This window comes from Chelonia mydas, chromosome 10 (genome assembly GCF_015237465.2).
Source record: "Chelonia mydas isolate rCheMyd1 chromosome 10, rCheMyd1.pri.v2, whole genome shotgun sequence".
Taxonomy (NCBI): Eukaryota; Metazoa; Chordata; order Testudines; family Cheloniidae; genus Chelonia; species Chelonia mydas.
Window position 1 is genome coordinate 49,882,306 of NC_051250.2, and position 72,089 is coordinate 49,954,394.

A 72,089-nucleotide genomic window follows, 5' to 3' on the forward strand; every position below is an offset into this window, starting at 1 on the left:
GTCCTTTGCTTATTTTTTTTTTTACTACTTCTGAGCTGTTCAGTTCACTGCAGACAGAGTACTCCATACATGACAGTTGCAGTTTGCATTTCCAGTGATTTAATGTATAATGGTTCCCAAATTTTGAGAGAAATATCCTTGTCTCCTTTTTATAAAGAATTATGCTGGCATTTTAAACACATTTTATGTGATTTGTTTTAAAACAGACTGTTGCATACAAGTAGTGTGATACAATTTTCTTTATTAAAAATAATTTACAACATCAGTAACATTTTATGCACAGTTGTCAGCAAATGAACTTTGTCTCAAGATAATATTTCTATACAATACTTAACATTATTGAACTTAAAACTGTTATACTGTTTTGTTGGCTTTAAACAGCAGACACTGATTTGCAGTTGCTTAAATGTGTTTAATATACATTTTGTTTCATGTCCCTATATGTATGTGTAAAATTTATAAACATCAACACTATCCCAAAGTTTTGGGGGAAAAAATTATAAGTTAAATATGTCTAACACTTGGAGAGTCACTTTATTTTTTTCCTCCTATGCTTTAAAATACAGGAAAGAGAGCTTATTGAACATTGTATTTTATATGGTGAAAGCAGTCCTTTAATTGGACTGTATCCTGCCACTGCTGTGAGATGGATGTCATTTAATCAGGCTATCGCATCTCAAACTACTAGATCCTAGCACTATGTCAAAATTAATTTGTTTCCCCTGCTGCTGTGTTTAGAGGGGGTTATGTAATGTCTGTGATCATATGCACGTGACGGGGGGACAGGGGAAGACAGCCAAGCAAGTTCCTTCATTTCTACAGCAGTTTGCTAACTTGTGACAAGCAAAACAGATAGGTGCCATTTTCCTCAGCATTCACCATGCTTCAAACTTGTGGGCACTGAGGACCTGATCCAAAGTCAACTGAAGTCTAGGAAAAGATTCCCATTGACTTCAATGGGCTTTGGATCGGCCCATGTGAAATAGCAATGACAGGACCTCAACTATGAAAACAGAAGCTTACTTTGAGGCGTTCATAATATTCTTTCAATGATTTTAAAGCATAAGAGCAGCAGAATTAAAGTAATCACTACAGGAGTGACATCGGAATGCCTCAACAGAATTTACTGGTTTTAATGTTGGAAAAATTGTAGGTTGATAAATGTCTTGTTAAATTGCATTTTCTCTCACAATATTGATTTACTTCTGATGTGTCTTATATCACTTCTCTTGAGTATTTTACTGTTGCAGCAACAAGTGTTTTATTGCAAGACTGCAGAAGTTGGGAGGTTGTGTGCTGAACTCAAGCAATGGTAGTCGGACAAGAGAGATGTTTAAACTAAACTCTTTCGTGCCAAATAACAGGATTTCCACTTACAGTAATCGGCTGGGGGGGACATCTTTATCGGTTAGCATAACTGTTTTCTCCCCAATAATGAACACACATTCCCCTTCACTTGAACCCAGAGAGAATATACCACTCAGCTGAAAAACAGAGTGAGATTAAGATAGGCCAGTTTTATACAATAAACAAGATTTGCTCCTCAATCACAACTGTCATTACAAACGTCCAAGATAGAAATGGATCTTTGAATGCTTAATTCACACAGCAGTCATACAGCTGAGTAGCTTTTATCTTAAATGTATTAAATTAATTTACTGAGCAGCGGCAATTGTCAATGGTTTTTATCTTTGCTAAAAGAAAGCACAGCTCAGCTGGTAAAATGTAGGAAAAGATTACACAGGATTTTGGAATTTGTATAGAAAAACTTTCCTTCTTCAAAAAGCATATTACACACAAAGGTGTTTAAATGTCACTAGGGTTGTGACATAAAATGAAGTAGCCAAGGAATTCAAAGTTCAGTTTGACAGCTATGTTATTTCACATCATGAAAATTATTACCACCACCTGAAAGTGCTATAAATTTGCCAGTTTTAACCATGTCTTTTCAGGACTTTGTCAAAACTGTAACATGGTTTAAAACAGGATTTTTTAAAAATTACATTTTCATGTAAAAACTTGAAAGGTATTTTTATGCCCTATATTTTTTTGACTGAAAGACCACTACAGTCTATTGCCTGAGTATAAGTTAGTAGTTTATATTAAAATCCAACCCCCCATCATGCAATAAAGCTGAAATTGTTCTCTCAAGAGTTTTGATATACATGTTATTTGCAGTAGAAATCCTGACGCATAATTATGGAAATAATTTACTGGGCATGTGCAGAGGACTAGCTAATATTGAATGGTAATAAATGTTATTTCTCTCCCAAAGGGAACTATAAACATATAATAGATAATCACAAGCCGATTTTTAAAATGTACTTTGAAAAGAGCTTCAAGAGGGGAAAAAAAAAAAAAAAAAAATCAGAAATTGATTTATACAAGTGATTTAAAAATCATTAGTTGTAAAATGGTGTTTTAAACTAATGAAACCAAATAAGTTCCTGTGGTGAGACAGTATATTTCCAATTGTAAACTCATGGAAAACAGGCTTTTATCATGGAAGTGCTGACACAACCAAAACTACAGCAGCTCAAAAGGCAATGCAGTAACAGCTAGCTTTGGTTAGAAAACTGGGATCTTAAGCAGAGTTCTAGTGTCATGAGAAGAGTATCCAGAGGACACATTAGAAGTTTTAAAAGACAATATGGTTATCTCAGCCTTGTAATGCTTTACAATGTAATTTAAGAGGAACAAAACACAGTAATCGTAGGCCACACTTAAAAGCAAAGAAGAAAATCTAAAAGCCTAGTACATTTTTTAAAAGTAGGTTTTCACGACTCAGCTTGTCAGTACTTTGGTTAGCGACATTGCAAACAGTACACATTAACTCCCAGGGCGACACAAGGGGGACAACCATGCTGCTCCAGTTACAGCAAAGATGGGCAAGCTGCCCACTTGAGGGACACAGGAACTTGCCCAAAGTTTCAGAGCTGCATCTTCCATGAAATAGAATTTATTGCAGCCATCCTCATTTTAAATACAATATTTCATCTTACTCTGAGTGATGTTTGATCTGGATCAGATGGAGCACACCATCTCCACAGTGAAGGTAAAGAAAGCCACGGCCTATGTTTACAGAACTCTTTGGGCTTCGTGTGGACCTTCTTTTGGTCCATCCCCAATTTAAAGCATAATGAATTCAAACCTTCGGATCTGGATTCTTAGCTACTACCATGGAAGAATCCATCTCTCTTGCCTCTAACATTCCATATCATCTGCTACCTTTAAACCAACAAATAGCAGTACACAGATTTACAGGTGCAAAACTAAGTGAAAACAACTGCAGGAGGAGTCGTCTTAAAGAATAATCTTCAGCACAATTCAGTTTTGGATTTCACATCCTTTATCTACAAAATGGTGTGATAAAATATCCCCCCCCATACTTACAGCTTTCTGCCACAAAACACGAATGTCGATTTTAGCAATGTTAATAGCACCATTTGAATATTATTTAAAATCAGGAAGGATCTTGTTGCGGTCACTACAATGATTCACAATCTTCTACATCCATGGACGAAATAACTTTGAGCGGACTGGGACTGTTGCAGTTCCATAGCATGGATTCCTGGGTTCACACAAGGCATTTTCAGAATTACCAGTTATGCAAGGTATCCATATAGTCAGTAGCTACTATAAGAATCTTCGAGCCACATAGTTTAGAATTCCACCATGTTTATATATTGTTGTTTCCACATCATTTTCAAACGAGGCAATCACCCTGAACACTTTGCCAGTGTTAGTCTTCAAAATAAAAAAGAACAATTAGTGTTAATTACTTTTAAAAACTTGTCTCCAATTTTTGAACTCATACTCTACCCACAAACAATAAATGAGACAGACAAAAACTCAATCTGCATATGCCAACCATTCCAGATGTTCACATTGCTAAGGCCACGATTACGTTTTATATTAGTGCACAATTTTAGATAATTTTGGAGAACATATTGTGCTGCATTCTCTGCTGGAAGTAGGAGTGATTTCCCTGTGGATGTGCAAAGTGTGTCATAGTTGGCATTGAATGCGATGTCTAGGTGGAAAGGAATCATGCAGACTGTTGCTTTAATCCCTTAGAAACAAGGAAATGGCAAGTTATGTGAGTGGGATCTGATTAAACTTTAACTGGCTTTTAACAAAGTTTCTGTGTTGGGGGAAAACCGAAGTGATTAGGGGCTGCACATGCAGACAAGTAACGGAACAAGAAGGCAACTAAAATTATATGTACTTTCAAGATATTCTGGCAAATTATGTTCACTAGCAGTTTAAGCACAAGGCAAGACTGTTTGCTTTTTCAAGTAAATCAGCATATTACTTCATAATTCCAATGGTCTGCACCTTGAAATAGAGATGATATATTTTAGAAATACCTTAATATCCAATGTGATTCCTGGAAACAGCTCTTGAGGAAATGATACAGAAAACTGTTCTTTGCCAGTGAGGCCCAAAACGTTTGCATTTTCCCCCGGAAGGAACTGAAGTGGAGCTATGCCAATTCCAATCAAATGACCTTTATGAATCTTTTCGTAGCTTTCAGCTATAACTGCCTTAACACCCTATTAAATGTAAATAAAATAATTGGTTTCCGATTTCAGCCAGCAGTCTGCATAACAATGAAGTTTAATGAAAATAACCATTAAAACTAACACCAAATATTTTTCTGATCAACACAGAGGCAGTGACCTCCAGACTCCTGTATCTTAAGCTGGTGGAAGTCTGGTTTATTGGACATGCCTCGTTATTGGCTCTGCAGTGTTAGCAGGGGTAAAATGCAGTAACAACTTATTTTTGGCACTAAGACGAGCAAATGGCAGTGAATAAACCAAGGAAGCAGGCCAGTGCAATAAGGTGGTGTCATTTTTAGTTATTTTTCAGAACATTACTGAAACTGAAATCTATTAGCAATGCAGGACCGAACACTGTCCACCGAGGGCTTCAGAGTCTGTTGCTGTTTTGTAGTAATTAGGGGGATCTTTTGACGTTTGAAGGCAAAAGGAAACACTTCTCTGAGAGTTTTAAAAAAATGTTTATCTGAAGCTGCTGAGGTGGCATGGAATGCTAGATGCTTTCCCAGAGAGATGGAGAGTATAGATGGGCAGGGAGCAAGTGACAGACAGAGGTATATGATAAATGCAGTTTATCAGAATAGTCTGCAATGTATCCCATGGCTGTCACCACCACATGCACAAACTAAACAGAGAAAACCTTCATCAAAAATGCAGAGCATTGGTAACGAGAGATATTAGTTTGTCTGGATGTTTTCCTTTCTTGAGAAAGAGTTGCAGTTTTACAATACTCAGCTGAAAATTGGCAGTGATCTAGCTCACTAGTGAAATTCAACCCCAATAATGGTGTGCAGCTTTTCCACTCCCAAGACTGCGAAATGTGGATTGAATTGAAAATTGAAAATCAAACATTTAAAAAATATGAACATAATTTTTAAATAAAGCTTCCAAGGGGAAAAAAAAAAAAGGCAGCAAGTTCCTCTTTTTGCTTAAAAAACATTAACAGAGACTAAAATGGGAGAGTGATGATCCTGGGGAAGTGACGGGAGAGAATGAAACTTTTAGAAGTTTAAACTAAATTTAAGAAACTACAAAGGTAAAGGATAATTAGTAGGCTAGCCAACCTCAACATACTTTTTACCCTAGTTACTTATACTGCAGCCAAAGCAAGCACACAAAAATAACTGACTGGCACTTACCTTAGCTACTACAAAGCCTGCCCTTCATTCCCCCTAACCCCTATAGGAGCTGGGGGGTATACAGAGCACCCCCACAGGACTGGGGCCCTAGACCAATAGTGTATGTCATTTATCTAGCTAGGTCTAGAACCTCTTATGTTGGATCCCCATTTTGTGGGCCAAACTTGATAAATTATACATTTCTGAAATTTAATAAACTGGCCCTGTAACCACCTGTTCTCTTCTATGCAGATTCTACCAAGGAAAAACTACAGATTATACATTTTCAAGCAAACAATATTTTGCAAATATTTAAATTTAAACTGAAGGCAGTTCAACATGAATTGATGCTTAAAGACATCTTCTTAAAACAATACATTTGAAACTAACTTCATGAGAATATAACAGTACCAGTAAAAAAGGCCCCTTTGCAGTCCAGTCTCTTGAGTTACCCAGTCCATACTTCTTCCCTGCTAAAATAATCAAAGGAATGCCTTCTTTCTGGTACAACTCTGCTGCTTCAAACACATCTAGCTGCAGGAAAAAAGAAAGTGAAATCATTAGATAAGCTCTAATCCATAGCTCTTAGCTAATAGAGTCATTTGAACAAATACATGCTCACCGTTTGTCCTGATGGGAAATGAACTGTTTTTGGAGCTGGTTTTCCTATGAATTTATTCAAAAGCTTCATATTTGCAAAGGTACCTCTGGTCATCACAGCATCATTACCTCTTCGAGCTCCATAAGAGTTGAATTCACGAGGTGTTAGGCTACAAATATCATAAGACAGTATTTACTATTCAACAGAAAGTCTACTGATATTGTTTTGGAGGGTTTTTACCATTAGGTGGTATAGAGCACTAGCTAATGAACATTACAACCGTAGCTGAACTGAAGTTTTAAGTGGCTTTTTGGTGACAATCTAGAGGACTAATTTTCTAACAAATGTTGGTTAAGCAGTCTGTAGAAGAAATCAACATGAGCAGTATCTACAAGTTCTAGTCTCATGAGTGAGATAGCTGAGTTGGCAGTGAGGGTCAATTCATTTTTACTTCTAGAAAGTACCCTTCATTTAGGCTGAGGGAGATAGTCATGGGTAAACAGTGGGCACCGGAAGCCATTATTTTGAGATATTCGGCTGATAAACTGGGGTTTGTTGGTGCAGTACCGTACAATTAGTCCGTGTAAAGTGCTACCAAATGGAAGGTCTGATACTGTGAGGAGCTCTGCACCTCCTGTGAAAAGCTGGGTACCCTCAGACTTCACTGGGGGTTAAGGGTGTTTAACATCTCACTGTATTGGGTCCAGAATTGTTGATTCATCTCTCAAATAAATCTACATCAAACCTTCAGCCAAATTCACATTCATACAGGGGCAATTCAGTCTTTAAACGAGGCGTGTTACGAACAAGCTGGTCTCTGATGTGTTCTGTGCATCTATTTGCCAGTCTGCTCTCTTTGCCAAGAACAATAATTTTGCAACAGCAATGGAGTAAGCAATTATCCCTATACTGTGTTCAACACCCATCAAATGAAGTGAAAGCAACATTATCATTTCTTATGTAAAATCAATGGACATAGAATAGAACATTAGCACATGATTAGTGCTATCTGCTTTGTAAATTAACAATGTATCTTTGTTTTGAGATGGATTTGGCAGCAGACCATTATCTTTTTACAATGGTCTATCTCATTGATGTGATCTTTTAAAATAGATTTCAGCTGTTCACAAGGCAAAAGAGATTTCAAATACATTTCTGGTGATGACCTACAATCACAGCAATGACAGTTTACATGTTAGCCAGGACATACACAATTAATTTCTCTAATGCATAATGGCATTTACAGAACAAAACAATTTTTGATGATCAGTTGTTTATTTGGTAAATTAAGTTCCCCACTGAGACAAAAACTAAAGCAGATTCATTTGCTTCATAAAATATATGTAAGGCCCTTTGTTTTCAGCTTTTGTTTTTATTTAATTTTTCCTGGGAATTTATCAATGTTTATTACCACCACAACAAAAAATCAGTGCAAAAATATTATTTTTCTGGGTAAATATAGGGGTTTATTTTGTTGGACAGAAAGACAGGGAAAAAGTATTCAGCAGAATAATTCTTTGAATTCCGTTCATCAGTGTGGTTTGCTGCAGAACTAATACAGAACTCAAAACACAACTTCACCTCTGAGTTTGAGAAAATAATACATCTCTTATCCCCAAATAAAACTTTTCATTTGAAGTTAGAACTATTGTAGAGTTAGAACTATTACCTATAAATATTTACATTTAATAATTGGGCCACACCATTTGCAGCGCACGCACTCAACTTCTTTTCTCCCTTTGAATACTTCCTTGTGTTCTGAAATGTATTCTGACAGATTTTTGTTTTCTTCCCATTTTAGTGTGTCAAATCTTTCAACCATTATCTGCTCACAGCTTGAAATGTGTACGTGGTGGGCGTGAGACTCATCAGTACATTCAGATGCACACACGCTTCAGAGCTTGCATGTGTGCCTGTTTGTTTATTATGTGTATCTTCTAGAGTAGACTAATACATATCCTTACTTCAGTCAGCTTTGCACGTATATACAAACTAATGTATTATTGTAATACATATATCTCATGCAATGTATTGTATTTTCCTAATAAAACAAGGGTTTTAAAATATATTTGAAGGATACAAAAGTAGGATGAAAATCAGAAAAAAATGAATAATACTTTTCGTAAAACCTGGGAAATTTTTGGTAAAAATCAGTTAAAAAAAATGAAAATGAAGGGGCTTAAATATACGTTACGATCCATACCCTTTGTTTGTCAGATACTTCGCAGCGGCGCTATTCCTTGCAATGCTTCCAGCAGGTGATATGTGATCTGTAGTTACAGAATCTCCCAAATATAGCAAGACATGGGCATTTTCAATTGGTTGTAGTGAAATTGGCTCTTTAGCCTATTAGGGGGGAAAAAAAGAAAAAAAAAATACATACTTTCCCCCCAGGATTCCTAGCACAAATCTTATTTAAACAGGTTTGTTCACGTCAAAAATGGAGCATCCATCCATGAGCTCCAATCATTCCAATGGTGTGAACACCAGTTAGAGACAGTTAGACATGGTTAATGCTACACAACTTAATCAGATACAACCAAATCTTACTGAAACGCAACTTTCCCCTTACTTTAGTATTCAACACTTCCCAAAATATTATTTTAGATGGAATCACTGTACTTACAAGCTTATCAAAAAAAGAAGGACATCGGATATATGTGGACTTCAAATCCCATGGAAACAAAACTGACTCTGGTGCTTCCAGAAAATTCCATCGCTTATTGCCTTTCTACAAAAGGAGAGTATATTAGCCAAATTAGACTATCAGGGAAACCGATTTACAATTATCTTATACAATCTTAAAGTTTTTTTTCTGAGGTTGTACTATACTGTGGGAGATACCATCGTAACGTACACTGTTTAAGAACCCCAGTATAACAGAATACAGGTGGCCATATCTTCGTCACTTAATCTTAGTCACGGTATCAGAACCCTCCATAACGGCTGCTGTTTCAACCAGAAGATACAGCAAAGCTATACAGAAATGCACTGTCTTCTAAACTATTTAAAATGACAGACCTATCTTACCTCAATTTTTTCTTTCAGTTCTGTAAACATGGATGATATCACATACTCCTCCTCAACTTGCTGAAGTTCTTCTCGAGTGGGCCAAACATCATGCAGGTAGATATTTTTGCCATTAGGATCAATGCCTATGTAAAAGGTTTTATGTAAGCAAAAACAAAAACAAACGAACAAAACCCCCATATATGTTGAGACTTTATTCAAAGATGCTACAGCCGATTCCAAAAAAGTAATCGGCTAAGTGATTTTTTATTTCTTTGCTGCTAGGAATGAAAAGCATGGTCATTCTTTGTCTAGTGCTGTAATAATGTAATGCTCTCTGCATGCTTAAATGCCAGTTAAATGAAACAAACGTGAAAAACTGAGGAAATATGTAATTTCCCCTTTCTCTCATGAGACAAAATATCTGAGTATAAATAAAAGAAGAGATGAAGTGGTCTAAGGCTGATAGTCAGTCCTGTTTCAAAACAGAAAATGCAAAAGTTGCTGCCATTTAACAGGCAGACATTTTAAGCCAAAGCACCCAAAGAAAACCTGGTACTATTCTGAAATATGAGATATAAAGAAATAGTTACCTAAAGGCTCAGTCTGGAAATCTATATTAACAGTGCCTGCTATAGCATAAGCGACTACTAAAGGTGGAGAAGCAAGGTAGTTGGCACGGACACAATCACAGAGACGGCCTTCAAAGTTTTTGTTTCCCGACAAAACTCCACAAGCAACTAAATCACCCTGAAAGGTAGAAACAAATACATTTCTCAGCACTTCTTACAAACTTATAGGTGCATTAATGACAGTTTGCTTAGATTTCTGTTGTCTTAAAAAAAAAAAAAAAAAAAAAAAAAAGCTAAAGGCACCCTAAGTACTTATAGAAGCCCCTAAAAGGAAAGGTCATTTGCTCTCTACCACTACTATTCCCACTCTGTCTCCCCAGTCACAGAACTCCCTCATGTCTCCTCTTAGTCAGCTGGATTAGTTCTCCCCTCCTTTTTTCTCCTACTTCTCCATCACCTTTTCCCAGGCTGATGCCTCTATTACTCCCTCATTGCTAACAGCAGCCTTGAGGATTGAGCAGCTTTTAGAACTGACAAGGCTAAAGGCAGCTTATCATTTAGCTGTCTCAAACTGCTCACTCTCGTGATTTTTTTTTAATATTCCAAAACACATTTGTGCTTCACAGAGTTACTAGATATACAATAAAGAAAGTATCAACCATTGGCTCATTTCTGTATCATTAACCTTATTTTGCCAATGACAAGAAAATAGCAGAAACTCAGGTTAGCATATGTATATATCATACACAATATGACTAACTCTTGCAAGAATACACAAACTTCATCTTACAGCTGAGATTTGTGTAGTAGAAAGTTGTATTCATTATGACTTTATTATTATTTCAGACACCAAATTAGTCACTTTATATACTCCATGTGGCATGCAAAGATGCATCTCCAAATGCACTGCAAAATTCCAGCCAAGGACAAAGTATATTATTTTATACAGATTCTTTTATTTCCTGACCATTTGAGTAGAAAAGAATCTGCTACATTGTATATGCACTGTCAGAATCTTTAAGCTGTACCTGTTTTATCGCATTCCGAATGGCTTCTGGCAAGGGAGCAGTGTTTCCAACACATGTTGAACATCCATATCCAACAACCTCAAACCTGCATTGAAAAACTGGAGTAAGTAGCACATTCAATTATTTAAAATTAGTGTTGGTGAAATATTAGAAGCTGAGGGAATTTGTTTTGCTAACTGGGCATTTTTTATACTGAGTACACTGAAAAGAGATAATAATCCCATTACTTCTCACTTGTCTTGGTGAATTACAAAAAATAAGTCAGGTCTCCAGAATACCTCCTGATGTATTGCCATTACTTAGTGAAACGTAAGCAAGGACAATAAAGTTCATGCATAAAACAAAGCTAATATACAGTGTGATTTGATTATGATTATTATTGCTACTGAGCAGTCAAAAGTATAGTAGGTGTCTCAGACAAGCAAGCCAGGGCATGGTTCTTGTCCTGAAAAATTTACAATCCAAACCACCAGTCCTGTGGAGCTCTGTTAAAGAAAATAGGCTTCTGCTCAGGCACAGGAGATCACCTGCACCTTGTAAATTGTATGTGCAAGGGCCAAAACCTGATCCAACATACACTTATGTGTATGATTAATTTTAAGCATGCAAGTTGTCCCAAAGTCAGTGGGACTATTCACATGCTTAAAGTTAGGCATCTTGCTGAACTGGGGCCATATCTAAGGACTATACATAAATCCACTTACACATGCACCACTTTTCCCTCCGTCAGCATGAATAAAGAAGTTAAACTTACCCAAGTTTACTGAGGTATGGTAACACTCCACTTGAACTGAGGTAATGTGTAACCATCCCACTACCCGGAGATAAACTTGTTCTTATATAAGGTTTAACCATCAGTCCAGCTTCGACAGCTTTTCTGGCCAAAAGACCTAAAGAAAAACAAAACAATAGTTAAATAAGACTTGTGCATATTTATTGGAAGAGCAATTGAATTTATAACTACCAAGATGGTGTCTGGTAGGTAAATTACTGTGACGAGGGGAAAATAAGGGAAATCACCATTTACTGTCTTTTAAGGAAACTGTTTAAAAGGAATATATATTTGTAATATTCCTTAGACAAGTAATATAACAAAGTTGCTTTTTCAATAAGAAGAAGTCATATTTGTTTTCTTATTCAGATCAAACATACCCACTTTCTTCCCCTTACCTGACAGAAAATCTCTTCTCCGTGTTTTAATGGATGGTCTAGTGGTCAGAGCAGGGAAGGGTGGTCTGGTCTGGGTTTTATTTCAAGTTCTGTCACTGACTTTTCAATTCCTGCTGTTAAAGCTCAGCTAGCATCTAATTAAAGGCTAAATTTCACCCTTTCATTCAGGATCAAAACCTCCTGACACTATCAATGGTTATGTTGATATCCATAGCCTTTTGAAAGGAGCTCTAAACAGACTGGTAATGTCGGATCATAAAGTAAACAAACACAAACTTATTAGACCTACCTTCATAGGCATCTAGTTTTTATAGATGTCTGATAAGGCCACAGAAACTTTGAAATTATACAGCACTATGTACAATAAAGGCCACTTCTCATTAACACAGTTCTCAATACATATAACAGGAATTCAGGCCTGAAAGTACAATGAACAGTCTAACTGAGTTAAAAGGTCTGACACTGGGAATTCCCTGCACTGAGCATTTGCTGAATTGGACCAAAATTGACAAAGACCATGTAAACACCAGATTGCAATAGTAAACCAAAGTTAGTTGTCACCAGTCACAACATACCTGCTGCAAGCATGACAGATGGATTGCAGTTATTTGTACAACTGATTACTGCAGCAATGACAACAGATCCATGAGACAATCTGTACTCATTTCCTTCATACTCAACAGGCACAATGTCATTTTGTTTCTCAATAGCAATCTGAAACCCTTTAAAGCCAATCTAGATGACAAAATATATAACAAGTCAAGAACAGAGACAATTCAACAACTATAGATCACACTTAAAACAGATATGTACCTCATCATAGCATGATTATGTGAACCTTCACTTAAGACTCATGTACTCCGTGAAAGTGCTTATCAGTCATATGAGTAGACTGAAATATAATAGGTTTTCAAAGAAGTCTTCAGAGATGTGTGCAAGGACTCATTGCCCTCAAATGAACAGTGATGCGCTCATCCATATACCTTTATAACTGCCATTGTTAATAGTACAAAATGTCTGGCAATAAGTGCCTATGTATCAAAAGCAGGATCAAATCCCTAGAGTATTTTCCCCCTTCTTTTAGGGGAATTCCCTTATTTAAAGGAATAGGCATTCATTCAGGTATATGTAGTTTGCAAAATTAGAAAAGTGTGTATCATGTGGCAAGGCTCAAGACTTTTAATATAAACCATAACTGGTCCATTAAAAACAACTCCTCCAGCATCACGTACAAGATATTCTACTCACTGTCAGGGGGGGGCAAACTATGGCCCACAGGCTGGAGCCACTTTAAGCCAGCCCGCGAGCTCCCGCTGGGGAGCAGGGTCGGGGGCCGCACCATGCGGCTTGGACGCTGAGTCGGGGGCTGGACCACGCAGCTTGGCCCCACTCCAGCCGGAGCGCTGGGTCAGGGTTCGGCCCCGTTCCAGCTCCTACGCACTCTAATACCCCCTCTGGCATGCCAATGGGAGCTGCAGGGGCAGTGCCTGCAGATGAGGCAGTGTGCAGAGCCACCTGGCCATGCCTCCACGTAGGAGCCGGAGAAGGGACATGCCACTGCTTCCAGAAGCCGCCTAAGGTAATCACCGCTTGAAGCCTGCACCCCTGAGCCTCTCCCCACACTCCTGCCCCAGCCCTGATGCCCCTCCTGCTCTCCAAACCCCTCAATCCCTGCCCAGAGCACCCTCCTGCACCCCAAACCTCTCATCCCCAGCTGGAACCTGCACCCCTTCCTGCATCCCTGCCCCAGCCCTGATCCCTATCCTGCCCTCCGATCCCATCGGTACCAGCCCAGAGCACCCTGTTACACCCCAAACTCCTCATCCCAAGCCCTACCCCAGAGCTCACACCCTGAACCCGAGAGCATTCATGGCCTGCCATAGAATTTCTATTCCCCGATGTGGCCCTTGGGCCAAAAAGTTTGCCCACCCCTGCACTAAACCTAATTAATTACATATATTTCTTCAGCACTATTTTATAACTGTCTGAAATATAATAAAGATGAGCTAATCAAACAGGAAGCTGTCAAACCAAGCTTGACTGGGAAAGGATTAAAGAAACAGGGTCTGGATCTGTAACATTTAATCTCCCAGAAGTCTTCATGGCCCACCCAGACACACCATTCCCAGTCAAACAGCTTCCCCGCAAACATCTCTTTTTTTTTTTTTTTTTTTTTACACTACCGAGTCTTTGATTTTTCTCCCACATAAGGCAAGCCTACCACAGCTGACTGCTACACACTATGGGTCTTATCCAAAGCCCATTGAAGCAGAAGACTCAGATTTCAATGGCCTTTGAATCAGACTCTATGCTACTTGCAATTCTACTTCTGACTCGGTGCTGTAACCAGCTCTTCTTGATCACTGAACTTAACAGTACATGTTAGGATTGAAAATTCAGCTCCCATTCAAAAGCATTGGAAATTGGAGGCTCATGGTTGTTAAGGCACGTTCTGTTTTTTTTTTTTTTTTTTTTATGTTTTGGATAATTTAACAATTGATTAAAATCAACGGTTATATTAAGCTGGACTAAACTGAATTTACCTCCCAAAAACACTGAGAATCATCGTTTCAATTTCAAACAATGAAGCTGATTTGGAGGGATTTTTAACTCACTCATAAGAAATGGCACTGTACAATAATTTTTGCCCCACTGTTGTTTTAAAACAGAAATTCTCAAAAAAACCCACCCATTCATGTGCCTAACCAACTTAGCAATTAAAAATGACTTAAATGGACAAACTGTAGAAGTTTGGAACATCTGATTGCTTAACTTTTTCACTTTTCTGCTTAGTAGATTCTTAGGTCCATAATATGAATTGAGGCTTTTTGCAATTTTTATTCAAATTTTCTACTGTTTGAGGCCAAGTAACATTACTGTGATGGTTAGTACACAGAGCTATGCCCAAGGGACACTCATTGAGCTAGTGAGTATTTGTAAAATAAATGCTTCAGATTACGGACTATGACTTTATAAACTATTGTGTTCAGTATGAAAGCCAAAAAATGAGTTACAATACATCTATCTACCAATCCACTAAAAGTAAAGTTGTACAAACCTTCTCATTTAAGCAGGCTTGGAAATCACTCTTCATATTAGTAATAGCCACTCTATCCTGTGGCCTCTTTGGGCCACTGACATATGGCGTTATAGAACTCAGATCTATTTGTATTATCTGGAAAAGAAAAAAAACCCAGTAACACGTGCTAGGAAACATTGCCCAATAGGTAAGAGCACATTTAGCCCTAGTTTTTCAAGGCAACTGGGCCCATCTGGTTTAGTAATCTGAATATTCTGTGGTGTTTTTCCATTAAAAAGTGAGGCTTTCATTTTCAGGATGGAGTATTACTAACAATGCTTTATCATGAACAATCCGTGAGCTTTGACGCCAGCTGCCAAAATTTCTCATGAAGTCAGACTTATATGATACCCTGAAAGAATTGGTTGACAAAAGGGATTCATCAGCCGTTCCTACACTTATTATAGTGCTTAAGGTTGTCAGTGGCACAGCCAGGTGGAGAAAACAGGGGGAGCGGAGATTTAAAAAGGCACCGCCCGCTTGTACTCATCCGGCGGTGCTCCGGGTCTTCGGCGTCGGGTCCTTCACTCACTCCAGGTCTTCGGTGGCACTTCGGCATTGGGTCCTTCACTCACTCCAGGTCTTTGGCAGCACTGAAGGACTCTCTGCCACCGAAGACCCTGGAGCGAATGAAGAACCCGATGCTAAAGTGCCGCTGAAGACCCGGAGCGCTGCCTGATCCGCTGCCGAAGACCCGGAGAGCCACCGGGTGAGTAAAACTTAAAAAGGCACCACTTCTGCTCAGTGGGAGAGCGGCCGCTGTCTCGCTTCCCACCCTAGCTACGCTACCGAAGGTTGTTGGGTTTTTTTGTAAAGTATCTAACTATCCAAAGCTATGAGTTAAGATATTCATGTACAAATGTCAATTAAAAAGTGGCAACAACTACAATGATAAAAAATAAGTTATGAATAATGAATACAAATAGTTGAAAAAGTAAAAGTCATTTTTACAAATACCTGGGTATACTCAGGTTCCTCTGAAGAAATCTGATCATTTCGAAATAACTTCACAGCTTTAAGATATGCTTCCATGAACTCAAGCTTGGCCTTGTCAAAGCCTATGGAAAAAATTTCCAGACATGGGAAAAGGTATGCTACTGAAAAAGAGCATAACTTACTTGTAACTAGGGTTCTCAGAAATAAATATTGTGACAAATTCACACAATCTGTGTGCCGCCCCATGGATTCCATGAATCAAGCACTATTGAAGTGCATGACAAATCTTTGCACTTTAATAACTGCCCTGAAGATCAGTCTTCTTGCCATATAATCGTCCCTATACATTCTACCTCTGTCCTATTAGCAGTTTGTTGAACCCCCACAAAATCTAAAAGTGAAATACTTCAATCTTTGAAACAAGGACTGACAAGCTACACAAACTGAATAGCCTGCTGAAAGCATATGTACTATTAGTTCATAATTAAGAGTTTTTTTCATTTTCATCTGATCACCTCACTGCAGTCTAAGATGGAACTCAGAAAAGGAACATCCATTCAGCAGGTACCCTTCTCATTATGACCTGGTCTATGGGGAGCAACAGCAGAAACCTCTTGATCCTCTGAGCCAAATTAGGCAAGAGGAGCGACTGAATCTCACTTTCGTAGGAGGTGAAAAGGCAAAAACCAAAAGGTAACTCAAAAACCAAAGAAGCTGAGATGCACCAAAATAATCCTGCAAAAAACCATTCCCAGCAGCCACCAAACTCTGTCTGAACTTGTTTTCAAATTGTGATAAACCATTTTAAACATGGTTCTCTAACATTGTTTCAAACACTGATTAGATGAAGTAATGGTTTGTGAGGTCCGTAGTTACCAGGCAAATCACATTTAACCCATCCTGGCAGAAACCGCTTTTAAATATATGCTCACAATTTTTTTCCTATAATATAAAAAGAAGATTTCATTAATTGTCAAGAGGAACCACTTTACCATGTTGCCATTCCTGGCCTTATAGAATAATTCATGGAGGGCGGAAAATGATCTGTCTTGACAAAGAAGACCTCTGCCTGCTCAAGAATAAGCTGACCCTGAACAGTGATGGCAATGATCAGACTGATCACAGCAAACATAATATAACCAGATTTGGTACAAGCTTCAGAGGCACGCCAGCTATCCATCTGTCAAGATTTATTTAAAAAAATTATTTCCTAGCTTAAATAGAAAAACAGTAATTAATGAAATGTAGTGCCATAAGGAAATTTACATGCTAATAAGCTCCAAGGCCCAATGGCCACTTCCACAGAAAAAGGTAGCTGATATTCATTAAAGCAATATAATTTGTATTAAATTTAAAACTCCATTGTGTCCATGAGGCTATTCATGGGAGGGATCTGCAAAGTAGCTCCCCATGACAAGAACGTTATTGCCAGCAGAACTCATTACATTATCTCCATCAAGCAGGTTATAATCCTGAAGAAAAATACTGTCCAAATGTAACGCATGATGCAATTTTAGATAAAAAATACTTTCCATGTGAGTTTAAAATGCTAATATGGTGAATCATGTGTGTTACACCTTAATTTCATCCTTACCTGTATGCTTTAAGTGCTTTAGCGTCACATTATCAACAGGGAAAAAGCTCAGAATAGCACCATATTCAGGACACATATTTGCTATTGTGGTTCGGTCAGCTACAGACAGCTGGGAAACGCCAGTTCCAAAAAACTCAACAAATTTTCCAGCCACTCCTGCTTGCCTGAGTTGCTGTTAAAAATGAAATACAGAACTATAAAACATCTGGAACATAAGAAGATACACTACAAGGAATGGTTGGTGCAACAGTTTGAAATTAGTAACAATTACTAATTTTACAAAATGAAATACAGTGCAAAACTTCTTTATATCTAAATCATGTCCACAAACTTCAAACGTCAAAACTTTAACATTTAAACTGGACTCTGACAGAGGTAAAAACCCTCAAGATATGTCTCCCCACCCACTCAGTTCTGTGTATTTTCAAGCAGTGACTGTACCATGCTTTTTAAAGTGTTGCTAGGAGGAGTCAGGAATTCACAAGGCAACGTGTGGCTTTTCATTTGGTAGTCAAGGTGACAAAGATTCAAAGGAAGGAATTTAAAGCTCTAAGCCCAATGAACTAGTGAGGGTGCTTTGTACTATCACGGGGAAAGCCTAGTTAGACACTATTCCCCCTCTCTTGTTCCTCAAGGTACCCTAGCTGTGAAGGCAGTGAAATTTTAGAGAACAGCGGATGGCAATGAAAAGAATCGGATAACTACTTGAAGGAAAAGATATTTGTAGAGGTCAGGATAAGAAGACAAATAAATATCTAAGCAGCAACATATGTCACTGGAACAACTTTTGAAAATAAAACCACCATACTGGAATTAACAGACAGTTAAGCAAAGCGACACTACTGGTTTGTTGAGTGTGGTCACTGAAACCTAAGTGCTGCTTTATCCCTGATGGTCCCCCAATTTCCCTGGAAAACCCCCATACATTCTGAGGCACTGTACACTGCCCCATTAATCCTTCCAGGATGCCAGCACCTGTCCTCCTTAGGCTAGCGTAGCTGCTGGTAAACAGTGTGAAACATTACACTCATCTCTTGGAGCCAAGCATGCTGCATTCACAGCTAAGGTATCCTGGGAAACAAGAAACTGGGAACAGAAATCTAACAAGGCTTTTCTGTGTGATTGTGGAATCCACTGTAACTAGTTCACCGGGCTTAGAGAGTAGGGATTCATTGACATTTATCCCCTCTTACACCTTCTGCTTTATAAGGACAAAACTCCAAGTGCAGTGAAAAACTGAAAAATAGAAACTGATTAAATCTTGCTAAGGGTCTGAACAGAAAGGAAGCATTCACCATACTGACACAAATCACTCTGACACCATTTACCAGAGGCCCAGGAGTGGAGATCCAGAGAGACAGATATCCTCTCACTACATTTCTGTTACACTACTGTAATTACTGACTTCAGTAAAGTTACTCCTGATTTACCCCAGGTTGAGAGCAAAAGCAGGGTTTTGCAGGAACACTTTGGAGCAAAAAGAGTCAAACAGGAGGGTTTTTCCACTGCAGAGACTGTAAGTGCTCTCACTAGGGAACACTGACATTAATTACATTTATAAAATGTCTGTAAATACATAGTTATATGTAAGGCCTCTAAGGGACCATTGGTAAAAAGAAAATAAATAGGACTTAAATGAGCAGTTGCGTACTTAGGCGGTTAATAGAGATGTTGCTGTTTCATATAGCTACAGTTAATGATGCCGCATCAGAGACTGCGAGTGTCATAGAATATCAGGGTTGGAAAGGACCTCAGGAGGTCATCTAGTACAACCCCCTGCTCAAAGCAGGACCAATTCCCAACTAAATCATCCCAGCCAGGGCTTTGTCAAGCCTGACCTTAAAAATCTCAAAGGAAGGAGATTCCACCACCTCCCTAGGTAACCCATTTCAGTGCTTCACCACCCTCCTAGTGAAAAAGTTTTTCCTAATATCCAACCCAAACCTCCCGCACTGCAACTTGAGACCATTACTCCTTGTTCTGTCATCTGCTACCACTGAGAACAGTCTAGATCGATCCTCTTTGGAACCCCCTTTCAGGTAGTTGAAAGCAGCTATCAAATCCCCCCTCATTCTTCTCTTCTGCAGACTAAACAATCCCAGTTCCCTCAGCCTCTCCTCATAAGTCATGTGTTCCAGTCCCATAATCATTTTTGTTGCCCTCCACTGGTTGCTTTCCAATTTTTCCACATCCTTCTTGAAGTGTGGGGCCCAAAACTGGACACGTACTCCAGATGATGCCTCACCAATGTCGAATAGAGGGGAACGATCACGTCCCTCGATCTGCTGGCAATGCCCCTACTTATACAGCCCAAAATGCTGTTAGCTTTCTTGGGAACAAGGACACACTGTTGACTCATATCCAGCTTTTATTTCACTTCCCAAGCATCTCTGGTAGAACTCTCACCATAACAAAGTCTGCTTGATTTAGGATAAACAGAATTCTAAATTACCTTAGTAATGCTTAGAACAACATCTATGGATGTAGCAAGTGGGCTGGCTAAGCCTGTCAGCTCACACCCAACTACCTCAGGCAAAGTGAGTGCAACTGGCATTCCCAGCATTACTGCTTCTGTTTCAATACCGCCAACACCTGGAGGTAGAATATTAAACTGTTTTTATTGTGCTAAGTAATTAACATAATAAACATTTTGAAGTGCATATTAAAGTCTAATGAAGTTCCTCCTATTGAAGCTAAAGGCCATAATAATCTGTACAATAACACATCCTTATTTGTATCTGACTCCAACTGAAAGACAATATTTCAATACACGTGTCTTCTAATAAAAAGACGGACATGAAAGAGTCTTGCAAAACTACTGCTCAAATTATCACATTTTAATCCTACTGGTGTACCATATCTACTACTGATTTTATATAAAGGTGTTAGATAGAAGTTTTCTATTCATCCAGAGAACACATGCAGCATGGAAACTTCCTCACACTGCCATGCCAATGTGCATCGAACTACAATAACAAGAGCTTTGCAATATTATGATTTCCTTCAAATCCCTTCTCAGGATACACAGTTCTTGACTGATTTCCAATGACAACATCAAAACACTCATCTATGCATTATATAAATGTCTTAACTCCAACCATTTAGGCTGTGAATCACTATTATTCTGGGAATGAAACTGGCCTTACTATATGGAATCTCTCTAGTTTCTTTTAGAACAGGGGTGGGCAAACTATGGCCCGCGGGCTGGATCTGGCCCCTCGGGACTTTGGATCCGGCCTGCAGGATTTCCCTGTGGTGACAGAGGCCCCGCGCCGCTCTCAGAAGCGGCCTGCACCATGTCCCTGGAGGGCAGAGGGCTCAGTGCGTTGCCCTTGCCTCCAGGCACCACCCCCCACAGCTCCCATTGGCCAGGAACGGGGAACCGTGGCCAATGGGAGGTTCGGGGGAGGTACCTGGAGGCGTGGCAAGGGCAACGCACGGAGCCCTGTGCCCCCCGTCTCCCAGACGCCGCAAAAGGACATGGTTCCAGCAGCTTCCTGGAGCGGCACAGCGTGGGGCCAGGGCAGGCACACAGGGAGCCTGCCCTGGCCCCGGTGCGCACCGCTTCCACCCCGGAGCCGATTTAGGTAAGTGGCACCGGACCAGAGCCCAAACCCCTCCTGCACCCCGCCCCCCAACTCCCTGCCTGCACCTCGCACCCCAACTCCCTGCCCTGAGCCCCCTGCTGCACCCTGCACCCCAATCCTTACCCTGAGCCCCGTCGCACCCTGCACCCAAACCCCCTGCCCTGAGCCCCCTCCCGCAGTCTGCACCCCTCCTGCACCCGTCGAGCCCCCTCCGGCACTCCGCACCCCTCTTGCACCCAACCCCCTTCCCTGAGTCCCCCCATATACCCCACACCCCTCCTATGCCCCAATCCCTTGCCCTGAGCCCGTTCCTGCACACCGCACCCCCTCCCACACCCTGCATGCCCCCCCTGCACCCCAACCCCCTGCCCTGCATACAATTTCCCCACCCAGATGTGGCCCTCGGCCCAAAAAGTTTGCCCACCCTTGTTTTAGAAGAACTGCAAACAATTTCAGTCCGTTATTCGTATGTCATGAAACTATCTTCAAAATATGTTTCCCCTAAATAAAATTTCAAGTTCTGAAATGCTGTTAGGCTTGAAACAGAGAAATATCCAATATAAAGAAAGTATTAAGTAGTAATTATTTTCCATTTATATAGTAAAAAAACCCTTACAATACAATTGAAATTATCAAGTCATGTACAGAATACTTACCCCATCCCAAGATCCCCAAACCATTTACCATAGTTGTATGAGAATCTGTGCCAACTACACTGTCGGGATATAGGAAATCTTTAACTTCAAAAACAACTCTTGATAAATATTCCAAGTTCATTTGGTGTGCCATTCCCGTTCCAGGTGGAATTACAGCAACATTTCTAAAAACCTTTGAACCCCACTAAATTTTTTTTGAGAGAGAGAATAAAAAAAAGGTTATTGTGTTATATTTAAATCAACCAGGGTGTTTTGCATTTGTAAAGAAGGTGTGCTAAACCGTGTTTAGTGACATAAAGCCACATAACTTTAAAGAACACATAAGAATTAAAAAAATGAACGTCATCGTACTTGCTCTTCAGATATGATTGGCTGTTCAAGTAAATTGGGAAATATGCAATTTCAGCATTTATACATGGTTCTACTCTGAAAAGTGACTATGTAAAAATCCACACATCTGTTTCCTGTGAGTACAGAAAGACATTTTCTGATATTCCTGGCTGTGGTTTTCACTCCTTCTGTTAGTACTGCAAAGTCATCACAGCTGTGAGAGAATCAGTTGGGGTCTATTCCTTCTTGTTCATCACCAAAATTTACTAAATTCTTAATCACTTCTATGTACAAACCTAATGAAAGCAATGGGCTCACACAGATGTCACTGAACTGAGATAACGGAGAAGCACAAGTGTAACCAAGGGTAATACTTGGCCAGCAGAACCTTCAGTACTGATTATGTTTTATGAGATTGCAAAAAATACAGCTTGATTCTCACAAACTTGGCTGAGATTGCAAAGCTGACACTTAGAAAAACATCTTTTTACTAGGGCTGTCAAGTGATTAAAAAAATTAATTGTGATTAATCGCACTGTTAAACAATAATAGAATATCATTTAAATATTTTTTGATGTTTTCTATGTTTTCAAATATATTGATTTCAATTACAACACAGAATACAAAGTGTACAGTGCTCACTTTATATTATTTATCACAAATATTTGCACCCTAAAAATAATAAATTAAAGAAATAGTATTTTTCAATTCAAGTTCTGTAGAGCAGTGGTCTCCAAAGTGGGGTGCACAAGACGATGGATTCGGGGGCGCAGCAGGAGGAGCGCTGCCGGACCAAAAGGGCAGTGTGGCAGGAGGAGCACCGCCGGAAGGGGGGGGAAGGGGGGGCAGCCCCGAGTCCTCCGGCCTGTGGAGGAGCAGGGGCAGCCGCGCAGCTGGAAAGAAGTGGCACTTTCCCCTTCAAAGCCGGCTGGAGGGAAGCGGCACTTTGAAGGGAAAGTGCCGCTTCTCTCCGGCCGCTGGCTGCACGACTGCCCCTGCTCCTCCTGAGTCCTCCGGCTCGTGCTCGCAGGGCCGCATTCCGAAAGGGGCTTTAGAGCTGCAGACCAGGGCCCCAGGGCCCCCTTAGCCCAAGGCCTTGAAGCCCCTAAAGCCCTTGCGTTCCGGGTGGCCCTGCCTGCTTGGGGGGGGGGGGGGCAGCTCCCAGAATCGCGGCTCCCAGAATCGTGGCCATGGGGGTGGTGCTGCACTGCGCAGAGCCACCTGCACACCCCCTGCACCAAACAGGAGCTGCCCCAGGTAAGTGCTCTGCACCTCCTGCCTGTCCCAGCCCTGAGCCTCCTCCCGCACCCTAACTCCCTCCCAGACCCCGCACCCCACCCTGAGCACCTGCTGTATCACAAAGTGTTAAACCAAGATTTTCAAAAATAATAAAGCATATTCAATCACATTGCTCTCATTAAAATTAATAAATTTTTTAAAGTGAGAGCAAAAAGGTTTTTTGTACCGTTAATAAAATAAAAAAATCTTAAAAATATTTCATCTTTATCTCATCATTTTTTAATTTCTATTTTTTGTGTATGGTTCATAATTTACACAATATATTAGTACAGTAGGACATATATATAATTTATACATAAATAAATATACATATATGGGGGGTGTGCTCAAAAAAGTTTTACTGATAGGGATGCGCGCTCAAAAAAATTTGGAGACCACTGCTGTACAGCAATCCCTTCATATGCCCCTTCATGCTTTGGATACCATTCCAGAGAACATGCTTCCATGCTGATGACGCCAGTTAAAAAAATGTGTTAATTAAATTTATGACTGAACTCCTTGGGGGAGAACTGTATGTCTCCTGCTCTGTTTTTTACCCTCATTCTGCCATGTATTTCATGTTATAGCAGTCTTGGATGATGACCCAGCATGTTGTTCATTTTAAGAACACTTTCACAGCAGATTTGACAAAACGCAAAGAAAGTACCAATTTGAGATTTCTAAAGAAAGCTACAACACTTAACCCAAGGTTTAAGAATCTGAAGTGCCTTCCAAAATCTGAGAGGGACTAGGTGTGGAGATCACCTTAAAAGAACGCCACTCTGATGCGGAAACTACAGAACACAAACCATTAAAGAAAATCAACCTTCTGCTGGTGGCATCTGACTCAGATAATGAAAACGAACATGCATCAGTTTGCACTGTTTTGGATCGTTATCGAGTAGAACCAGTCATCAGTATGGACACATGTCCTCTGGAATGGTGGTTGCAGTGTGAAGGGACATATGAATCTTTAGCGTATCTGGTACATAAATATCTTGTGATGCCAGCTACAACAGTGTCGTGTGCACACCTATTCTCACTTTCAGGTGACAGTGTAAACAAGAAGCGAGCAGCATTATTTCCTGAAAATGTAAACAAACTTGTATGTCTTCACAATTGGCTGAACAAGAAGTAGGACTAAGTGGATTTGTAGGCTCTAAAGTTTTACATTGTTTTGTTTTTGAGTGCAGTTGTGTAACAAAAAAGTCTACATTTGTAAGTTGCACTTTCACAATAGAGATTCCACTACAGTACTTGTATGAGGTGAACTGAAAAATACTATTTCTTTTGTTTATCATTTTTGGAGCGCAAAGATTTGTAATAAAAATAATATAAAGTGAGCACTGTATACTTTGTATTCTGTGTTGTAAATGAAATCAATATATTTGAAAATGTAGAAAAACATCCAAAATATTTAATAAATTTCAATTGGTATTCTATTGCTTAGCAGTGCGATTAAAACTGCAATTAATCATGATTCATTTTTTTAATTGCGATTTTTTTTTTTTTAGTTCATCGCGTGAGTTAACTGAGATTAATCGACAGCCTTATTTTTTACTTGTAAACTCAGATCACAAACATGGAAACCCAATTTTCAGAGTTACTTTTCAGAGGAGAAATGCACTTTAATTGTTAATTTCTTTCTTTCTTTGTTGGTTGTGTTAAATTACAGTAAAAGCAGTTTTATCAAGCATGTTGGGGAAATGGGGGGTGCCGGTAAGTGAAAAATGTGGCTTAACTAAGAGCGAGGGAATTTGGGTGCGGGAGGGGGCTCGGGGCAGCAGGTTGAGGTGCAGGGTGCTGGATCTGGGGGGTGGTCACCTCCCCGCAAGCAGTGACCTGTCCTGGCTGCTCCTAGATGGAGGTGTAGTAGGAGGCTCTGCGCACTGCCTCCACCCGCAGGCGGTTCCCAGACAACGGGAGCTGTGGAGCTTGTGCTTGGGGCGCGGCAGAGGCAGAGCATGGAGCCGCCTGTCATGCCTCCACCTGGAGTAGCTGGGACACGTCGCCACTTGCATGGAGCTGCCCAAAGTGACAGCCCCCCCGGATCTGACATCCCTGCCTGCCAACCTGCTGCCCCGAACTCCTCCTGCACCCAAACTCCCTCCCCCAAAGCCCGCCCTCCGCACCCCCTCCTGTGCCCCAGCCCAATCAGACTCTCAACCAGAATTTCAAAGAAGATCAGAAATGCCAGTTTATAGAGCTTTCCGGTTGGTGAAGTGCTGGATAAAACAGCTTTTACTGTTATTATATGTAATGGTAATACAGAAGAAAAATGCCCTAGCCAATCAGCAACATACATAGTTAGGTATCCTATCTGTTGATTGAATAGCAGTATATCATGCTGCCTTATAGTGATCAGAGTTCAGGTCATAAATTCCTAGGCTAGCAGCAAGCACTACAGAAACACACAATCAGAGGAAGGGAGAAATGACTTACATCAGTAAAGCAACCCCACCACAACTACCAACTGGTAATCAGAGTGGCATTGACTTGTACCCAAATCCCATTCAGAAGTGGTCCCACTGATTTAAATGGGACTATTGTCTTAAACAAAGATTTGCAGGATCAGGGCTTTGTCTAGGGATAAGGCTGGTGCGAAACTCAGCTGTATTTAGGCTTTGAAATCTCTCATACATGGCACCTCTTTCCAATCCTCTTAAGGCTGAGGATTGTTGATTCAATAGACAGTACCAACTTTTAAGTATATGGGCTCTATTGTCTACCTACTAAAAATTCCTATGACACTTTAGATGAAAACAGTTTTGGACTGAGGAAGCAGTTAACCTGTAGAGATGCAGACAGATAATAATTCTGAGGTGCTGAGTGCTCTCAATGCACTTTCATTTCAATGGAAATTTAGGATGTTTGGCACCTCAAAGTATCAAGTCCTTAGTGTCTGGTCAGTTTCACTTTTGTTTCCAGTTAGCATCACTTCCGGTTCTCAGGTTTGAACACCATACTATTGATATTTGGGTTACAAACACTTGGGAAATGTTTAAATCCAAATAAATCCACTGTTTCAGTTAATATTAGCTTATTTACTATTTCTATTAACATTTTGTACCCTTCCTCCTTTAAAAAAACCCCCCACACCTTAATTAGGGCTCTACAATGCCTAAGAGTCATTAATTACTTGGGCATTCTTCCAAAAAATTGTATCATCATATTATGCACTAATCAGCTGTACTAATATAAACTCAAAAATTCTGACTTGAAAACCTGAAATTTTGAAAGGGATACAATAACTCCCCCACTACCATCATGAACTGCCAAGGCCATCTGAAAGATTGACAAAACATCAAATCAAATGAAAAATATAGTAAGAGGGCTGTAGAAAAAAAATGGCATACCTTAAAAAACTGAAGCCTCTCTCTATTTCTGCCAAATTCCACCTCTTGGTTTTTTAACACTGTTTCAGGCCTAGAAATTAATTAAAATTAATTGATAAACAACGGCATGTTTTGAATGATAAACAATGAGATTTGGTTTTTGCTTCTATTTGCTGGAACGCTGATTCATTGCTGCAAATAGCAGAATTCTTTTAAATTCTTTTAGATAAGACTGAGGCAATTTCTTGCAAACAAGGAAGTGAGGAAAGGAGAAGATGCCCTTTGAAAACAGCAGAGAAAGGGACTGGTCTTCTCATCACACACAGCATAAATGAGAGTTTTTAGCTCTAGTTTGCCTGAACCAAGTAACCTCAAAAAACACCAATCAGAAAAAGATATCTTCCCAGCATATGAGGGACTACAATAACTGCACTGTCAAACAAGGAAGGTATTTCTTCTAACTGATATTTGTAGGAGTTGCTTACCTCAAACAATTTGACATTGAGAAAGAAATTAGGTGCCTGATTTATGTTATTGCTGGCAAGAGAATTGCTCATTTTCAACTCTGGTCCTCTAACTGCTGACTAGAACACCAATAAGATACTGTATAATCTATTTGTAAATATCTTCCAGGAACTGTATTCATTTACTTATGTATATGCTTTCATCACCACAGTGTCTAAACATAAAAGCAGATGACTAACTTTCATATGTGTTTGTTATGAAAAGCATCATTTTATTAAATGAGTGAAATTCATTGCTGGATTGTGTTTTTATAGCTACTGCTTCTCTGGGAGCTTTTTTGTGAGAGAGAGTAATAAAAGCCCTTCTCTAAATGATATTTTAGGGCTGCATTTTACATCATGACCTTTCCCCCTTTCTCTTCTGCAATAGAGAGAGGTCATATGGTGTATTGTTTTACAAAGCTCTAAGGGACAGTCAACACTCAAATTGCAGCTTAATGAATGCCACTGCTGGTAGAAAAGGGTGTACTGGTATCAGCAACATCCAGATTGCAGAAAACATTTAGCTTTTCTCATAACATTTCTATTTCTGTGTGGAAAAAGCAAAAGAGGATGGAAATAATTTTTTTAAAATAAAATTTGCAACACAATCAAAATACTGTATTGTTGTGGGTCTCCTCTTCAATATAGCACTGAAATTCTAGATATGTCAGCCACAGAAAGACAGAGATCTAGTCAATCTATCAGAGACGATAGGTGGCAGTTGAAAGATGAGGGTTATTACATGTAATTGTCATAGACAGAGTGCTGCAAAAGGACCTATAAATAAATGAATCTTGGGAAAAGGCAAGCAAATGAGGCCTCTGTGGGGTGTCACATGCAGCCAAGATGTAATGCTGCATTTCAACTCAGTGACAGATGAATTAGAGGTTATTTGTGGCCTGAGGGATGATACATAGACTGCTTTCTTAGCTGGCATGGGATGTCCAATTCTTATCAGGAAAGAAAGGAGTTTAAACCTTCTGTAAATCATTTAAATGAAATATAAAACAAGAGAGACTTTCAGATTTAAACCAAAGTTTCAGCAGTGCCTTATTACATTAACTAATTTACAGAGCACTGTTCCTATGTATCACTGCCCTTACAAGGAAATGAGGCAAGTCTCCAGCTCAGATTTAAAAAGACAATCAACCACCAGATAAATGACCCTCTACAGAACGCTTTACCTAAGTTCTTCTCCTGTTTTAGGTCAGTTCAAACACCTGTGGTGTTAGATATCATCCTAAATGCTCCGGCCTGTTTCTGGGTGGAGTGGACGAAGATGCAGAGAGGTACACTTAGCATGGAGCAGCATCTCTGTCAGCTGTTGCAGGCATTCTGGATGTCAACCAAGAGGCCCCTTCAGTGCAGCTTAAGGAGCATTGCCTGCTTTGCGGACGACAGACAGCTAGCTCACTTTTTTGTATTTTGGAGGCAACATTTAAATTTTACAATTAACTACAAAAAAGCTAGCTGTAATTAGCCAACAGGATTTCAGAAGGCAGGCCAACACTTTAAAAGCTGTACTGTTGCTCTGGGGACAAGCCTGCATCATCTGATAGCATAGTACAATTGTTCTGCTCCACCTTAAATTTAAACCAAAAGCACTGCAAACTAAAAGGAAGTGCTGAACTAGGAGACAGCACGCAGAAAGAGCCTGAATTCCAGTCAGTAAAACACAACCATAATTCCCTCCAGCAAAAGACGGATTTGACAATTAAATGCTAAGCAATAAAAGCATTTCATACTCAGGCACTGGTTGAAGATGAAATGGACAGAGGATAGGGGTATTCTCAATCTGCGCAGAAAATTTTCCTGAGTTACGACTTGATTCTCCAGCATCACATGGCCCTTTGCAGCCAGTCTGGCCCCTGCAAGGTACCTTCCGAGGCTGCACTTTAAGTGGAGAAACCTTTGCCAACGGCCTCTGTAAGTCACCACCTCCAGGATTCGGAGCATTCTGTATTGCACTGTCATTTTAAACAGAAAATAAAACAAGTGCATAAAAACATTTTCCTACTGAAAAAACACCCCCAACAAATGACCAACTGTATCTAAAAGGTCACCATTTTATTACAACCCTGGTGAAAGTAAAGTGTCACTGGGTAAATTTAGTTAATCAAAGAATACAGCATGGTGACCACACAAAAAGAAGTTGTACTGACCTTTTCTAAAAGGAACTATATTATCTGCCATATAAACTACTCACTCATCTGATTGGTCTGCAAAACACCACACTTATTAACAGGACACAGATGGTCCTTGCACTGTTTACTCAAGGTCTGAAGGGAAGGGATGTGAGGAAAGTCTTGTCCCAGGGAAGGGCTGGGGATTGTGTTTGGTTTTATTCTCTATTGCAGCACTGTCGACATTTGTTAGATCCCTGGGGAATTGTCTCTTGCTACAGTTTACTCAAAGCAGCAGTTGCGATATTTTATATTTAATTGTGTTTCTGAAATAAGGGCTCAAGCAATAAACACATTTTATTACTACAAATATAAAATTATTATACTTCAGGCTCAAGAAAATAATGTAAGTACATACATAAAACACTGTAGGTAAACATTTTTAAAACCATCTACATGTTTACCATACTACACTCTATTTACACTACATTCAACCTTAACATGAACACACTGAAAAAACCCACTGTGAAAGATGATTGACTTTTTACCTCTAATGGTTACATTCAGTAATTTGCCACAATGATAAATATGGCTATCAATGTTTCTGCTGCTCTAAAATAAAAAGAAACATTTCCATTGTCTAGTGGCAGGATACCATACCACCTCACAGATTCATTTAGATTCATTTTGTCTGAATCTAAGCTCACTTCACAATCCCTCAGCTAGTGGGATTTGGAAGCTATGCAGAAGCAATACATGCAGCACCTTGGGGAAGGGCCTCATATCACACTTTAGCAGATGCTGACAGACTCCTGTGGACTTTCCAACAGTGAGCTAGCAGAACTGGATCTATCAGTACAAAGCAGCATGTTGAGATCTCTTGCCAACATTTGGCCTTTCTGATAATTTCAGACTTAACTAATCACAATTTGGGCTTTTCCCTTCAAACACGAGGAAGGGTAAAAAAAGAACTGGACTGCTGGAGAAGCAGTATCACAAAATAATCTTCATTTCACAGCTATACAGTGGAACCCCGATTATCCAGTCTAATTGGGCCCACAGCCAGACAGGATAACCAAAAAACTGGATAAACTGGAGAATGGGTGGCTGGGACTCAGGCTGACAGCAGGAGCCCCTGCCACTGTCAGCCTGGGGTGGCTGGTGGTTTGGTTAATACTGAGAGCTGGATGATGGAGGCTCGGTTAACAGGGTTCTACTGTACTTTCTTGTTTTTCATTCTTCTAAATTACTACTGCCAAAATTGGAGTTGTGTATGTATTTAAAAGGTCCATGCAAATACCAAATATGCGCACAAGACTGTCTTTCACAGCAGTTCTGAACTTTTTCAGTTCTCCAGAGACTGAAATCACTATTCCACAGGTTAGACCAGTCAATATGCCCTTTGGGAGGCTACATGCTTTGAAAGAAGAAAAGGAGCTGTAATCACTTAGGGTATGTCTACATAGCAAAATCTGTGCATGGGCTAGCTTACTCAAGCTAGCTTCAGTTCATCTAGCAGGGTGGCAAAAGCAGTGAAGACTTCAGCATGGGTAGTACAAGCCTGGAAGGCCCCATGGTACATACTCTGCTTGCTACCCCTCACAGTGATGTCTTCCCCACTATTGTTAGTCATGCTAGCTAGATTCAAGCTAGCCTGAGTAGGCTAGCACATGCACAGCTTTTCCTGTGTAACATACTGTTACATGAGTGAGGCAAAAGGTAAGTGTAATTTAAAGATTTCCTTTTCCACACTGTCAAAACTTCCAGACATAAAGGAGAGCCCCAAATTGATCTCATGACATCACTGCCTCGGACCGCTTTTCTAGTCTCTCTGCATGCACCTCCTCAGGTATGAGGTCTTGTGCCTCAACCTGCCTGGGCTGGGATTCTGCCAATCTCATACCGGTCTTGGGCTACAGCCCTGCATACCTACGTGATTTTTCAGCAGGCCCAACTGGGCTCGGCACCTGCAAGTCTGCCCTTCAGGAGGTATGACCCCCAGCCAATACAGGGCCAGACAGCTTTCTGAGGGACCAGACAGTATTTCTTCACACAATGCACAGTCAACCTGTGGAACTCTTTGCCATAGGATGTGAAGGCCAAGACTATAACAGGGTTCAAAAACAAATGAGGTAAGTTCATGGAGAATAGGGTCATCAATGGCTACTAGCCAGGATGGGCAGGGATGCAAAACCATGCTCTGAAGCGTCCCTAGCCTCTATTTGCCAGAAGCCGGGAATGGGCGACAGGGGATGGATCACTTGATGATTACTTGTTCTGTTCATTCCCTCTGAAGCACTGAGCATTGGCCACTGTCAGAAGACAGGATACTGGGCTAGATGGACCATTGGTCTGACCCAGTATGGCTGTTTGTATGTTCTTAAAACAAAGTACTGTTTAAACTTAACCATCACTTGGAAGCTTAAAAAGGTCCAATGGCTTCAGATGACCTCCTTAAGGGTATGTCTGTCAGCCTCTTGCTCCTGACCAGCTCCTGACAACTACTGTCCTCCCCACTTGAGAATGTCTTTTGTCCCCCAGGAAGCCCTTTGTCTTAGGTTTCCATGCATCTACAATCTGTGATCCCCCACCCACCCAATAAACTGGTCCATGGAGCACGATATGGGTTTGAGTGGGGGGTTAAAAGCAAATGGGTCTAATATTGTCCCTCAAATGTAGGTAAATGGGTGGCTATCTCAGGCTATTGTCCTCTTTCCTACATATATGCAACTGACCCGTCTGAATTCACTTTATAATCATATAGCAAACCCTCTTACATCAAATGTATAGAACATATGATATTCGTGAATTATTAAATAGTAACTCCATGACGGTTACATAGGCTACCTCTATGCTACCAAAGGAGCAGTGAACAAAGCACAATGGAGAATACTGACCACCCCCTGAAATTTAATCATTAAACAGAACTGGCTTTTGTAGGTTAAATACCATTTACTGAAGTCAATCTGCAAAGAATGGTCAACAGTGAGATCAGTTGGGCAGGCAGGATGGACTTTCATAGGATCTCCTCCAAGATTTTTCACTGCTTCCCTCATGGCGGCAAAATCCACCATTGCAGGAATTCCACTAACAAAGAACAAAGAAATAGCACTTTACATATATTATGATACATTGACAATTCTCTAAAATAAAGCTAACTGTAGAGGCTTGTTTTTAATTCACCCTCCATAGCAGCCTATTTGAATACCATCTCATAATGCTTGTTTTACTTTGTCTAACATGTTTTAAGGAATATTCAAGTATTCATGTGCTGGGTTTATTTAAATATATCTAAATAAAAACTGTCTGCCATCCTAACCCCAAGCATAACCACCATCACATTTAAAGTCTGTGTCAACTAGGAATATGCAAAATCCTTGGCCAACTGATTACATTTGGTATTTGCCCTTTTGTCTTGGTATGCTCCTGAACTGTAAGGAAACCTTGGCATAATGCCCACTTCTGGATGTATGCTACTGTACACCACCACTTTGCTATACAAATGAACGTGTATGCTACATATTCTACTACTACTTTTAAATTTGTATTTTTCACTTATATTATAACAGTATTCATTTCAGGATCTAAAAGTGCATTACAAAAGTGGTTAAGTACTGTTATCCTCATTTTACAAATAAAAAACACTCTTTAAGGACAACATACAAAACCAAAGGAAAGAATATGAATACTGATATAAACTGAAATGTTATGAAAATCTTATGATTTGATTTGTTAACTAAGCACTTAAATCACTTCCATATATTTTTATAAAACTAGGATACTTCTTAGAGAGATAAGTTGGATGAACTAATACCTTTTACTGGACCAGCTTCTGTTTGTCAGAGAGAGATGAGCTTTTGAATTTACAGAGTTCTTCTCTCTATTCTGCATGGCTACTTGACAAATAAATGATTGCCTAGCTTGGCAAAATTAAATATGCTTAGTTTAATATTCTGTAGCTGCTTAATATTCCTTTTAGCCGCCTCACATCCACAAATCTCAATAATCCATAGGTAACATTCTAATGGACAAATCCTGCTTTTCTTATTCATGAATGTAGTCCCATTGGCTTCAATAGGCTTATATGCACAAGTAAAACAAGCAGGATTTGACCTTAGGTTATCACAAGTAAGATTTCTAAATATTTCATTGCACCATCACACAATCCTACTACAGTTAAAGTGCCACCAAGCTGGTTCTTTGGCCCTTATTCCGCAAGTTACTCCATGCAGACAGAAACCTTCACCCACATGGAGTCCCACTGAAGTTAGCGAAGTTCCATGTGGGCACAGGCATCTGCCTTCTTGGACCAACTTGCAGGATCAGAGGCTTTATTTACAATGTAGAAACATCACTGAAGGTGCACTAAGAAACAAAAACTATGATTTCCATTCCTTAATGGAATGCTTAAACGTCACAAGGGCCACCTCATTTTGTTTTCTTTCAGGCCTGATAAAAGATTGGTAACCTCACTGAGCACGGTGAACCAAGACAGATTTTGAAAACGTTGTTAGAAAAATGTAATTAAAAAAAAGAAAGTATCTCACTTACGTAAAGTCTTGAAGAAGAACTCTGGCAGGATAGAAGGGCACTTCAACATTGTTCTGTTTTGTTTTCCAGTCTAAAATATTCATAACATCTTCCTTTTTTACTAAGAAGCCATCACAGTTACGGACAGCAGTTTCCAACAGTACCCGTATGGAATAAGGCAGAGTATCTGGTTATGGGAAAGTAAATGAATTAATCAAGGAAACACTTTTAGCCTATACATGTTTTAACTAATAGCACCTTACTATACTAAAGATATTTGACAAATCATGCAGGGAAATTCATTCCGACCCCATAAGAGCACAGGAATACAATACAGTTACAAGGAAACACTAAATCAATGTGCATTTGTTCTCTATTATTATTTTATAGCATTCAGAAGGGTGCAACAGTGTCTCACGGAAGAGAGGAGGACCTGGTCCTTAGTATAAAAGCTTATGAAAAAAATGGCCTTGATTGTACAATGAGCTTTGAATATGTGAATCCAGGCAGAGCCCCACTGAAGTCAAAGGGATACCACCCAAGTGTAGCGGTCCAATCATACAGAGCTCATTGCAGGGTCACGACATTATTATAGATGGACCAAAATATGTGAGAGTGACTGTCAAGGTTCCTTCCCCACTCTGAACTCTAGGGTACAGATGTGGGGACCTGCATGAAAACCTCCTAAGCTTACTTTCACCAGCTTAGGTTAAAACTTCCCCAAGGTACAAATTAATTTTATCCTTTGCCCCTGGATTTCCACTGCCATCACCAAACTTTAACTGGGTTTACTGGGAAACATAGTTTGGACACGTCTTTCCCCCCAAAATCCTCCCAACCCTTGCACCCCACTTCCTGGGGAAGGTTTGGTAAAAATCCTCACCAACTTGCATAGGTGACCACAGACCCAAACCCTTGGATCTTAGAACAATGAAAAAGCATTCAGTTTTCTTACAAAAAGACTTTTAATAGAAGTAAAGGAATCACCTCTGTAAAATCAGGATGGCAGATACCTTACTGGGTAATTAGATTCAAAAACATAGAGAATCCCCCTAGGCAAAACCTTAAGTCACAAAAAAGACACACAGCCAGGAATAGTCATTCTATTCAGCACAGTTCTTTTCTCAGCCATTTAAAGAAATCATAATCTAACACATACCTAGCTAGATGACTTACTAAAAGTTCTAAGACTCCATTCCTGTTCTATCCCTGGCAAAAGCAGCATACAGACAGACACAGACCCTTTGTTTCTCTCCCTCCTCCCAGCTTTTGAAAGTATCTCCTCATTGGTCATTTTGGTCAGGTGCCAGCGAGGTTACCTTTAGCTTCTTAACCCTTTACAGGTGAGAGGATTTTTCCTCTGGCCAGGAGGGATTTTAAAGGGGTTTACCCTTCCCTTTATATTTATGACAGTGACAAACAGTCGAGTTAGGATGAGGGCTACAGCAGTATGATTAGGAGCGTGCACATCTGGGAGGGTTGGGGATTTTGTTTTAAATATATAAAAACAAACACTGAATAGTGAGTCACTTATTGTAGGCACTAGAGGAGTTTTTAAGAAGGATTTGAATGGAAGAGAATAAGGACTTGATTGAACACAGAAGCAATGATACCCTATGTATAGGGTGAAAGAAAGAGAAGGCATGGAGAGGCTGGTAAGAGAAATAACTGTAGGGAGTGCCAAAGCTGGTATCATTGACAAAGCAGAAGGTGTGACACAATGAGACTATGCTGCTAACTATTAATACAGATAATTTTTGGAAGCCTAAACTTGACCATTTAATTACTTTGTGATATCAAGTCAGAACTGACTTTAATGACAGAATATGGATCGCTATGTGCAGTTTCCCCTTTGTTCACAGAAGGTGACAGTAAGACAAGAAATAATCTCAGTGTGGGCTCCAAAAGTGGGAGAAATCTAGACCTAAACTGATTAATATAAAGTAACAGCAAAGCAAAAATCAGGAGACGCTTTCAAGGAAGGGAAAACGTGTGTGTGTGTGAGGGGGGAATACATAAAAAAAAAGAAAGGGCTGCCAGTCACCACTGAAGGCAGTAAAGGAGCTTTTAGGTACTAAATTAAGAGCACTCATTCGTTCACAAACATCATTCCATTCAGCAATAATTCAGGTGGTCAGATGAGAGTACAGTAATAGGGGCAAGTATAAAGGATGCTAGGTAACTGGTCAAACAGGTTCATGTACTAGTGTTTCAGCTCTAGAGACCAAAGCTCAGATCTGAATAATGTTAACAAACAGATGAGTTTGGCAGTTTCAACCAAGTCCATGGACTTTGTCTTCCTACAAACTATTGCTTCAGGGTTTGGTGGCTTCTGTTACATGGGATACATTTTAAAGGGCAGTCACTGTAATTCTCTAATTAGATGATTCATATAAAAAGCAAATTGTACAGAAATCTGATTAAAATAAACGTGGTGTAATGTCAGCACTAAGTGTGTTTAATATTCAAATTACCAGAACAAAATGACCGTATATCCCTGTCGGTTGTGTTCTTCCCCAAGAATAAAGGCATTCCAATGCACTACCACATATATATATATATATATATATATATATATATATATATATACACACACACACACACACACAGAGCGCGCGCTGACCAGAAAAGGTCTTTCAGTCTCAGTCACCTAGTTGCAATTTTTTTCATAACTGAATACCTCTGCTCCCACTTTAAATATTAAGACAATCAGACTCTCTATAGCAATTTGGAACCAAAGAAATCAGATGAACCTTTAAACTGCAGGACAGAGGAGTCACAAAGGAGATCCAGGATGGATGACCTGGAAAGATGCAGGAGCTAGGATTCCTATCAGAATGCTGTCTTGGGGCCCTGCTTTGGAATTTTATCTTTCATAACAATCTCTGTCTGTTTTAATGCATGTTTGATAACTTTGAAGGCATCCATATTTGCTAGAAGAGAGGGTTTTCTCCCTCTCACAACCCAGCACTCTGACTGTTGGAGTCACTATTAGTCTACTCCTCCACAGTCTCCATTTACACAGTCTTTTGCCCTAAATAGCTCCAGTGATTTCTGCTGCTCTTCATAGCTTTCCAAAGCATCCAGACAGAAAGTGAAATAATTCTGTTCAATTTCACTGCTGTCCTTAAGGTTCTGAAGAGAACAGGTGAAACTGATTGGTTTTCTTAATTCTACTCTACTGATGCTGCTTGAAAAGCTATGAGTAGAGGCAGAGGAGCAGTCTGTCTGCCATTCACATTTGGAAGATTCTCTTTGCTGCCAATAGAACTAGAGATATTTTTTTAAAGCATAAGTTTAAATGCTGCATAAGTTGATGGTCTATGTCCCTCTACTGGGAAGTGAATTTTTTTCAAGCCCTGAAGCTATATTATACATAAACTTTTCAAACCAAAAAAAAAGTAATTGCTTTACTGTTCCCAAACATATATATTGATTTAAATAAAAGATCCATTTGAAACAGCGGCAAAGGAGTGCATTAATGGTCCAGTGAGCATATAAGTATAATCCACACCTCCCAAAAAAGTCCCAAAGAGCCTCAAACTCCTCTATTTACTCAGAATTTTGATTTGCCTGGGGAGATCATGATGGAGGTAACTTTTACTTAAATTTTATGGGGAAGTTTATTTCAAGTTGTCACTGATCAACAATATTCTGTATTGTATTTGCATTGAGTAAGTGTATTTTTATTTAATTATGCCTCAAGGGAGACAGGCCTAATAGGTTCATTTTAGACATCTAAAAGTACACACAAATAAATATATTTATACAGTAATTTATCTGCTGAGGTGAAATATTTGTCTCCTTCACAAAAACTTCCATACAGTTCAGTTCAACTGAACCCTCTGCAGCAACTGCAATAGAAATTATGCCCTATCTAGCAACAGGTAGTAAACAGGGCATTTATCCATGGTTTGGAATTCCTGAAGAGGAGAGATATGGGATAGCAAGAAACAGTGCAAAAGAGATAAGGCTAACAGCAGTAGTCCTACTGAACAGAACTGGGCTTTAGGAAAGTCGCCAGCAACCAAGACTATTGGACTAAGCCCACGCCCCTGACAAAGTTCACTCCACAAAATACATGAAACCCAAGTGATGTATGTGTAGTTTTCTACTTATTAGATGAACAGGCCGGTGAGCCACAGCTGGAGAGAAGTCAACTGTGTGTCAGGACAAAGGTGTATTTGAAGACCTTGACAAGAAAACTTTCATAAGGCCTCTCTGGCTCTAGCTAGTTTCATCATTTTCATGAACACCAAGTTCACCCAAAAAATTAAAATCAAGATGTGACACTTATGATCGTATTCTGCAATATCATGGACAAATCTTACGGAATTAAACCTTACTGAACTACATTTAACACCTTTGGGATCCATTATATTGAAAATGCTAATGTTTGTGCACTATCGTGGAACTGTATGGAAATTCTTTAGGAGGCAGAAGGAAGGATGAGTGCAATCTCCGGGAGATATTAGGAACTTCAAAGGACTTTTTGGAACAATACATGTGAAGTGGATTTCCTAAGAAATACTTGGGAGTGAGAGGAATGCAAATGACCCGCTATGAATCCATCCTTCTGAAGCTAAGCCCTGGGGAGAGAAACCAATTGTCTACTGATTACCTACTCCTGAAAACTTCAGTACAAAGACCTCCAAACTGTACAAAGAGGGCCTAAATTTTTCACGTGTGCACTAGTTTTGAGCTAAGGCTGTTATGAACTTGTGACCACAAAAGAAACCTCTTTGGAGGAGTCCTGAAGGACTCACTTGCCAGAGCCCATACTAAAGACAGCTGCGCTGATCTCGGGTAAGCTTATTAGCATGCATGTAGGTTCTTTTATTTCTTTAATGTTTTCTCTGTAATGTTTATACCCAAAGAATAAATATTCTTGCATAGGAAGTGCTGTTTGGTAACTTATGACTGTGGCAACTGCACTGTAAACCATCTCTGAGGAAAAAGGCAAAGCAGGCAGTCTGACTTTGATGGTGAATTCACAGTATAATCAAGGAACTTTTCAGGCAGGAAATACTCAGTCAGAAGGGAGAGGTGGGTCTCCATCCAGGAAAGACAACAGCGAGGGAGCCAGAAGCCTGACAGCAGGTACTCTTGTTGGACCATGCACAGAAATACAGATGCTTTTGGCCCTAAACTGTGACACGAGGAAACCCTCAAAGAAATATGAGATTGTCATTAGAGTAAATGAGTCAATGATGCATAATTCTTCCACATTTATGTGACCACACCATGAATTCATTTCAGTACAAACATTTATTTACATGTAAGGTAACAAAGAGTTTATGTTTTTGTCACCGCTTGTTAATTCCATAACAGAAGTGGTGATTTTCTGTAGTGGAAATGTTTTTTATTACTATATTGACTATTATGCCTGTAAAAGTCCAAGAAGTATCCCTCGCTTTTCCTTTAGTAGAAAAGTTTTGTTAATCATCATTCCTTTAATCTCACTTAAAGCAAGCTATTAATCAACTTAATAAAACAGCATGTTTAGGGTAAAATTACATGCTTTCATACAAACCTACTAAAGACAATGTAGTCATTCCTCCTGCATCATATAACTGGTGCATATTTACTAGTGGAACCATACTACTAAAAAGCTATGAAAAAGTAGCATTACCATACTTGGTGCCTCCAAGTTTAGGGATATTGTAGAACTTCTTCTCTGGATTGTCATTTAATGTTTCAATTAAGTACTGGAACGGGCATTCTGAAAAATAATGCAGCAAAATATTAAGTGGAAAGAAAGAATGGTGCAATGGTTCAGGCAGTAGGCTGGGGCTCAAACGGATGCAGTTCTAGTCCCTGTTTCACCACAAATATCCCTGTGTGACCTTGGACAAATCACTCAGGGCCAAATATTTAAAGATATTTAGGTCCCTAAAGATGCAGATAGGTACCTAGTGGGATTTTCAAAACCTCTTAGGGAGTCAGGCACTCAATGGGAGTTAGACACCTAGGAACTTTTGTAAGTCCCACTAGGTACCTAAATACTACTAAAAATCTGGCATCTAGTCTCAGTTCCACATCTGCAAAATGGTTGTTCCCTACCTCCCAGGGGAGTTGTGAGGATAAGTACATTAAAGATTGTGAAGTACTATGGCAACAGGGGCCATATAAGTACCTAAAGATAATAGACAGAAATGCACTTTAATACGGACCTTATTTAAAAAGTATCTGTAGAAAAAAAAATCTGTAGAAAAGAACTGCATATTAATTTGAAATTATTTTCTGAAGTAATGGAATTTACAAAAAGAATATTTATTGTCACTCAAATACTATTAACCTAAATGAACAATGTCAGTAACATCTCTTAGGAAGGCCCAAAGAACTCAATATAGTGCATGTTTAAGAAATTCAAATTTGGTTTTAAAACAAAAGTTAAAACTGTGACACCACCCACTCCCAGTCCTACAAACATTTACAATGAAATTAATGGAACAACTCAGGTGAGTAAAGTTAAGTATATGCATGTTTGCAGGCAGAGAGCCTCTGTTGATTTTAAAAGACTGTATCAGCAATAAAAGCTTATCTTTTTTAGTAGGTTGCCTTGTTTTCACCTCCTACTTTGCTTACATTTTCATTGTAATGTAAATGCAGCAACACTGGTACTTTACAAATTATTTTGCCTTTATGGTAAGGCCCTGAATCTGCAAACATGCTCAAGTAGTCCATTTATGCGCATAATGTTACTCATGTGTTTAAATGTTCGCAGGATAATGAACTTAAAGAAGAACCAGAAATAGTCAACAAAAATAACTGAAGGATTTGGAGATACTAGTTTTAAAAAAGGGAGTGAGATACTTAGTGAGATAGGTGATACTTATCTACTCACAAATATTTAAAGTGAGACAGCTTAATAAATAGTAACACCATGAACCTATGCCCTTCAACCTTCTGAAGTAATGAACTACATAGGACTCAATTATCTACATGGTGGACTCTTGAATTAAAGGTTAAAAAACAAAGTCCTGTCTGCTCTGTGCCTATCTATTGTAAAAGGTACCCAAGAAGAGTACAAGTATGAGATCCATTGTTTTTCAACCCATTTGTGATCCATGACTTGGAAAAGAGCCTACCAAAGATTGAGAGGCTTGGGTCACAGAAAGGCCTGTCCTGAGAAAATTTGGGGCCCACTATATCATGTTCGCTGGGACTCCACCATCCCATTTCACTTCACCTACACAGACATAACAGGTGTTTTGAGGCCCTTCCCAGCTCAGGGTGCGGTATAGCTATCACCCCCCTCCCCCCAAATCACAGGACATTTTTTTGGCCATTTTGCTGTGGGAGGCAGCTGCTGCGGGGCGGGGGCCCCCCCTTGGAAGCCCCAGGCCCCCTACCCGGCAGCTGAAAGGTGTGCAGACAACGGGGGGCACGGGGCGGGGGGTGAAGGCTGAGCGCTACCCTGGGACGGGGTGCGGGGCAGCAGCAGGAGCCGCTACGCAGCACCGTTAGATCTATACGGAGCGTGCTAGGAGCGAGGGGCAGCTGCTCGCGGTGCCGCTCAGTGGTGCCCACTGGCGGCTCTCCACGCCGCCTTAGGCTCGGCCTTGGGCCCTGCCCAGCGGAGAAGGGATTCGCCCAGACTCGGCCGAGCCCCCCGCCCAGGGGCTGTGAACATGTCAGTGCAAGTCGGTGATACCGGAAAGGGGCTGAACAAAGGACGGCAGACAGTAAAGGCGGTTGCGGAGGGGGGGAAGCGACGGCTCGAAAGCGGAGCCGGTCCGGGGCGCTGGGGGGAGGGATGATGAGGCGATAAAGACAGCGGGGGGGGGGGGTGATAAACCATCACTCCGGGGGCACCTGTCGCGGCCCCAGGCCAGGGGAGCTGGGGCCAAGGTACAAGCCAGGCCGCTAACTGCAAGGGGGAGGGTCGCACCAGACCAGGAATATGGGGACGCTCGGCAGAAGCGGGGCCCTTCGGGAGCGGGGTCGCCCCTCCCCCACCAAGCCCGGCTCGCACTGACCTGGCCTTGCAGGGTCCATCGCTGGCGACCATATTAACCCTACGTGGGGAGGGGGACGAGGAAGACTCGGGGAGGGGGCCGTGGGGGCGGAGCCAGCACCAAACATCGCGAGACTAGAAATGAGCTCCGCCCTTCCGATTAGCTGACACAGTTCTCGCGAGATCTTGGGTCATGGCAATAAAGGAAAAACAGGGGGGCTCTCGCGAGAATTAGCGGGGGGGGAGGGCGGTGTGTGTGGCCCTCTCGCGGCAGTTCCAGGCTCAGTAAAGGAGGGGGTGGGGTGTTTGGAGGAAGTGTTTTTACTAGTCGCTGGGTGCCAGGTCGGGTCAGCCTCAGTCTGGGCGTGAGCTCAGCTTCCGGCGACTGTCTTGTACCATGCCCTGGGGTCCCCGCGACACCGTGGTTGTGCGGGGCTACGCGGGAGAAAGAGGCGGGCGGGAGCAGGCTGTGGGTGACTGGGACTGTCCCGCAGGGGGGCCCACAGGCCCTGGTTGCGAGGCTCGGCGTCGCAGGGCAGGGGCTATGTGCCACCCCAGGCTGTGCCCCATGCTGGGAGAGTTGGGGGCACAAAGGGTGGCTGGTCCGGTGGGCAGCACCCAGGTCCTATCTAGCTGAGCCATTCAGATGGGGCAGGGTGGGGGCTCACGTTCATTTCACGCTTCCCTGGGGAAATTGCGTTTTAGTGCCCCTTCGGTCCGGTTCTGATCAATATCGTCATCAATGATTTAGATAATGGTATAGAGAGTAAGCTCACAAAGTCTGTGACGGATACCAAGCTGGGAGGGGTTGTAAGTGCTTTGGAGGACAGGATTAAAATTCAAAATGATCTGCACAAACTGGAGAAATGGTATAAAGAAAGTAGGCTGACATTCAATAAGGACAGATGCAAAGTACTCCACTTAGGAAAGCAGAATCAGTTGCACACATACAAAATGGGAAATGACTGCCTAGGAAGGAGTACTGGAAAGAGATTTGGGGGTCATAATGGATCACAAGCTACATATGAGTCAACAGTGTAACGCTGTTGAAAAAAAAAAAACTGAAATATTCTGGGATGTTTTAGCAGGAGTGTTATAAGCAAGACACAAGAAGTAATTCTGCTCTACTCTGCATTGATTAGGCCTCAACTGAAATAGTTTACCCAGTTCTGGGTGCCACATTTCAGGAAGATGCGGACAAACTGGAGAAAAGCAACAAAAATGATTAAAAGTCTAGGAAACATGACCTATGAAGGAAGATTGAAAACACTTTGTTTAATCTGGAGAAGAGAAGACTGAGGGGGAACATGATAACAGTTTTCAAGTACATAAAAGGTTCTTTCAAGGAAGACGGAGAAAAATTGTTCTTCCTAACCTCTGAGGATAGGAAAAAAAAGCAATTGGAGAATTGCAGCAAGGGCAGTTTAGGTTGGACATTAGGAGAAACTTCCTAATTGTCAGGGTGGTTAAACACTGGAATAAATTGCCTAGGGATGTTGTGGAATCTCCGTCATTGGAAATTTTTAAGAGCAGGTTCACAGGGGACTGGACTAGATGACCTCTCAAGGTCCCTTCCAGTCTTATGATTCTATGATTCCCTTGTCCCTCTGACTGGATGCTTTATTGTTCCCCCAGCACTGAGCATGTTAGCAAACCAAAGGGCTCTGTGCCATGCTGTCATTCGCTTGAAGAGTGACGCACAAAGTATTGCAATGTGGTTCAAGCACCTGAGATCCCAGATCTGGAGCTGATGCTAAATACAAGTGAAACTGACTAGTCCATTCTCATTGGCCAAGCTGAATTGACTACGAAAAGTAATCAGAATAGATAATAATTAGTAAATTAGGCTTCATTAATTCTGTAATTTAATAAAGTGGATTAGTAATGCAGCAGAGGAGAGGGTTTTTTTAAATAAAGGGACACAGTCAGCTTGAAATCAAATCAATAAACAAATTTAAAGTAGTTGGTGTTACTTGTAAGGCCAGTAAGAATTGAAATTCAGACTGAAGAGTTTCAGAGTAGCAGCCGTGTTAGTCTGTATCCGCAAAAAGAAAAGGAGGACTTGTGGCACCTTCGAGACTAACAAATTTATTTGAGCATAAGCTTTCTTGAGCTACAACTCACTTTATCCGATGAAGTGAGCTGTAGCTTACGAAAGCGTATGCTCAAATAAATTTGTTAGTCTCTAAGATGCAGACTAAAGAGTGACATTTTAAAAAAAAGTTGATCATTCATGTCATGCCCACAGCTTCGCGATGTCCAAAATCAAATATTTGACCTTCTAGGTAGAAAAGATTGGGACAGATCTGTTTTTCCTGGAATAGCAGATGTAAATTACACTTCCATGCAACTGCCTGTCCACTGTGCCCCAGCCAAAATTCAGGCAAAGGAGAGCAGGTCACTTGCACTGGTTGCGGTTTCCCTCAGTATATGTAAGTTTCTTTACTTTTCACTGAGGGTCCTACCGAAGTCCTAGCAGCATGTGCTGCAGTTAGGATACACCCTTAGCTACTCTAGTTATGCCCCTTACTAATCAACGTTGCCCATTTTTTGGACATCCTCCCTGACCAACATTGTCCCCTGGCCATTTTGGGTCCTCTGGAGTATGCAAGAGTGTGGGTTCTTTGCACCATTGAAATCTTCCCCAGTGAACTTTTTGTCAATGAGGTCCTTGCACCTGCAGTTATGGAAGGTGGCCCACGGAGACTATGTACCAGCTACTCCATTGTTAGGCTGCTGAAAAAAATGACTCCTTGTGTTCCTTGTTTGCTGGGTTGTAGGGCACCCTGATGAAATGAACAGACACTTGCTTAAAAGACTTTGCCATCTCCACCCTACTCAGATTCATGTCTTTAGACATTTTATATCTTTAGGACCTCAGATGATTTGCTGCGGGCTTGAAATCCCATTACTGGCTTCTTATCAGAAGAAACAAATGACCATTGCCTTTTAATCTTCTTGGTCAGAGTAATTTTGGAGTTTTAGCTCCTGAAGAACAGCAAATATGCTGTAGTAGCAAAGACAGAAATGTGTTGCAACTAGGAACTCATCCTCTCCCCCCCCTCCACCTTATTTTGACTATTGGGATTTATTTTCTCTCCCTTTTTTGAACATATTACACAACATGGCTTTTGGTTGTATCTTTATTTCAGATGTTAATATATGGATACAAGATAGGAATCAGACTCCTCTATGCACAATTTTTTCCCACCTTTTGTTTTCAGTACAAAACTTACTTTAAAAATAGATCTACCCTTGGTTGATAGGTCTGTATGCACTAAACTCCTCCTCCCTCCCCTTCTGAAATGTCTGACACAGTTTGCAGAGTGCAGAATTATGTTCAGGAGAAGGGGTCCAAACAAAGGGGTCCTGCTTTTATTGCTCTTATAACTTGTATAGCCCCTTATTTATACTAGTGAATAGTAATTTATGTGAATAATTTCAGTGGAGTTCAAAGTCTGGCCTAAATAGCTGTTGGGAACAATGGAACTAATGTCATGAGTATAGAATACTCCTACATACATCTTATATAGTGCTATTCATCAGTGGATCTCAAAGGACAAAACCATTACTGCATTTTTCGGAGGGGGAAACTAAGGCACAGAAAGGCATAGTGACTTGCCAAGGTCACCCATAAGGCAGTGGCAGAAATAGAACCTGGTCTCCTGCATCCAAGTCTAGTGCTCTGTCCATTGGGCAACATGGCCTCTCATCCATACTGCTACTTGAAGTTTGCAGTGTTACCCTGGAAAATCTCTTATTCCTGGACCCAAAGTGTGAAAAAACAAGTTCTCTCTACTGGTTACAAGTTTCTGGCAGAAACTCGTATAAGAATCAGTTTACTCAAAGCCATGCAGCTAGTTTGTGCTTTCTAACACAATTCGTCTTGGCACTTGTTCTGACTGCCTCTCAATTCCTCCACCTAACAAAGATTTTTTGTGACAGCCCAGGCTGTTCCAGATTCTGTCACCTGTGCTAAGGTAACACAAAGGCTGATGGTGTTTGTCCACTAAGCATCCAGACAAATAAGGAGAGGTTTAACCAGAATAGAATGTAGCTGGGAGGGCTGACTACTGGTGGGAGATAAGTGAGATCATACTTTTACAACTCTGCATTCTCAATTTTTTCCAAAGTCTCCCATCACTGTGCTAGCAGCTCCACTGGGAGCACTAGTGTAGATATGGGTCTAGAATTCACCAGCATCATTAAACTTTGGATCACTCGCACAGCGTTAAAATGCTGGTGGCCAGTCTACACTAGTCCTCCCACCATTGCTTCTAGCACCAGTGGAGTTGCACCAGTTAGTGCAACAGTGGTAGCCTTTATGGAAAATTCCAGTGCAAATACAGCCTTAGCCCTGGTCTACACTATGAGTTTAGGTCGAATTTAGCAGCGTTAGATCGATTTAACCCTGCACCCGTCCACACGACGAAGCCATTTTTGTCGACTTAAAGGGCTCTTAAAATTGATTTCTGTACTCCTCCCCGACTAGGGGATTAGCACTGAAATCGACATCGCCGGGTCGAATTTGGGGTAGTGTGGACACAATTTGACGGTATTGGCCTCCGGGAGCTATACCAGAGTGCTCCATTGTGACTGCTCTGGACAGCACTTTGAACTCCGATGCTCTAGCCAGGTACACAGGAAAATCCCCGGGAACTTTTGAATTTCATTTCCTGTTTGGTCAGCCTGGCAAACTCAGCAGCACAGGTGACCATGCAGTCCCCCCAGAATCGTAGAGCGTAGAATGTTTCTCCGCTGCCCCTGTCATCTCCATCCCTGAGGTTATCGCAGATTAGAAGGCGAAAAAAACGCACTCATGATGACATGTTTTCCGAGCTCATGCAGTCCTCCCGCACTGATAGGGCACAGCTTAATGCATGGAGACATTCAGTGGCAGAGGCCAGGAAAGAATTGCTGTGTTTGCTTAACAGCAAAAGTATCATGCCTCACTAGTGATCCTGCCCGAGCCAGGTCGCTGTGTCGCTGTGCACTCCACGCTGTGCCAGCCTTGGGCGGCGGCATGACCACTTTGCCAGCAGGAAGGCCATAGATATAGACATTGCATTAGGTAGCCTCTGTAGCTAGAGAAAATATTCCTGTGCATTCGGCAAAGTCTGTGGCAAAAAAAGAGAAGCCCCGTGACATACCAAACTATTAATAATACACAACCACACGTTACACAAAGTATAATAGGGACCACGCGAGGGATACATTCAAGTTGAGTTTCTGTAGTGTAGTAGTTATCACATTCACCTAACACATGAAAGATCCCCGATTTGAAACTGGGTGGAAACAGGTCTCTGTTCCTTTTTCTGACTCCCCTCCTGCATTTTTAGTCTTAGACGAGACCGCGCTGTGAAATTTTACTTTGAATTATATCAATTATGAGTTAAATAATATGGAAGCTCTCTCTAAGTTATAGTCCCGGGTTCCTTACCCTTTCAGCTGCTCTGATAAATTAACATTTTTGTTAGGGGTGGGGGGAAATTTTCATGAAGCCCTTTATAGGGACTAAATGCTATCTAGGACTCTAAAATAATCTTAACGTGGCCCATAGAGTGCAATCCTTCATTCTGGATTTGTCATTCCACAAGTTGAACTGCTCCTTACTACTGTCCAGGCTTCATGAGCCATGGGAGCAAGGGGCAGGCTGGGGTAGGTAAGACCACGCAGTGCTGCTGCCTGGCAGAGCAGCCTGAGGCAGAAGCCTCCAGCTTGCATGATATTCCAGGCAGGACTGAATCTCCATAAGACAAAAGTTAAAGAAGAGAATGACCTGGAGTCACTCCCACTCGGTGCTCTAAGAGGAGGATAGCCATGTCTGTCCAGGCACCTCTGATCGACCTCACCGAGGTCTGCCAGGAGCACCCAGGAGACGTACGATGGCTATCAGTCCTACTGCACTGTCTGCTTCAAAGGCAAGGAGCTGCTGCTGTGTAGCAATGCAGTACCGTGTCTGCCAGCAGCACCCAGGAGACGTACGGCAACGGTGAGCTGAGCAGGCTCCATGCTTGCTGTGGTATGGAGCAGGGCTGGTGGCTGAGCAGGGCTGGTGGCCGGGACCCCGGCTGGCAGGAGCCGGCAGACGGAGCCCTAGACCGGCAGCGGGCTGAGCCACTCAGCCCGCTGCCGGGTCTGGGGCTCCGTCCGCCAGCCCCGCTCAGCCCTCTGCCTGCCTGGGGTTCCAATCATCCAGGTAGGCAGGCAGGCAGGCAGCGGGCTGAGTGGGGCCAGCAGACGGGACCCAGGAAAAAAAAGCGCAAAACGCTTGTCTGCCGTTGCTTTCACGGAGGGAGGGAGGGGGGCCTGATGACATGCACCCAAAACCACCTGCGACAAAGTTTTTACCCCATCAGGCATTGGGAGCTTAACCCAAAATTTAAATGGGCAGCAGAGACTGCGGGAACTGTGGGATAGCTACCCACAATGCACCGCTCTGCAAGTTGATGCTAGCCATGGTAGTGAGGACACACTCCACTGACTTAATGTGCTTAGTGTGGACATACGCAATCGACTGTATAAAATCCAATTCTAAAAATCAACTTCTATAAAATCAACCTAATTTCGTAGTGTAGACATATCCTTAGGGCCTTATTGGGTATGTCTACACAACCTGAGGTAGTGAGCCTTCCAGCCCAGGTTGATAGACTTTGGCTAGCAGGACTCACGCTAGTGCTCAAAAAATAGTTGTGTTGACAGCACTTCGAAATCATGGCTCAGGCTGGAGCTCTGGCTCTGAAGCCAAGTCAAGGCTCCCTAGATTTCAGAGCATGAGCTGCAATAGGTCTACACTAGGGCTATCAAACAATTTAAAAAATTGATTGTGCGATTTATCGCACTGTTAAAACAATAATAGAATACCATTTATTTAAATATTTTTGGATGTTTTCTACATTTTCAAATATATTGATTTCAATTACAATGCAGAATACAAAGTATACAGTGGTCACTTTATATTTATTTTTGATTACAAGTAGTTGCACTGCAAAAAAATATATAGTATTTTTCAATTCACCTAATACAAGAACTGTAGTGCAATCACTTTATCATGAAAGTTGAACTTACAAATGTAGAATTATGTACAAAAAGACTGCATTACAAATAAATTATAAAATTTTAGAGCCTACAAGTCCACTCAGTCTTACTTCTTGTTCAGCCAATCGCTCAGACAAACAAGTTTGTTTACATTTGCAGGAGATAATGCTGCCCACTTCGTGTTTACAATGTCACCTGAAAGTGAACAGGCATTCTTAGGGCACTGTTCTAGCCAGTATCGCAAGATATTTACGTGCCAGCTGTGCTAAAGATTCGTGTCCTTTTATGCTTCAACCACCATTCCAGGGGACATGCATCCATGTTCTGCTCGATAACAATCCAGAGTAGTGCGTACCAATGCATGTTCATTTTCATTATCTTGGGTCAGGTGCCACCAGCAGAAGGTTGATTTTCTTTTTTGGTGGTTTGGGTTCTGTAGTTTCCGCATCAGAGTATTGCTCTTTTAAGACTTCTGAAAGCATGGTCCACACCTCGTCCCTCTCAGATTTTGGAAGGCACTTCAGATTCTCAAACCTTGGGTCGAGTGCTGTAGCTATCTTTAGAAATCTCACATTGGTACCTTCTTTGCATTTTGTGAAATCTGCAGTGAAAGTGTTCTTAAAATGAACAAAATTTGCTGAGTCATCATCTGCTATAACATGAAATATATGGCAGAATGAGGGTAAAACAGAGCAGGGGACATACAATTCTCCCCCAAGGAGTTCAGTCACAAATTTAATTAATGCATTTTTTTTAAACAAGTGTCATCAGCATGAAAACATGTCCTCTGGAAAGGTGGCCAAACCATGAAGGGGCATACAAATGTTTAGCATATCTGGCATGCAAATACCTTGCAATGCCAGCTACAAAAGTACCATGCAAATGCATGTTCTCACTTTCTAGTGACATTGTAAAAAAGAAGAGGGCAATATTATATCCTGTAAATGTAAACACGCTTGTTTGTCTTAAAGCAACTGGGTGAACAAGAAGTAGGACTGAGTAGACTTGTAGGCTCTGAAGTTTTACATTGTTTTGTTTTTGAGTGCAGTTATATAACAAAAAAACCTACATTTGTAAGTTGCACTTTCACGATAAAGAGATTGCACTACAGTACTTGTATAAGGTGAATTGAAAAATACTATTTCTTTTGTTTATCATTTTTACAGTGCAAATATTTGTAATAAAAATAATATACACTTTGATTTCAATTACAACACAGAATACAATATATATGAAAAAGTAGAAAAACATCCAAAATATTTAACACATTTTAATTGGTATTCTGTTGTTTAACAATGCTCGTGATTAATTTTTTTGAGTCAATCACGTGAGTTAACTGTGATTAATCAACAGCCCTAGTCTACACAGCTATTTTTAGCACGGTAGCATAAGCTTTGTGAGCCCAAGTCTATCGACCCGGGGTGGGAGGCTTGCTGCTGTGAGCTATGTAGGTGCATAGGCGCCAACTTTCCCCCAGCCCTCTCCTGGCCCCGCCTCTGCACCGCCCTTGCTCACGCCATCCCACCCCTTCCCCAAAGTCCCTGACCCCATTCCACCCCCTTCCCCCAAGTCCCCACCTCGCCTCTTCTCTGCCTCCTCCCCTGAGTGTGCTGCATGCCCGCTTCTCCCCCTCCCTCACGGAAAGTCCTAAGCACCGCCAAACAGCTGTTAGGCGGTGGGAAGCACTGGGGGGAGGGGGAGGAGCGGGGACGTGGCACACTTGGGGAAGGTGGGGAGAGAAGGAGGCAAGGAGGGGGGAGCTTGGCTGCCAGTGGGTGTGGAGCACCCGCTAATTTTTCCCCATGGGTGCTCCAGCCCTGGAGCACCCACGGAGTTGGCGCCTATGTGTAGGTGTATCTACACTGGCCTGCTTTTACCCTGTAAAGGAGAAAAGAGCACATTAATTCCTCCTATGCAAACTGGTTATTTACCTGACTCATTAAAAGTAGCCCATCTGTCACCAGGATCAAAGGAATTGTAGAGGAGCTCTTCTTCTCCACCTCGGTGGGACCCACAGGTGCTAAGTGCTGGAGGTGTGAGCATTCTGCTCCTTTGAGTTGTTCTCTGCTGGGCTTGGTCTCCCTCTGTCCCCATGGTAAGCCCACAGGACTACAATAACCTTTGCAGAATATCTGTTAGAAAATGGTTTCAGGATGACTTCCTGGCTGTAATACTTGTCCCTGACTGTTTGTAATACTTGAAAATCAAATGGACAAAAAGCAGCGAGAAGGCATGAAAATTCAATAGTTTCTGTTCTTTATGCAGGCACTTTGTAGTATACTCGTGAACAGGCACAGCACTTGGCTCAGCCATCTTTGCTGAAAGGTTGTTGAAGTGGCAGGGTTTTACTTGAATTATAGGATTTGTGGAGTAGCAAAGTGTAGATTAGTAAGGGTCTAACTGTATTAAGCTGGCCACAAGAGGGAGTTCTGTGACTATAATATAAGTAATGACAGGTTTCAGAGTAACAGCCGTGTTAGTCTGTATTCGCAAAAAGAAAAGGAGTACTTGTGGCACGCCCTTAGCGACTAACCAATTTATTTGAGCATAAGCTTTCGTGAGCTACAGCTCACTTCATCGGATGCATACTGTGGAAAGTGTAGAAGATCTTTTTATACACAAAGCATGAAAAAATACCTCCTCCCACCCCACTCTCCTGCTGGTAATAGCTTATCTAAAGTGATCACTCTCCTTACAATGTGTATGATAATCAAGTTGGGCCATTTCCAGCACAAATCCAGGGTTTAACAAGAACCTCTGAGGGGGTTCCTCTCTAGAGAATGGAAGTGGCTAAGTCTTTATGCCAGGTAACCTATTTCCCCTTGTTTTTTCCTACCCCCCCCGCCCCCAGAGGTTCTTGTTAAACCCTGGATTTGTGCTGGAAACGGCCCACCTTGATTATCATACACTTTGTAAGGAGAATGGTCACTTTAGATAAGCTATTACCAGCAGGAGAGTGGGTTTGTGGGGGAGGGGGGGTGAGAAAACCTGGATTTGTGCTGGAAATGGCCCAACTTGATTATCATACACATTATAAGGAGAGTGATCACTTTAGATAAGCTATTACCAGCAAGAGAGTGGGGTGGGAGGAGGTATTTTTTCATGCTTCGTGTGTATATAAAAAGATCTTCTACACTTTCCACAGTATGCATCCGATGAAGTGAGCTGTAGCTCACGAAAGCTTATGCTCAAATAAATTGGTTAGTCTCTAAGGTGCCACAAGTACTCCTTTTCTCAATATAAGTAATGTTAGGTTTCAGAGTAGCAGCCGTGTTAGTCTGCATCCGCAAAAAGAAAAGGAGTACTTGTAGCACCTTAGAGACTAACAAATTTATTTGAGCATAAGCTTTCATGAGCTACAGCTCACTTCATCGAATGCATGCAGTGGAAAATACAGTGGGGAGATTTTATATACACCGAGAACATGAAACAATGGGTGTTACCATGCACACTATAACGAGAGTGATCAGGTAAGGTGAGCTATTACCAGCAGGAGAGGAAAAAAACCTTTTGTAGTGATAATCAAGGTGGGCCATTTCCAGCAGTTGACAAGAAAGTCTGAGAAACACTGGGCGGGGAGGGGAGGGGAAATAGTTTTACTTTGTGTAATGGCCCATCCACTCCCAGTCTCTATTCAAGCCTAAGTTAATTGTATCCAGTTTGCAAATTAATTTCAATTCAGCAGTCTCTTGCTGGAGTCTGGTTTTGAAGTCTTTTTGTTGTAATATTGCCACCTTTAGGTCTGAAATCGAGTGACCAGAGAGATTGAAGTGTTCTCTGACTGGTTTTTGAATGTTATAATTCCTGACATCTGATTTGTGTCCATTTATTCTTTTACGTAGAGTCTGGTTTGGCCAATGTACATGGCAGAGGGGCATTGCTGGCACATGATAGCATATATCACATTGGTAGATGTGCAGGTGAATGAGCCTCTGATAGTGTGGCTGATGTGATTAGGCCCTATGATGGTGTCCCCTGAATAGATATGTGGACACAGTTGGCAACGGGCTTTGTTGCAAGGATAGGTTCCTGGGTTAGTGTTCTTGTTGCTTGGTGTGTGGTTGCTGGTGAGTATTTGCTTCAGGTTGGGGGGCTGTCTGTAAGCAAGGACTGGCCTGTCTCCCAAGATCTGAGAGAGTGATGGGTCGTCCTTCAGGATAGGTTGTAGATCCTTGATGATGCACGGGAGAGGTTTTAGTTGGGGGCTGAAGGTGACGGCTAGTGGCGTTCTGTTATTTTCTTTGTTGGGCCTGTCCTGTAGTAGGTAACTTCTGGGAACTCTTCTGGCTCTGTCAATCTGTTTCTTCACTTCCGCAGGTGGGTATTGTAGTTGTAAGAATGCTTGATAGAGATCTTGTAGGTGTTTGTCTCTGTCTGAGGGGTTGGAGCAAATGCGGTTGTATCGTAGAGCTTGGCTGTAGACAATGGATCGTGTGATGTGCTCTGGATGAACACTGGAGGCACGTAGGCAAGTATAGCGGTCAGTAGGTTTCCAGTATAGGGTGGTATTTATGTGACCATCGCTTATTAGCACTGTAGTGTTCAGGAAGTGGATCTCTTGTGTGGACTGGTCCCGGCTGAGGTTGATGGTGGGATGTTGTAGCCGTTTAGAGACACAGGCTGGGTGAGGTAACTTCTAAGTTGGTCCAATAAAAGATTTTACCTCACCCACCTTGTCTCTATAAGCAAGCTGACAGTGATCAAATAATAGACAATGACCAGCATAAATGAATGCTGAAACATCGCTAAGTTTCAGAGACTTCAAAGTGCTTTCTCTAGTTCGTAAGAAACTTCATATCTATGTGTATAAAAATCTTAAATAATTGATTCTCTTATGTTTCTTCAAATAAAAGCAGTAGCAGAAGGAAAGAAAACGGGCTAAATTTTTGTCCAGAAACTTACACAGCTTTGAAATTAGTTTGTTATATGTAATGTTACAGTTGGGTTGTATTCAATCATAAGGACTGATTACGATACATAGCAAGGTCTATGTATGACTGCAGCCCCACTTAAGTGCTTAACATAGGGTTTAAAAATGGCACCGAGGTGAGATTTACCCAGTCTCTAGACATGTATACAGTACGAGCGGTAAAAATATCCAGTGTGTTTCCAGCAAACCTACATTAGTTAACCAAACCACCACTCCTCCAATCCACCAAAACAATAAATGGAAGTAAGTATACCCCTTTCCCATAGAGAAACCACTCCAGAGCCTGTCTATGAGAGTGCCCAGCTAATGTGTGGCAGCTTTAGCACAGCACCCTGGAATTCCCCTTACCTTCAGTGCTGCATGCAGTGATTCTCCGTGTTCTTTCTACACTTGTCTATTGTCACCGCCATGGCTCTCACTGGTAAACAATAGCATCTAGGGAGAGGGTCATGTAATGGCAAACCTCTTTGGGAGGCATAGTGCTGAAAAAGCCTCAGAGACAATTCCTGATGTGGCTTTCAGAATGGGGGAATGCGGAGTAAGCATTAGCTATACAAATGTTTAGATCGCATGTTCCACAGTTCATCCTCTAATGTCATTGCTGTTGGGAAGAAAGATTTGCACCCATCTTCATCAGAGCTGTTGACATCTTTTAAGTGAGTTTAGTTCCAGTGGAAGATGCTGTACTGACAGCCCTGAGACTGATGACCGTTTTTTGTCCTCAAAACAGGAACAACCAAGTATAAGAAAGTCATTAATTAAGCATGTACAAAGAGGGAAAGTTTATCATACATAATATATTATATAGGGATCTATTTTTGTCATCAGTTCTATTGGGCAATCAATGAATATTCTGAAACATATTGGGTGATATCCTGGCTCCACTGAAGGCAATAGCATAACTCCCAGTGACTTCACTTAGGCCAGGATTTTACCATTATGTTTGTTACCTGAAACTGGGCCAGCTAGTAAGCTTAGGGAGGACTAATGACCTACCAGCGTTTGGCAGAAAGCAGCATGTTTATTATACTGATAGCTAAGCTCAAAAGAAAGGGGAAGGGGGTCACACTCATATACTCGTGCTCCCAGAACAGGCATGGCACTGGAGGTGTCAGGATCCTTCAAGGTAAGTGTCCCACAGCGCAGCGATGGACGGTGCGATGAAGGTAAGTCTTCCCGAGGCACGATGGAATGCAACGCGACAAACAACTGGCCAGGCGGTCTGGGCGAAGGGCCTTCACAGGAGGTACAGTCTTGTGAGTGCACTGCCGAGCACATGGCCCCTTCCCCTTTTAAGGACTGCTCCTTATGGCCTGCAACTAGAGATGACTTGGCCGCATCAGGTTGGTCACACTCCACCTCGGACAGTGTCCATGCATTGGGTGTGTGATCACTGCCTAATTAGAGTTCCAGACACCTGGTCTACCTGGGAGCTCTTCTGATCTTCCAGCTACTCAAGCAGCCCATTCATTCCACAAGCATTCCAGGAAGGAGGGGGAAAGCCACTTCACAGGTATTCAAAGAGGGAGAGGAGACAAAAGGGGGGTGGGAGGAGGTGTAACAGATCTTTTGAACATACAGGTTATACAGAGCATACAGATCACTGCTGCTCCTACAGTAATGTTTATATATCATTTAAGATTGACAGGAGAGTATAGGTGAAACAATGTGCCTCAACTGTGGTTTGAAGGAGCCATTCTTCAATTCTCTGCTGAGAGTGCTGGTTGTGATGCTGGTTTTTGAAGTATGGACACCTGCCCATGAGAAGCTGAATTGAGACCAGAAATTCATTTCACCAAGGCCTCCAAACCCCTAAGAGTAGCCATTTGCAATCACTGTAATTGTGGGCAGGATTCAAACTGACACCTTATAGCAAAATGCTCAGGTGAGCAGGTACCATTCCCAACCTGCTCTCAAACACAATCCCAGGTCAGCTGACATGGGCCAGCCGCAGGTTTTTTAATTCCTGTGTCGATGTGCCCAGAGAGATCCAGGCTGCCCACATGTCAGACTGGTCAAAGCCATGTCTCTTTTTTGTATATATTGGCTGTATGCAGTGTCCTGTCCATTGCCTTCACACCGACTGGCTCACTGTAGTAGCTTTTTCTAATAAGCCTCCTCCGAGCATTGTGTGCTGCAGCCAAATAACCTGGGGCAGAGGGTAGGTTATAGCCTTCTGCTCCCTCCATCACACAGGGCAATGTGACGCATGCCAGCTAGAAGCGATTTGCTCCAGGAAGTGTCTAGAAGGAGATCCCAGTGTTGATGAAGTGCTGTGTAAATGCTTGGCTGGTGGATGTTGCAGAGGTAGTTGCGGACATTCTTTCTAAGAGACAGGTGAGATGTGTCTTCAGAGAGATCCTTTCCTTTCACTCCTAGGTTTCAGAGTAGCAGCCGTGTTAGTCTGTATTCGCAAAAAGAAAAGGAGTACTTGTGGCACCTTACAGACGAACACATTTATTTAAGCATAAGCTTTCCTGAGCTACAGCTCACTTCATCGGATGCATCCGATGAAGTGAGCTGTAGCTCACAAAAGCTTATGCTCAAATAAATTTGTTAGTCTCTAAGGTGCCACAAGTACTCCTTTTCTTTTCACTCCTAGGAGATTCTTGCTGACCCTTTTGTTTTGTTTTTCTTTTCTGAAGAAGGCCTAAGGGGCCTCCAGAAGGACAATGTCAGCGTGACTTCTGGTGATCATCTCCGGTTGGCTGAAGGCTGGCTGTGGTGGATGAGGCAAAATGAGTCAGAGGAATTTGTATATGTTTATTTTAAATCTTTTTAGGCACTTATTTAAATGTTTTTCCAGTGTCACAGGACCTCTGGTTTTCTAATACCCATCACCTAAACAAAGAGGCAGTTTTTAAAACCACAAACATCCACATTTTTAACAAGCTGTTTGGGCAGGGTAAGGCATATGGGCTCTTGATGTTAACTCAGGTTGAAAACCTTTCTATTGGTTTGCATAGTAGTTTCCTCCTATTCCATAGTTCTGCCCTGTGGTTTTCAATGGTTCTATCAGAATCTGAAAGGAGCCTTAGAAATAAATTAATGGATACCTATAGTATGTCTGTATAACTGTCTGAGCATGGTTTGCTGCCTTCAGAGTTCTTCCTAGCTTCCCAGCTGGAGTCCAGTATCCTAGAGGAAGTTAAATTCAAGGGAGAGTTTACCATGAAGAAAAAGCAAAGTCAGTTGCTTCTGCTTTGTAATCAGAACTGACAGAAGCCCCCTGAAGTGTCTCGGTGAAACACAGAAAGTAAAGGCAAGCATTCCAGGGTGCTTGTGCAAAAGTCTGAGTAAGGCTATTACTGTATCTAAATCAACCTAAGGGATTTTAAGAGTACCATTCACCAGAGTTTCTAAGTCCCATACAGGAAGCACAGTTATTACTGGATAAGATTGGGCCACATTACGCCCTCAGGTCTCTGCTCCAAAGAGCTTACACTGTAAATAACAGGGGAAGGGAGAGCAGGGCAATATGTGAGACTTTTTAACTGTTGCCTATTTGCTCTGGCTGATGAAAGAGTATGGTGTTACCAACCAATCCCCCCATAAAACCACATCCTCCCCTTATAGTCTTCTGAGAGAAAGCATGGCCTAGGGCTTAAAGCATAGGACTGTGAGTTGAAGTCCATGTTCTAATCTGGGCTGCAGAGACTTCTTGTGTGATCTTGGGGTGCTTAGGTCTCCAATCCAGCACTCCCTCCTTTTACAGCCATCCCATTTAAATCACTGGGATATCTAAGTGTGGAGTGCTTGCAGAATTGAGCCCTTATCTCTGTGTACCTCAGTTTCCTCATCTATAAAATGGGGGCAATAGGTAAGTATTATTATTCACACAGGGGTCATTGGGAGGGGTATTTCAAGCATGTTTAAGTGTTTTGAGATCCATGAATGGAACATGCTGTAGGAAGTGCACAGTATTACTAATACACATCAGGAAAGATTCCCTCAATTTGAGCTGTATTTTATAGGAAACCGTGTAGCACAGTGGGGTCCTGGTCTCTGAGTGGGGTTTCTAGGCACTACGAAAATACAAATAGTAGTAGTATCTGTGTATCCAGAAGATTATTGATAGTCACTCTTGGGAAATGGCAAAAGCTCCAGTGCTTGAGCCCCATAAAACAAGACTGGACAAAGAACTGGAGAACATGCTATAGAAACCTAACCGCCAATAGTTCCCTGCATAAGGACAAGATGGGACCGAATCACTCTCTTCTATTTCTATTCTTTAGCAACAGTACAGAAATAAAGCAACTGACCTTTTTTCCACTCACAAGTGAAGTCTGAGAATAAAGGATGACATAGCTTTAAAAACCTTCTGTAGAACATTTATGTAAGAAATTAAGGTCAGTCTAATCTAGCAATGGTCCATCTAAGGCACATGAGCAAATCTACAGAGACAGGCAGGACCAGTAATGTGTGTTTAGAGAAACAATGACGCAGACATTGCTCAAAGACATGCTAGTTTAAAAAAGAAGGAAGAGCCGATTTGACAGTGACAGTTAGCCATCAGTAAGATGATCAAGAGTTTTAAGACTCATGTCATTGGACAATAGTAGGAAGAATTAAAGAAAATGAACATGAATGTTCTCTTTGACACTACTGTATGTATTATCTAGTGTGAGGGCAGCTACACAGGTTTAACATTCCCAGTGACATCAGGAAGGCTTCAGAGAGGTTGATTTGAGCCTTCCCCCCTGCTCCAGGTTGCATAGCTTGTCACATGCTTTCTTTCTCTGTTGTGGGGGAGGGGGGAAGATTAGCCAGGAGTGAAAGATACAGGGGGCTAAATGTGTTTCTGGAAAGAAAAAGCATATTGAAACTGTTGGGATTTTGTGGTTCCCAATAACAACCAAATGAGTCAGATGCTGGGCAGAATCAAGGGTCTTCGATTCAATTCAACAAGACTTTATTCAATGTGCACAAACGGAGAGCCCCGGTATAAAAATCAGCCAGAGTCTCTCCAGCAAGCAGCCCCTCCCATTGCTATTTTATAGCATGTGGCAGTTGCATAACAAGTTACATAACACAAACCTCTAACCAATCATATTTAACCTTTCTATATAGGATTTGTTCATCACATGCTTATACTTCTCCACTCCACATGTTGAGCCCCTCCCTTTGGCCTTTTCTAGAATGTTCCTAGGGTGGTGAGCCACATCATGCTTTTTATGCTTAAGTACCTTCTAAATCACATTTTGTTTAAAATGAACATAAGCAGACCCTTCAAAACTGTTTGCTAAGTAATATCCAGGAGAAAAGAACACTTAGAATCTAGATGTCCCTCTTCCTGTAACCAATATGTAAAAGAGGGAATTAAGACCCCAGTTAGAAATAACATTTATGACAATTCTGTAGTGTTCTTATTATTGATTAGTTTTATTAACATAGTGCTTAGGGGACCTAGTCATAGATCAGGACCCCATTGCACTAGGTGCTATACAAACAGAATAAAAAGATGGTCCCTGCCCCAAGAGCTTTCTCATCCTGTATCTCAGATATCTGTTCCAGGCTTTATTGCTTTGGGTTCAAGTTTAGTACCTGGTTTACTAATAACCTTTCTAGTTATCTTTTTGAACAAAAATATCCAAGGTGTTATTTGGAGGAAAATTCTGTAAAGCGTATTCTACCCTATCCCGATGGTGACTCTTCGTTCAGCAAGTGTACATGATATTTTACAGAGGCTAGAGATGACAGTATTAAAACTATCCCAGCACACATGGGTGTCTTTGTAAAACATAGAATGGATTCTTGCGGATGGCCCCTTCGGTTGTTCCAAAGTTCTGGTCAGGCATATGCAGGAGATCCAGCCATCTAGGAGACTTTTCTTCACAGCCTCATTTTGGGACTCAGGACATTTTACCTCTTCTCTGCACATAGTAACCACCTCATCCTTAAATTTTTTTTAAGACAGTTAAATGGGAGGGAAAGCTTGGTGCAGAGAATCTTGCTCAGTCCAGGTCCTAAGAGAGAAGACCAGGGGGGAACCCCCCCCCCCCACACACCAAGGGATATACAGAGAGACCTTAACTAGTCATTTCTTGGTTTTCGGACGTGTGAGTCTGTGGTTGTGAAGTCCCCCATAGTGGAAGGGTACCAGAGGCAGAAGGCACTGATGTGTGGCAAACAAAACTCCACCTTAACAAAGTTTAATCCAGCAATACCCCCGGCTTTCTTTCCCCAATCCCAAATAGGCTAGGGAAAATACTAATTCTGTTAATGCTGTAAATTTGTTCTCTACAATTTGTCTGAGGCTGAAACCTGAACAGCAGGATGCTGAGTGCCCACTGGTTTATATAGTGGTGAAACAGACAAATCTTCTAATGGATGTGATGAAACTAAAGACTGGAGGGGGTCCTGAAAGAACAGGGTTATGCTGCGACCATGAGGATTCTTACCTGAAATGCCTATGTAACCCTTCTGCCAGGCCAAGTTGATAGCAGCAAGGGCCGGGTTCGGTACACAGGGGTTCCCTCTCATCAAAGTAAATACAAAACTGGCTCGAGCCCCCACCCAGTTACCTGGGAAAATCTTACACACCCCCTGGGCGCCTCAAAGAGGCAATACTTCCCCTCTTGCAAGCACAGAGTCTCGGTGTAGTAGAGAATCTTTAATAACATGAGGTAAACGACATCAGCGTTAAATTGGGGAAACACCACAACTAGTGTTCATTAACCAAACCATGAGCAAAGACCCACCCCAGAAAATTGGGCCACATCCTTTCCCTCAGGTTCTTGAGTCCCAGAACCCAAACGTCTCTTGAGTCCAGCAATCCTCAAATCACCCAAAATCCAAAAAGTCCAGCCCCAGAGTTCAAAAGTTCATCTGCAGAGTGTTACTCCCCAGTCTGGCTAAAATATGCCTGTGGGGGGGGGAAAGAGGTAAGGGGTACCTTACGTGTCCTGAAGCTGACTGCCCCACAGGGCTCCGCTCTGCACAGCTCGCCGTCTCACGACCGGCTCCGCTCTGCACAGCTCGCCGTCTCACGACCGGCTCCGCTCTGCACAGCTCGCCGTCTCACGACCGGCTCCGCTCTGCACAGCTCGCCGTCTCACGACCGGCTCCGCTCTGCACAGCTCGCCGTCTCACGAACACGCCGCTGTCTCACGAACGGCTCCACTCCACCACGACCGGCTCCACTCTGCACAGCTCGCCGTCTCACGAACACGCCGCTGTCTCACGAACGGCTCCACTCCACCACGACCGGCTCCACTCTGCACAGCTCGCCGTCTCACGAACACGCCGCTGTCTCACGAACGGCTCCACTCCACAGCTCGCCGTCTCACGAACAGCACCACTGCACTCTAGATCTTCTGGCTCCCCACTACTTGACACAGTGCCCTTAGTGATTTCAGCTCATAGTAGTGGGGGCCTTAGTGCTGGTGCACCATAAGGCCAAAGTGACTGCAGCACAGTGCCTGCAGCAAGACTCTTAATAGACCCAAAATTAGCTCTGACATTCCACAGTGGAGAGAGACAGAGGTGCAATTGGTGCTTCAGGCCCTCACAAAGGGGCCGACACCACCAGGTACTAATACCTGTCTCAACTCTCTCTCAATTCACAGAGTTTTGGAACCCATGTCCCTTGCCTAGCGAGTGCTACTCAGTTGATGGTGAGTCCCTCCATCATAACAAAAGGCCAAGTACAGTTCCAAGCACAGTTCCCATAATCAGGGTAATAACAATTTACTCTTCCCGCCCCAATAACAAAGACACTGGGGATCCCACAACAGCCAAAGTGACCATTTGGGCAGTTATGGCCTCATTCTAGGCGGGGTGGGTGTGCCTATGCAAATTGAGATCAGCCCCTGAAGTTCTTTTCCACTACTTGCCACACCTCACCACCAGATGTCAGGGTGGAGCCCATCCTGACTCTGCTTACACCTATAAGTTTTACATAGAGGAGGTTGAAGCTGGGTGTCCTTGGGTGAGTCACTGTTTCCCTTCCCAATCTTTGTCTATGTCACCTATTGAGAATGTGAGCTCTGGAGAGCAGCGGCTGACTTATTACATTTGTACAATTTCTAGCATATTGGGTCTCTGATCTTGTTTGGAGCCTCTAGGTGTTACTGTTATACAAATAACTAGCCCTGTCACTATCAACGTAGGTAGACACTGGATCACTGTGATAGGCAGGGCACACTCAGATTGCAGTAGTCAAGCCAATGCTCCATATTCAAAGCGATACATTTGTTAGACCAAAATTCCATAGCAACTCAGAGGAGCAGATCTTAGAGATGAATGGAAGGGCTAGCATATAAAAGCAAAGCTGGCTGGGATGGAGAGACTGTTCTCTTTTGGGATACTGGAGATTATGGGGGCTGTTGGCAACTACATTACAGAATTAAGATAAAACCTGGTGAATTCTCACCTGTAATTAGCGTGTTACTGATCAGACAAATATGTTCCCTAGGAGTAAGCCAAGAGCAAACAACACAATGGCAGCCAAGAGCAGCAGTCAGTCAATCTTGCAGAAGATGACACAGTTTTATGAGTTAAACCTTAGTAAGGAAGAAAGCAGCCCTGCCATTTAAGGACAAGCAGATAAAATATCCACTGCTGGTGACTATGGCCCCCATTCATGGTCAGAAAGACTGAAGCCAAGACACAGGGTCTCAGTGAGGAACATTGCCAGGTGGAAGGGGAGTTCTTTAGTGCAGCAGAAGCAAGGAAGAGGACACCTTCCTCTCTGGAAGGTGGAACTTATTTTGGAGCATTCTAAATCTCTCTTCTCAGGATACAGAAGTGGCCTGGCTGATCTCAACTAAGGAGCCCCTGAGCTCCCTCCTCAGCTCTCTAAGATGCCTCAACACGAGGTTAGTTCTCCACTTGGTCTTCCTGGAGGAATTAATCCCTCAGCACTAGGTATGTTGAATTTTAATCCCAAAAGTTTTTGTAAGAGAAAAGAACGGTCCCTGGAACCGGCCCCCAAACATGTTAAATACAAAGAGCTCAGGCCATGTGTTATCATTTAATTATCATGTACCTTAAATATGGTACCTTTCATCCTGGAGGACCCGCAGGGGCCTGAACAATCTGATACAGGATGTCCAGAATTTACATTCAGAATGGATGAAATACTCAAGAATATTCCACAAAGAATTGCACTGCATTGCAGCCAGATGTCATGGAAATGGTCCAAATCTCCAATGTCTATGATTCTGTGGCAGTGGGATCTTTTGCCTTCCATGCAAATGCAACCACCTTTTAACTAGTCATTCTGGAGCAGTGACATTCCACAACAGATTGTAACAAAACATCAAGGGAGTGGGGAAGGTGACAGAGCAGCCAGGAAGGAGGAAGGTATGAGATGGGCAAAGGGAGAACTGAGAAAGCCAAGGAAGCAGAAGAGAAGGGATCACAGCTTCACTTACCCTGCCCCCTGTTGGAGAGTATGCCAGCTGATTCACACAGCCTCTCAAGAAAGTTTCACATTTAATCACTAACATGAAACGCCTTCACTCTCTCTCTCCATAGTTTTAGAATTTCACTCACTTTGTCAGTATGACAAGGAACAATGCAGATATTGTCAGTAATAAAACAGTAGCCAGTCCAGATGCACGAGACTTTTTAGAAGACTACAAGTACTATAGAGAGTATTGATAGATTTTTGTATATACAAGACAATCTGGCAAATCTTTCCAAATGTCTCAGGTTGCTCAAAAGCAACCAAGTACTGCTCACACCCCCACCTCCTAGCAAGCACTGGGCAAGCTAGAAGCTTTCTGGCCTTACATTCAGGTGTAAGACAAAGGTAGGTAAATGGGTTAGCCCCACTATGACATCACTGCTGCACTGTTGGGACTGCGAGGTGGAGAAGGCAATTTATCTGGGGGGGGGCTGGTATTTATAAATACCAAAGTGAGAGAACCCCTGAATTCTAGAATTTCCAAAGAAGAGTAATTAATAAACCAGAAAAATCTCTGGAAAACCTTAAAGGCAGAGACCCATTCCTCAGTAGCAGAAGACCCCATCATGGAAGAGGGCAAAGCAATCCTTCCGTCCCACTCTCAACCAGCATGTTTATGTAGAGAAACCTTCAGGGAGATGTTGGACCAAAACCAAGTTGATCATTCTCTCAAGAGGGCTTCTTATATTCCAAGGTTCTACAATGACTGAGTTTTAATCAGCCTTTGATGGAGGGGTTGGGGGAGGAAGACATCTTGCTGCCCAGTTCTGTGTGTAGCCAAACCTTCATCTCTCTACACAAGAGCGTGGGACAGGCTGAATCAGTCTCAGCCTTGTAATTCAGACCCATCTCCAGCTTTAATAAATTCAACTAGAACTTAAATAACCATCTCAATTATATAAAAATCCAGGGTCAGCTACAATGGGACAGCTGCAAACTGTCTTGATATCATGAACTGCACATATATCCTCTTCTGAAGGTGATCACTGAGGTGGGGGTGGGGATCTTGTTGTTCATAGGACAATAATCTAGGGTGTAAGTCTCTGCACCTTGGGTTGTCCCTTACACTCACTTTGTGGAGGTGTAAAGTGCTATCACTCTGATTTGGTAGTGTTTCACCCTCACTATTGTACAAGGTGTAAGGCTGTGGAGAATCAGGCCCTGAGTGTTTGGTCTCTGGAGTCACAAGTCATTATTACATACACATCTCTTTTCAGCAGGTGGCACTGCTCTTCTGCGTAAGAAGGAAGAACCAGATGGCTCTGGAAATACCATTATAAAATTTCACTCTGATGAATTCAAAGAAAAGAGCAAGAGACAATTCCACCTTGGTCATTTTTCTTTAGGGGCTTCACAATCCCCACTTCCTAAGAATTGGATTGATCCAAACTCCTGAACATTGAAAGACAGTCCCAGGAACTCCAGGAAAGGTTGAGATCACTCTGAGACTGCCCAGCACTGACATCTCTCTGCCGGAAATGTCAAATCCGCTCTCCTCTCTGCTTGGGTAGCAGCCTGTGCTTAGACACTGAGCTTCATATTGTTTTGCATCAAATGCTAGGTGGAGAGAACACTAAAGAAAGATGCCACTCACACCCCCTGCATGCAAAGGAAAATAAGTCCCAATTTCCTGTAGTAAATCAGCACATTCTCTTTGTGTTATCACTACTACAACTATGATTGCCATCCTTTTCTCTCTTGTACTTAGATCACAAAGTAATCTTAAATGACTTTGCCCCTGTATATATTGTGCACTTCTGCCTCCTATTATGCTATTATCCTTGTCGCAATCGTCATCTACATTTGAGATGAATTCTAGGCTTAGTTCATTTTCAGGCTCTTTTGGTTCTTCATTATTTTCTTGACATTTTCTGGAAAGAGTCTGGCTCTATTATCTGCTGCCATATCTGGAATCATTTTTGGAAGGTACGTTAACGTGCCATTCATTCCATGAGTGTTTTCCTTTCACAAGTGCTTGTTTTTATGCATGGGTTTTTGAGGCACCTTCCCACATGAATACTTGGCTTTACGCAAATCCAGAGCCTACCCTTTCACTTACTGAAATGCCAAGAGCCCTCAGTTCCAGCTGATATCATTGGGAGCTTTGTAGAATTAGGATTCTGAATCTGTTTACCCTGATGTGAGTTTTTTTTCTTTTGCAGCTTCATGGCTCACTCTATTTCCAGTGCATCTGTGTCACAGCTAGCAAACAAATGGTTTTTAGGCAAATGTAGCTCCAAGTATTTATTGTGCTGAATTATTCTACTTTCCCAGATTTGTAAACTCTAATAGCATTACTGTGTATCATCTTTTGGCTCACAATCATGGTTTCAGAGGATCTTTCTTTGCTTGTTTCAAATGAAGGGAGGAGTTAAATGTTCCACACTCTTGAAAGTGGAAAAAAAAAAAAAAGCATAAAAACAAGGGTGGGCTATGATATTCAGTAAAGCACATACCTCTAATTACAATACACTTTTTATTAGATGCTCTCCTGCCTTGTGACATGAAGCAACCCAGTTTTTCCACTTCTGTCTAGTGCCACATTTCTTGCTCCACTGTGTCTGTGAACATGACAGTGACATCTCTCAATAGTTTTCTTATGTGTCATCTGTTGTCCTCTTTTCCATCTTCCACCAATTGATACCCAGTTAAGGCTTGTCTAGGAATACTTTTTTGACATCCGTACAAAATGCCCAAACCACTTCAGCCTTCTTTTTCAGATCATTATCCCTACAGTCTGTTGGCCAGTCCTAACACATCAGCATTAGTGTGTTACATTTCCTATTCTGGGTGTCTAGCATTGGCCAAGTTTCAGAAGCATGTAACGAAGTGGGGATCTCAATAATATTGTGAAACTTTATTTTGGTTGTTGTATGAGTCTCATTTTTCCAGATATTTGCCAGTATTGAAACTGCATGAGCTGAAGTGGAGATCTTCTGGTACCAGCACATATTTTATCTGTGCAACTGCAAGGTTATTGTTTAGACACATGCACATTTGGGTTTATCTGGTCACCTTTCCTTCAACTCAGTTACTCACCAGTCAAAGAATGATGAAGGGCTGAGTCAGCTCTGCTGGAGTACAAACTTAGACTCCTAGGGAGTCTAAGTGTTTCAAGCCTGATGCTTAGACTCTGAACCCTACCCCCTCTCCAAACATCTGTCTGATGTATTCCCTTTTGCCTTCAGTTTCTCCCTCAAATAGACTCCCTCCCTGGCTGTGACCTAGATTGTGTTCCCATAATATTATTAGCAAATGGTTTCTCATGACATTTCAGCTGAAACTAATCTAGAGCCTAACCTGTGGCCAGACTGACCTTGGTTTCCACTCATCCCCCAGCTCCTTGATCTGTGCATGAGTGATTCTATTTCTGCCTTGCATGTGTGTCTGTCTTTGAACAACAGACAACTAATTACTTGTTCTTAGAGACAGACTCATGTGCAAGGCAGAAATCGTGGAGATGAGCCATAATATTCATAGGTCCTTTCTTTCTCCAAGATCATATCTGCCACTGGCTGCAGAGCCATAGATATATACATGGCTCTTCCAGATTTCCAGAATTTTAAAAACATAAATATTGAACCTGCAAGTAGAAAATAAAAATCACAAATACCTGCAAAAACATTACATAGATTGTTAATCATGCCTCAGCAATTACCATGTACCCCAGTTTTACTATGCTAACCAATATGCCAATACAACCACATATTCTGTGTGGAATGACATAGTCAATAATAAACCAACCATGCAGAATACAAGATACATGCATTAGTCTCTTCCTTTGGGTTACTTGATGATGATATGGTGGGGAAAAAACATATATAGAAAGAGCCTCAGATTATAAAAAGAAAAGGAGTACTTCTGGCACCTTAGAGACTAACCAATTTATTTGAGCATAAGCTTTCGTGAGCTACAGCTCACTTCATCGGATGCACACAAGTACTCCTTTTCTTTTTGCGAATACAGACTAACACGGCTGCTACTCTGAAATCAGATTATAAAGCCATTTTAACCTGATGCAGTCCGTTAGATTTATTCATGGAAATAATGATCTTGAAACAGCCTTTTGGGAAGAACGTGCAGATATTTATACACAGCTATAAGCCACACCTAACATGCCTGACAACTTGTGCTTTTTGTTTATTCATTTCTCCAAACCAACCCCTCTCCTCACCTATCTAGTGTCCCTCCCAATCAGCTCTGCCACAGTGAGCCTAAAGCCTTTCCTCCCAGCCCTCCACAGCAGTCGTTCCCCTCCTTTAGAGAACGAGCAGAGATTCCCGACATCAGAATTTTCAGTTTGCAAAGTCTCAGACCTTTAATTGAGCCATTTTCTGATGAGATTAAGGACTTGCTGGTACATCTGGGCTCACAAGAGCTATCACCCCATTCCTTGAACCTCTCCAGAGAGAATACTGTTGAACATGGACTTGGAAAACAGCGCTCCTACCCATGGGTTAGTAAAGAGAAACATTTCTGTTCACGCTACTCCAGGCAGTTCTGCAGGTACATACAAATTCAAAGGTACATACACCTCCAAGAGTACCCACAAAAGGTGTATGTTAGTACTATAAAGAAAAAACTAGCATCCAGATCATCTGCTTGTGAGTTCATTGGGTTTATTGCTGCAGAGTAACTTATTCTAGGAGAAAGCTCAATGCAACTCACTAAAGCTAAGGCACAGGGAAACCAACTACAGTAACAACTGGAGCCATTGGGCAGGCCGGGGGGGGGGGGGGCGCGGAAGCAATAAGCTTCCTTCCAGGGACATCTGGCCATTGACTCTCCTGGGACCAGGGTTTTCAGGTCATTTCATTACAGCCAATAGGCTGTAGAGAAGGGAATCCTAACTTGGTGCAGCAGTGTCTTAATCACACCTTTTGGGACTTAAATGTTGGTAGGTATTGATTGAGGTAAGACTGTGACCCTTTCTCTACCCAGCTGCCCTCATCTTTCATATGGGGGTTGAGGTCCATGGAGACCACAGATTCTAACATGTAATGTTCCATATTGATTCACATGGCCTGGCAATTAAAGAGCCCCAATTATTGCTTTAGGCCATTTGCTTTCCACTACATGAAGTGTATCAGGCCTGGCCAGCCAGCCTGGCCACGCAGAAAGGTGGATGCACTCAGCCATACCTTCAGATTAAAGCTGAGCATGGATCCATTCCATGCAAATTAGGTGCTGTCCTCAGACTCCAATCAATCAATCGCATGGAATGGGCCAGGTTTGGGCACCTCTGGACTGAGCCACATCTGTTGAACCCAATAGAGTGAAAGTGGTGTGGAATGGGCCGGAGTCCCAGCTCCGCATGAAAAGTTGAGAAGGGAGGCACTGAAATAGTGGGGATGATGAAACTGGTTGTCTCATTGTTGGTTGCAGTTTAGTGGGTGGCTGGGGAGGAGTATTTATAAGATATCGATTGCTCAGCAAGCTCTGTGAGGAATGGACCATTTTCCCTACGACGGAAATTGTTGTTTCAGGAAAGCCACACCCTGTCCTAGATTTGCAGCGACTGGAAGCTTGGGAAATTCACATGCACCCATCAGTTCTGTAGCTCAAAACATATGCCAGTTGCCCAACCAGGAAATGTACATGTTTCATATAAGCAGGCAGGATTTCTCCCCTGCTCCAAAATATACACTGCTACCCCCACTGTCTTGCAAGGCGGTTTGTTTTCTCAACAAAAGAGAGCAAACAATAAAATAGTCTTAACTCAGTCCTTACTTTCAAATTTCCACTCAGCTCAGGGGCTTCTAGCATGTTCCCAGCTCTTCTTCCTCTCTAAGGCAGCAACCTCAGGGCTGTGTCCTGGAGCATCTAGCCCACTGCTTGAGGGGACCCTCCCCGCCACCTGTTTCACTCTATCTCTCCTCTTCCTACCCCCCAGCAGCCTTTTATGGGCCTAGGTGTTGCCCAGCCCTTTTTAATTGGTTGGATTGGACACACCTGTTCTGGTCCAGGGCTGCTAGGCCTAGTCTATGAACAGGGACCAGCTAACCTATGACATTTTCCTTCCTCTATTTTCTGGGGTTTGTATTATTCACTGAATATCTGACAACGCTCTCTTTACCTCAGCTGTGAGACTTTTCTATGGCTTCCCCTCAACTCTAGGAATTTCAGAAATAAATCACCCTATTCCCCAAACAGTCTGAAGAGAAAAACTAATCCTTTGTTTTCATAGTTACATTCTCAGTAATAGTTATGATTACTTAGTTTATCGTGGTCACGGATGACCAGACAACTGAACAAGACATCCAGATTCCAAGTATTTCCAGAAACAATAGTGTACTGTACTTCCTCACATGCTACAGACAATACAAAGTCTGTGTGGCAGGTTTCTTGCAGATGCCAATCAATGCCTTCTGGCTACTGTTGCCACATCCAGAATTGGAGGGGAGCATTTATTATGCTAACATAAGGCAAATATTGTTATTCAAGTCATACACACTTAGCACATTATATTATTATTTTTATTTATTTATTTGTATTACCCCATAGCACTTAGGATTGTTTGTTAATTTTATATGCAATGTTGTTGTAGCTGAGTGGGTCCTAGGATATTGGAGAGACAAGGTGGGTGAGGCAATATCTTTGATTGGATCAATCTCTGTTGGTGAGAGAGATGAGCTTTCGAGCTGTACAGAGATCAAGAAGAGCTCTATGTAGCTTGAAGGCTCATCTCTCTCACCAGCAGAAGTTGGTCCACTAGAAGAGATTGCCTTACCTACCTTGTCTCTCTGTTACTTTTACAGTCAGACATGTGCATGGCACTTTACAGACATTAGAGATGGATTCTTAACAGACAGATCCCCCCCCCCCCCCCATAATATAATGGTCTCATTGTGCAACACTTACTCACTTTGAGTGGCACTTAAGCAAGTTGCCCTAATGTCTTCTGTGGGACTTCTTGTGTGAATAAGTACTACTCATTGTAAGGGCTGCAGGACGGAGGCCTTAGCTGGATGGTAATAAACAGGATGCTTGAGAAAAGGATCTAACAAAATTATTACAACAGAACATAGAAATCAATAACCATTTGTTCAAAATAGATTGTCAGGTTTTAGTGGATACACCATGGCACTTGTCAAAAAGGAAGGAGATGCATGAAATTCTCAGCCAGTGAGCATCAGGATATTTTCAGGTTCTCACCCTTTTCTCTAAACAGCAGGCTGATCTCATCTGTTTATGGCCAGCTGATGTGAATTGTCCCATTTACCAGACATATGCTAGTGAGCTACCATGAGACAGTCATGCTCCATTCCACATGAAAGAATTGCTCCCAACCACTCCAAAGTATCATTTGGTGCTTCTGCTTCTGGTCACCCAGCTGCAGTGAGAACTCTTCAACCATCTCTTTATTTAATCAGCTCCAGGAATTTATATCATTCATTATTTGCCTGTTGATAAATGTTTTCTAATTCTTAACCCCAAATCCTCTCCTTTCCCAAAATATATCTGGATATTTCTCCCCTAGACATTTCCTTTCGCCTTTGGTTTGCTGTAGCACACAAATAAAAACTGGCTAAGTGGTACCTTAATTATTTCAGCATCCCAACAACAAGCTTCAGGCAAAAAGATCATAATTACTTATTCAAAAGTATTCATAAAATTAACATATCCTGAATGAATTCAAACTTCATTTAACAGGCCACTGCACTTATTATGAGCATTTAGTACATGTCATTATTTAAACTTAGTTGAGAGCAACTTGCTCTTTCATAAGATATCAGGGTCAAAAGTAGATGAAGCAGCAGTTCGCCCTAACAAGAGGAAATGTCAAATGGTTTAGGGAGCTATACAGCAATCTGGTCACTTGTATGTAATTTTAAGGCATTGAATGAAGCCATTTCTCAGGCCTTTAATTTATTGCACAGAATTCTAACTGCTCCTAAAATGCTGTTTCTCACCCAATATTTATCAAGAAGGAAAAAAAATCCTGAGGGAAGAAATTATGAACTGTTCTTTTGTGGAGCTGATTAGGGGCTTTGTTCACAAGCAAGACCCTTCTGTGTTTCCAGATATCTGCAATACCAAAAGCACTTAATTCCCACTGTGGCTGTTATTTGGGGAGGGGTATATGTGGATTTTTTTGCACAGAATTGAAGCATATAAAACTGCTTTGCAATAATGTTGGTTTTCACAGCCAAATTTAAATGTTTTATGAAAATCACGGGATTACTTGTACATTTCGGCAGTGCTATCCATTGTTAAAATCTGCTGGACTGTACAGTATTCCACTCTGTTAACAAAATGGTGTCTGTCACAAATCTCTCATCATATTTTTAACTCTTCAGACAGCCAACAATGTGTTGATAAAATGTACTATGTCAGTGAGGCAGGGACATGCTGGCACAAGACCTGTTTCAAGGTGATTGCTAGAATCCATTTTAAAGGGAATAAAACTAGTTTGTGGGTGATCTCCCTGGTGAACCATGAAACTAACAAAAAGAAAAGGAGTACTTGTGGCACCGTAGAGACTAACCAATTTATTTGAGCATAAGCTTTCGTGAGCTACAGCTCACTTCATCGGATGCATTCAGTGGAAAAATGGAAACTAACATGAGGCCAGCACAAAGAAAGCTCAATTATAGTTCCATCTATCTCTGGGTATGTCTACACAGCAACAAAACACCCATGTCAGAGACTCTCATGGCCTAGGTCAGCTGACTTGGCCTCATGCTATGGAGCTAAAAATTACAGTTGATCTCCTAGACCAGTGGCGGGGA

General features: G+C 41.8%; 1 protein-coding gene across 2 annotated transcripts; it reads right to left on the reverse strand.

Moving 5' to 3' along the window:
* Positions 1-224: 224 nt before the first annotated feature.
* Positions 225-42,123, reverse strand: IREB2 (iron responsive element binding protein 2). Of its 2 annotated transcripts, XM_007068352.4 has the most exons (22): positions 42,000-42,123; positions 39,650-39,739; positions 34,039-34,204; positions 32,437-32,574; positions 29,110-29,331; positions 26,880-26,949; positions 21,916-22,099; positions 20,125-20,264; positions 17,673-17,844; positions 16,100-16,200; positions 15,122-15,238; positions 12,639-12,798; positions 11,648-11,783; positions 10,894-10,978; positions 9,887-10,043; positions 9,315-9,439; positions 8,911-9,015; positions 8,488-8,630; positions 6,306-6,453; positions 6,095-6,217; positions 4,371-4,556; positions 225-3,747 (listed from the first exon to the last, which is right to left on the reverse strand). In XM_007068352.4, exons 1-22 carry the CDS (start codon positions 42,103-42,105, stop codon positions 3,637-3,639), a joined length of 2,985 nt encoding a protein of 994 aa, XP_007068414.4. In that variant the 5' UTR covers positions 42,106-42,123; the 3' UTR covers positions 225-3,636. The 2 variants fall into 2 exon arrangements, with proteins under 2 accessions (XP_007068414.4, XP_037765848.1); XM_037909920.1 differs by lacking the exons at positions 26,880-26,949; positions 32,437-32,574; positions 34,039-34,204; positions 39,650-39,739; positions 42,000-42,123 and having other exon boundaries at positions 29,110-29,248.
* Between the last annotated feature and the right edge of the window lie 29,966 nt (positions 42,124-72,089).

Coding starts and splice junctions, on each gene's coding strand:
- IREB2 (XM_007068352.4), bottom strand. CDS start 42,105: ATGTTTGGTGCTGGCTCCGCCCCCACGGCCCCCTCCCCGAGTCTTCCT. Junction 22,100..26,879: donor AGAGGCTTCAGTTTTTTAAG/GTATGCCATTTT, acceptor AAAAAAATTTAG/TGGGGTTCAAAGGTTTTTAG. Junction 11,784..12,638: donor ATCTGTCATGCTTGCAGCAG/GTATGTTGTGAC, acceptor GTTTTTCTTTAG/GTCTTTTGGCCAGAAAAGCT.